The following is a 72089-nucleotide window of genomic DNA, read 5'->3' on the forward strand; positions in this document are numbered from 1 at the left end:
GCTCTACTCAAGTGTCACCTTTGTTCTATCCGTGGATATTCATTGACGTGGGAAAAGATTGGCGGCAGTCTTCCAGCAGGAAGAACGACGCAAAAAGGTTGCACTCTCATTATCAAAAACACGACACTGGATGACAGCGGAAGATACGCGTGCATCGCAACCAAACAGACGGGAGAGAAACTGAGACACGAAGTACCGTTTACAGTTATAGGTCACTCGATTCCTTTCTATCGTGCATAAACCATGTTATATCAATGTTGTGTTGACTGCAGCTCCTCCTCGTATCACCAGTCCCATTTCTCCTATCGTTGCTGTTCGATCACAAGGAGAATTAGAATTGCGGTGTGCTGCTGTCGGTCCACCCGCGCCGGACGTCTACTGGACTCGAGGCTCACAACGGTTGACAAGCAACAAAACAGGATTCCTACAGATTAAGAACATGAGCCAATTGTCAGTTGGCTTCTATCGTTGCCATGCAGTCAACCGCTTGGGCCAAGACGTCAAAACAACACAAATAGGTAAATAAATTTTTGTTAAAAAACCTTTCCGTTACTCATTATTTTGTATGCTTGAATTAAGTAATATCACAGTTGCAATTTGTGAACCGCCCACCATCGAATATTGTTGTAAGTGATACAGCAAAAACGATAGTCGTCAACTGCACGGCTACTGTGGCTTCTGGGTTGTCCGTAAACACTCATTGGTCAATTAACAATTATCGTGCATTCAAATGCGATAAGAAAAATGCAATTTTTGTTTTTTCGAATGGAACGATGGCTATTCCTGATGCAAGCAGATGCGACGCTGGTGTGTACAACTGCAGCGCTCAACATGACGGAGAAAGAATTAGTACGTCGATGCGGATAGATAGATATAAAGGTATATATAATATATATGCACAACTAATTGTTCATAAAAACAACAAGAGATGTTAATTGTAAACGTTTGTATAGATACGAGTTGGATGTTGACAAGTGACTCATGTGGAGGATTCAGACAATCTACGTACGACAGATCAGTTCATTACGCAGTTTCATTGTCAGACGTATGGGATAAATCAAAAATATACGATTGTCCTTTTGGATATCACTGGGCATCTACTGATGAAGGAAGAAAAATATTTAAAAATAACCATAATTGGTCAGGTGTCACCGTATATAACAATCAGTGTAACTGGTCCGGTTATGTGTGGGGAGGCAAGAACCGTCAATACTTCAGGTTTCGTGATTCGGCGTCAACCAATGCTTACAAGCATGCTGGTAACTATGATGAGTATCAAGTTCAGGACAGAAGTAATACCAACAATTTCGCCGGTATTGTCTGCATTAAAAACTGATCTAACTTAATCAACTTTTGACTATTATAGTATTTCCTTGGGTTGCTATTGTTAGTCTGCGTTGCTTCTTTCATGTTCTTGTGCTAGACTGATTCTTGCTTACTTTGACAACAAAACACTCACCCTACTACCCAAACTAACTCTACGGTATTTCGTTACTCTCCGTCTACTTTTAGTAATCGTTCTATAGTTTCGTTTTCAAAGACATGACATTAGTACTTATAGCCTGCATGTTGTCCTTGGTCGTCTTGAAAGTAATTAATTCCGTAATTGATAAATTTTAGAAATATTATTTTTAAATTAAATTATGTGCAAACTTTGAGTAATCCATTTTACCACGAATTGTTGCATTTTGGTCGAGTAAAGTGTTTCGTTCTTTAGGAATCCACATTGTTCATTACGACTTAAGTATACTAAGTCTTAAAACACTCGTAATAGGGAGTGGCGGATCTAAACTTAAAAGAGTAGCGCAGCAAGAGTGCGCCCTTGATTTCAGGCCCTGAAGTAGTCAATGGAAAAAGCTTGCGAGGTATGTCAGCATACGCAGACTGTGCATGTATATACGTATGATGCCTTTGTATTATATTTGTAAAATGATCCAACGATCAACGATCCGATATCATCTTTAGACACTAAAATGACGTATGTTTCGAAGGTAATATAATAATGTTTAATATCTAATTGTTATCAATAACAAATTATAAATTCTGCGCTTTGTGGATTCGTGACGTCACATTGCCGGGAACCTGAAGCGCGCTCCCTGTGCTCCTCGTTTGAAAAACTATCGATCCGCCACTGATAGCAGCATATCGTACTAAAAGCAATTAGTATTATAGTGTCAATATATAGATACTACTGTAGTTCAATAGTTTCCATGCGCACGCTCTTAGATCTTCGTTCACTCTGAAATTTCATGAGATTGCACGAGATAGCGAACGGCATTGGTTTGTGGCCCATACTGCACGAACAACGCAACGAATTAACCTTCTCGTGCCAGTGTGTTTACCTCAAGCCAGAGCACTAGCGGTATCGTTTCCTTGCTATAACAAACCCGCACTTTGTATGTTTGTAGATATGCCGTTACGTAATTAGCACTGAAACACAGCTGTTTTGTGTGTATCCGCTTCTACTTCTATCGTTTATCTGCTTCTTGCACCCGTTATTCCATTTGCGGTGTGACATCTACCTTATCGGGTAATGCATTCAACCACACGTCAATCCCAGCACAAACATTGTTCACCTTGTAAAAGCCTTTTGATTCTGAATTCTTTTTGCGATCGTTGGTTGTAACTCTTTTGCCATATATATATATATATATATGGAGTATTATATATATAGTAAATTATGGTATATTATATAGTAAAAAAACCACAATTAACTTGCGCCTGTCACTCTAACTTGATTAGAAGCCGAGCTCAGACAGCACAATCCTATGCAACTTAATTTTCATATAAACAAGCTGAAAGTTCTAGAAAACGTCACAAAAACACATAATACACAAATCCTAAATCACTACATATACTCACTGTAGGTCTAGCAATAATAGCTAACGCCTAAAGACGAAAAGTATCGAGATCTATTTAATACCGTACATTGTTGTGAGACCGATATCGTCTGATATCCCACGTTGTTTACTACCGGCGTAGGAACCGGGGCTGGGGGGCTGAGGCCCAAGCTCACTGTACGAATTGAAATTTTTGTGCTACTGACTTTTGCAAATCTTTTTACAAGCGAGGTAGATTTTCTTACTCATGATGACATCCACGGTACATCCCCCCCCCCCGCCCCGCTTGTGAACATCTTCCTACGCCACTGTTTACATTTCGAAATTGCTTCACAAATCAAAGGAGCTATCGGTACACCACGAAGCGTTCAACATCGTAATCTGGGCTGTAAAAACGCTTAGAGATTTATGAATAAGTCCATAGAGCGTACTATATTTAGCTGCGAACGATACTGATAAAGTAGGAGGCTGGTTGGTCATGAGGATACAGAGTCAGAAAGAGGTCGTCATTGGAAGTCAATGAAGGTATTGGACGAGTAAAAGATGCCACGTCGTTCCATGCACCTGAACTTGCCAGTGACTATGAGAAGATCAAAACGGTTTTGTAAAAGGTCCAAACGACTGGACGTGACAATTAAATTATAATAACGTTCAACTGCTGCTAAAGCAAACTCAACACAACAGCAACAAGTTGTTACTACAGTACAACAAATACAGATAATCACTGGGTCTGACATTTGTGTACTGCATCAGGCTTGCTATTGCTTTTTGCCAATAGCTCTTGTCCTGAAAGCACTCATTCTTTGTCATCTCTCCTTATATTTTCATTCTTTGCAGACAAAGGACTAAGACTCGAGACAAAACCACACCTGCCCGTTTGGCAGAACATTCTCTTGTAGTACTACCACTTCCTGTATTACATGGAATGTCATAAGACAAACACGATGTCATCAAATTGTAGTACTGTAATAATGAAGATGGAGAAATTTTAATGAACCCAAGTAACAACATTAGAAGAACAAGCTCCATGCAGACTTGCTCATTATATACTACTAGTACATTGAATTGCTGTACATATACAAAAGTTCCTTTCTCAAACAAAGTAGTCTCAACAAGCAACAGCACTTGTACAAACACTATCTTCAAGATGTCTAGAAGAACTCACAACATTCTAGCAAGGCTCTGTATAGCCACAGTCTCCCATTCTATCTCTCGCATACTTAATTAACAAGCTGTACATGCAACTTACATTATCCGATAAGAAATTCTATTCATATCAAGTGTGCCAGCAAATTTACAATCAAAAGCAAATAGAGATCGAGTGTCCACAAGCATGCACATAATCGAGACCATTCCAACAAATATAAAAATCCATTATAATCTGCAGTAAGATTGCTTATGTCTATACCAATTGTAAACCATTTATGCCATATGTCTATTTTTCCTGCCGTGGACTTCTCTTTGCTCAAAGCTGAGAGATGCATATACACCTTTTGTATAGGATGTACTTTCTGCTGCTGCAGATGCTTTACCTTAGTGTAAGAAGTTAAAATATTTTCACAACACGTTGGATAATTGGGGCTAAAATTGTGGCGTAACCAGTTAGATGTGAAGCCATGTATTGTTAGTCATGCTTACAGCCTCTGTGCTTATTGACAAAACTTGTTATTCATTTAAAAACATGCAACACATGGCAGCTATTGCTGCTTTGCTAGCCTTGTCCCCAGACTCTCTCGCGCTAGTCTTGTCCAATGCCGGTACGTATGTACGGCAATTCCAAGCGAGACTCCGTGCTGCAATCTGGTAATGCCATAACTGATGGTCAAGAGCAAGTTAAACACTCCTGTACTTTATAACATTAAGCAGTTATAGTCTGAAGACCTAATCTAGGCAAACCGAACAAACAGCAGACGTAGTGCAGCAAAAACATGCTGAGCAGACCAGCCAAATACACAAGAATACAAAAATACACAGAAATTGATCAAACAGTTACAAAACACTCAAATAAGAACAACATCAGTTGCGCTACAGGTACACTAATTTATGTCGCCTATCAAAATTGCTTGTATTCATTAGCATCGTGCCACTTTATTTTTAAATTAAATCACCAAATTGCAGGATAAAAATATCAAACACCATCTTACCTTTGCCATCTTTTGAATTCAGTTGTCGCTTCAATGTCAACCTCTCTTCCTCGAGCTCTCTCTCTCGTTTCCTACACATCAACAATTTAGAATGCGAACAAAATGACGCGATTACGCGGTAAATACGTTAGTTTCTTTAGCTCGTGCTCTGTCCTCAATAATTTCCTCTCCGATTTCTCACATATTTCCTTTTCTTCCTCCAGTTCTATTGTTAGTTTGTCTCTCTGTAACCACAGTAGCAATCCTTTACTAACAATCTAAGCAATGCATGCACATCACCCATCACGTACTCTTAGAGCATAAGCAGCAGCTTCAGAGGCATTGCTTTGCCAATCTCCGGCCACTAATTTTTTCCTTTCTCCTACATCATCAAATTGCACAAATTTGCACCAGTGTAACATCGATATCTCACTGTGTACATTCTACACCTTTCCCACGGTTAGACCTTTCATACGCTTTCAGCTGTTCCTAAATCACCATATTACAGCATTTAATTAACAACAAATTTATACAATAAATATATACATATTTTCAAACACCTTCAGTGCTCTGTTGTCTTTCATTTTTTCGTGCAACTCTTCGTTTGCCTTGGACAGACAAGTTTCAAGCTAATACAAAGCACGGTACTTCATAAAATCTTATCTTTCTCATACAACTGATCATAGAACAATTACGTACACATATTAAGATTTGTGGCAATTAAATATATATATAGGTATCACTACACAGCCTGACTGCCATCATTCTGAATTTACACAATTTTGTTAATGCATGGTGGTCAACTTACATGCAAATTTATTAAACAAAGTCATGTTGTCGAAACTATTCTTGCAAAAAAAACTTTGAGAATTACTGGCATTATAGAAGCTATGCCCAGTTGGACCATCTCCGCACTTGCACAATCCCATCACTCAAAAAACCTAGCAATGCAATTCTATTTACAATGAACATAAAAACACCGCAATCTGACCCAAATATCCTCTATCCATTGTACAAGCTTTGAAGTCCACCCCTCATATGCATTTTTAAAAAGTGTATCAGCATTGCTCACCCTTTCTAGTCGTAGCACACAAGTTCAAGATGCACATGCTAAAGCAGTGGTGTAGCCTTGCCAACAAAAGTTGGAAAGGCAAACCTGATATCAAGGCCCGCACTGCTATTTTACCAATCGCCAAACCTTATCTATTCTAATAGTTTAATTACCACAATGCCATGCAAACACACCGTATGCATACAATTAAGTTGCTATCTCCAGTCCTGTAAAATTTGCACTAAGTAGACAATTTAGTCAAAAGTTATCTGCCCTACTTTTATTAGTTGAATCTGTAATTAGACAAATGCTAACATAATTGTATTCTTAAACAACACAGAATCAGTTATTTTCTTTTGCAAACAAACACAACCGTAACTGGATGACCCAAAAACATGTACGTGATGTAGACTGGTCTTGCATGTAAATCAGCTGTAAGCTATCTTGTCGTATTGTTCCCATCCACTTTATAATATATACTGCCGATCTATCGCTTTCTTTAACAAAATAAGATATTTAGCTTGTGACTAATCAGATAACTCTTTAGTAATTTGCCAAAATAGTCAAATTAGAATCCAAGTCCAACTGTCAATTGTGACAGAAAACTTCTAGCCTCGATTGCATGATCTTTAGTACACTGCACTGTACCTGATTTCGTTTTTCTTCTTCTTGTAGTTTGAATTCCTCCAATTCATCTAAAAGCATAAACAATTTTACAATACATTCAAAAACGTGTAGTTATGACCCTCCATGATGAACAAGTGGGGTCTTTACCCCCATCTGGGCGCCCACCAACCGGGCAGGTGAGCCCAACATCAAACAAAGGTAAACTTGGAATGTTATAATTAATTGAAAACTATTAAAGAAAACCCCACAAAATTCAATATTAAAATCTTCATTTTTTAAATGTATTACGTCATTCTATACAATCATCATTGAAGTACATGAAGTCTAGTGCAGCATGTACATATCACACGTCCATTCTCATCTGATTAATTAATTGCCAGTACCACTGGCTCTAGAACATCTTAAGTACAAGTATTATCAAAAATAGAAGTACAAAATTAGATCACAAAACATTGATTGTCCATGGACACTATATCATGTCATGTACTCATTAACTTAATCATCACACACCATTCATAGTATCACACACTCGGTTGATCCTTTCGCGATCCTTCAGTAATCTCTGTATCTTATTCTGTAACTCTGTGTTTTCTTCCTAACAAATCACACAACTCTGAACTACTCATAAACACGTGAGTCTTCAAGAAAGCAAACATACCTCCAGCTTTTTAACTTTCTCATTCTGTAATGACACTAAAATTGGACAAAATACAACAAAAGTCAAAAAACAGTAAGAATTCTAAGAACAACTATGCTAAACATCATGTACATGACTGGCATATGTAGTATAACATATGTAAAAGTATGACATATGTAGTATATGACAACCAAAAGTAAATAGAAAAGCAAGCAGTTGACCATGCATAATCAATCATCTGAATAATGCTATCCCGTGAAGCCATGACCCACTTTCGCTGGACAAGAAAAGTGCTTGATAAAAGTTTGATTCAGAAACACATCTCAAACAAACTAATGGCATTTGATCTGCTTTCCATTCAAAATCGCTTGCTCTAAATGATCACATAAAATTTTTTATCACAAACAAAGTGATGCACCATATGCGAGAAAAGTCTGTTTTTTGAGTTTCCGCGCGTTACTTTGATAGAAATTATTGCGACGCAACCATTGTCACGTGACTATGCGATCATTGTTACGCGACTATCTCAGTAAACGAGTGAGACGACTGAAGCGTGAACGAAGAATTGAAGACAACTATTATATAGTGTTTTGCGTTCAATTATCTGAACTCGGCGTTCAGTTACCCGCTCAGGCAAGCAATTATCCGAATTGGGCGTTCAGTTATCCGATTCGGGCATTCAATTATCCGATGTTCTGTCCTAATTAGAAGTAACAAATATAGAAATAATTATTTTAGTTGCACATTTCTTTCATGACGTCTTTCTAGGATGCTCACTCACGTTTCAGCTGAACAAGAAATGATTGATTCAAGAAAGGTGGGAAGGTGAAGTAGTGAAATTCGAGCTCTTGATTAGCTAAAAACCAGCTGCGACGCATGATGGACTGTTGCATGGTATCACGCAAGACGCGCGATTTACAAAGTATGCGGATTACACCACGATTGACGGAGCAAGGCGTTGTTGTAGGCTTCCTAGATATGTAGATTTAGTTCGCTCACAACAGCTTAGTTAGACCTCCGCGGAAACGTGGGACACCAAGATTAGTGCAAAGGAAATTATCCTACAACACACGCTAAAAATTCACGCTAATGTAGAGATTAATTACAAATTATTGAGTCTAGACAGCTGATGAATGATGATATTTGAGCAGCTGCCCAACCGCAGACTATGTAAGTTATTTAGTTGCACAACAGCCGTAAGCAACGAATAATTGAACGCTTGAATCGGTTAATTGAACGCAAAAACTTTAGAAGAGCAACTGAAAGTCTATTTCCTGAGTTCCCGCGTTTGTTTGACAAAAACTAATGCTAAGTAACGCAACCATTGTTACGCGAATTGGTAAAGACAGAACACCATCGCTCGCCAAACACAATGCTAACCGAGCATTTACTAGTTGTAAACGTTTGTATAGATACGAGTTGGATGTTAAAAAGTGACTTATGTGAAGGATTCAGACAATCTACGTACGTAAGATCAGTTCGTTACGCAGCTTTGTTGTCTACCGTATGGGATAATCAAAAATATACGTTGTCCTATTGGATATCACTGGGCATCTACTGATGAAGATAAAAATATTTGAAAACAGAAATAATAAGTCACGTGTCTACGTATATTACAGTCAATGTAACTAGACCGGTTATGGGTGGGGAGGCAAGACCCATCATTACTTCAGGTTTCGTGATTCGGCGTCAACCAATGCTTACAAGCATGCTGGTAACTGCGATGAGTATTAAGTTCAGTACACCGGTACTACCAGAAATTTCCCCGATATTTTCTGCATTAAAACTGATCTGACTTAATCAACGTTTGACTATTATAGTATTTTCTTGCGTTCCTATTGCTTGCTAAGTTGCTCCTCTCATGCTTCAAATTTGCAACATTTCCAACACACAAGCAGGTGTTTGTTTTTACTGTAACTTTCCGTCACGTACCAAACCACGTTGGCAGCACTTGGCCGCGGACAACTCCGCTCTGACATACAACGTTGTGCCAGTGAATACCGCGTTCCCTAGCTGTGGAGGTACCTGCATTGTACACAACACGCTACCTTTACCGTAGATGAACATGTTGGAGGAAAAATGCTACGAATATATATATATATATATATATATATATATATATATATATATATATATATATATATAATATCTATTTAGATAGGCTCCGCACCAGCGGATCCGAGTTGGCAACTGTGATGACAAAGTATCAGACTCGTTTGGTGTCTAAGAAAAATCGAAACACAATTGAAAACATCAAAACCGTCAACGTACTACAATTACGTAGTAGACTGCGCGCTTTCACGGGCACACTATAAATGCAGCACACGGTCACGGGCACACTATAAATCTAGGTACACGGTACCGGTACCGTATACAAGGGTGGCGTGGTACTCTATAGCAGGTCACATTTCTTTATTTACATGACGTCGCACAAATCCACAAGTAAACAGACATGCACACTGTAAAGAAAAGTGTTTTAATTTAAGATGTTTAGATGTGTAGTTTGACTGACACCAAAATTAAGACACTAAATACATCGTGTTGATTTAAGACACGAGTTGTTTGATCACGTGTTGTTTTAATCACCGTTTAATAAACCACTGTGTTACTTCAAGAACGAACATAGTTATTATACTATATCTTAGACATAAGTTCAGATATAACCGTTCTGTACGTTAGTGATTTGCACATAAGTCCTTTGTCGTCATCACTAATTTCCATCAGGACATCCTGAAGCAACTGCAGAATGCCTGCATGGGACTTTGCGTAGCCCGCATTAGTTGAGTAATTAATTGATTTGAGTTGAGCAAATAGAGTTTAGTTGAATTGACTTCTAACAGAGTTCAGAAGGCGTTGTAGAAACGATGGACGTGCATATATATATATATATATATATATATAGACTAGCTAACGTAGAACTGTGTGCGGCTACAACTGAAAGAACATGGTCATAGTTAGGCTAGAGCTAGAGTCCCGGATCTATTTTCGGTCATTTCCTAATCTCAGTCACTCGTTGTCTGCCAAATAGCTGCAGCCAGACCTAGCTGCTACGCTAGCGTCATAGTCCTACTGGATAGCAACTAGGTAGAGCGGGCCACATCAGCATCCGTCGTAATGTTGCTTCTGTAGAACTTGAAAACTGATCGCACCTATTCTCGGTCACAGAATGTCATATCTCGGTCAGTGCTTGCCATCTCGTTTCTACAACTCCGTTTGAGACGCAAGTCATCTCTGTCGATAGGCTCATTATATGACTTTCTTTCGCCAAATTGTTGGTTTTGTCTTGTCAACCTCTACTCTCGCAGACAACGAAGAAGACGGATGACTCACGGGACATAATCTCGGTCACATGATCTCGCGTGATTTTCACGCAGATCTGAGGCGTTCTTTTTGGCTAATGTTATAGTCATCACCGCTGGCTACTATAGCTACGGGGTAATGTTAGTGCTCATCGTACTGTTGCTACGGCAGAACGTGAAATGTGAGAGACAAATACTCGGACATCCGAGATCATATCTCGGTCTGTCGCTTTCATCGTGTTTCTACAAGACGAATTGAGACGCTAGTCATGTCTGTCGAAAGGTTCGCCTTGGATGTTTATGCCACTGAAAAGCCGGTTTTGTCTCTTCAGTTTTTCTGTTGCAGGCGGTAAGAATGGTGATCGACTTACGGGACATAATCTTGGTCACAGTATGAGCGCACTTCTTGGCTTCTACAGCTTTCAGGTAAGTGGCCTTACCTTCATTGGGCATTGTACATACGGTCACAGTCGACTAAGGCTGATTGAAAGTGTTTTGTAGTGAATTTGTAGAACTATATAGCAGATTCTAGTAATTAGACTGTGGTGGCAAACGATGGTTGTTCTGTCTAAACTATGCTTTTGAATAATAATTAATTAAGATGACCTTTATTTAGTACATCTGGTTTAGTGCTAATTAGCAAATTTTGTGAGTGATAAACTGATCATCATGGAGTTCTATATTACACATTGAATCCATTCGATCTGGCACAAGTTGAATATCACAAGATGCCTTTTCAGTATGCCAGGACTCTGCATATTTGTAAATTGTGTACGTAATACAATCTTGTTGCTTTTAAGATATTAGCTACATCAGTTATTATCGACAACATGCACTGTTTAGTTTTTATACACAGAAGGTTCATTGGATATCTTCACTGGACTAGTTATCATTCTCTCACACAATTTCATGACTGTCTCAGACTCAGAACTGTGTCATGAGAAAGATTGTTTTCTCTTTGGCAACATGTCACCATTTTCATAAGTTCCCAGCATAGCTCGATCTCCTAGGGATAAATGTAAGAAGCAGTTTGCGTGCAATTCTACTTGATAAAATCATTAATCATCCCATCCAAGATAAAGAATCATTATATCTGCCAGTCAAGAATGTAGAAACAGGTACGAATACTCTCTGGTTAACTGCCAACAAAATGTGAAAATTGAGAGTCATCATGTTGCATGTTTGAAGTGCTAAAAATAGTAAGTTAGACAGACACATTTGTGACAATATAGCTCTAGAACCACGGTAGACGAAAAATCACACAATACACCTTACTCAGGAACCCGTCTTTCTCAAAATCGCGTGACCGAGATTATGTCCCGTACGCCATCACCTTTCTACACCTGCAACAGTAAAAACTGAAGAGACAAAACCGGCTATTCAGTGGCATAAACATCCAAAGCGAACTTTTCGACAGACATGACTAACGTCTCGATTCATCCTGTAGAAACGCGATGAAAGCGACTGACCGAGATATGACCCCGGATGTCCGAGTATTTGTCTCTCAGATTTCACGTTTTGCCGTAGCAACAGTGCGATGCATGAGCACTAACATCACCGCGTAGATATATTAGCCAGCGGTGATGACTATAACATTAGCCAAAAAGAATGCCTCAGATCTGCGTATGAAGAGAGAAAATCATTCAAGATCAGCTAGGTGACTGAGATTATGTCCCGTGAGTCATCCGTCTTCTTCGTTGTCTACGAAAGTAGACGTAGACAAGACAAAACCAACAATTTGGCGAAAGGAAGTCATTTAGTGAGTCTATCGACAGATATCACTTGCGTCTCAAACCGAGTTGTAGAAACGAGATGGCAAGCACTGACCGAGATATGATACTCTGAGACTGAGAATAGGTGCGCTTAATTTTCAAGTTCCACAGCAGCAACATTACGACGAATGCTGACGTGACTCGCTCTACCTAGTTGCTATCCAGTAGGAATATGACGCTAGCGTAGCAGCTAGGTCTGGCTGCAGCTATTTGGCAGAGAACGAGTGCCGAGATTAGGAAATGTCCGAAATTATATCCGGGACTCTAGTTACTAAGTAAACTACTATGTCAATGATAGGTATAGCTACTAGAGTCAATAGTGCTAGACAATGATTGTATATCGAATTCTACCGTGTCACTCGATGATCTCTGGGCTGTCATTGTCGGCACGTACGTTCACATCTGCAGTCAAGCTGCGTGACTAGGAGGCACCGGCACCTTGCGTTGTGGCAGATGAAAACACGATTGGTAGTTCCGTGTCCGACGAGCTGTCATCGTGAGCTACGTTGCTCCCAAGTTTATTTTGCATTTCTTTTCTGAGCTCTTTCATGTCGTCGTCTGACCACGTAGCATTGCAAATTGAGAAACGCTCGCATTGAGAAGTGCAACGTTTGCAGCCGAGCCATTGTCGGCAGCAAATAGACACTGTTATCGGACTTCTACTGAGCAGGTGGCAAAGCTTGGAACGCATCATTCATGCTGCTATTGTCGCTGCTTTCGATTTAGTGTGTCGTTTTGATGGCAACCGATAGCGAGTCACTTGCTCCATTTTGTCTTCGATGTTCTCGAGTCGCTTGTGTACTCGTTCGAAGCTGGACTTTAGGCGACCGAGATGAGTTATCGCGTTTTCTACTTCGCTGTCAATTTTGAAAAGGATGTCCATATCTTGATCGATATGAGGCATGAGTGCTCGAGATCAAAGACAGCAGCTGGCCGCAACAAACGCTGTTTAAGAGGCGGTAGCCGATGAAGCTCGTTTTCTTTTGATCGGTGACGTCTCTCGTATAGAATCGAGGTAGCAATTCAGTGAGTCATAGTCCGACTTGTGTTTACCGCACAGATTCTTCGAGAGGATGCCTTCCAAAACGTCTACGTCTGCATGCATCCAAAGCAACTAGGCTAATTAATTAAAGCGTAAACGTATGCTAGAGTGCATGCATGCTTGCTAATGCATTTAAGCATGCAAGTCTTTTGGGGTGATCGACATGTTCATGCATAGAAAAATGAAAGAAGACCGCGTTGCATGCTGCAGAGACTTCTACATAAACACCTCGTTATGCATACTGTACATGCCTAGATGTAACGTATATCCTACCTCATTGTTCCGTCGTCATCTGCGAACGGTACGCCGCGGCTGTCCACTAGAATAATTCGGTAGTCACAAGGAACAACACACTGAGCTTTGAAGTGACTCTGAACTAAGTCAGTAATATGTAGTAGGCTGACGTCACTTTCGGCAAAGCGCGAACGTACTTCGGCTAGCTGCAGCTTGTTTCGAACGACTTCTATAGACCACAGGTCAATATTCTTCTTGATTTCTTTGACTGCAGATTGAGACCGCGATTTCTAGCTGCTCGGCCCTACCGATCTAAACGCAGACCAAGAGGAAGACGCCGCCGGCGTCCATGAAGTTCCGGGTGCTGGAGCTGTTGCGGTCCTATCGGTATGGCGACTTACTTCACTGGCTAGACCTACAACTGGCTGCAGCTGTAGGTGACGACTGTGTGAAAGACGACGAGGCATCGCACACATTCGACTCTTTCAAGAGGGGATCGCCGTAAATTTGATAGCGATGACCAGCTGAGAGTCTGTCGAATCGACCTCCAGTTTGGGGAAATGTTGTAGCCTCGTCTCCATCCTTTCCTTTCAAGTAAATGACTTCTATCTATACAGTGATATGCAACACTGAATTCTGTCGATCATCTTAATTAATTATTTAACATTTTATGATTGTTTTAATATCTAACGCTGTTCGCGCCGTGTACAAATTAACTTGCCTTGAACAACTCGAGACAGTCGCAAACTGTTCACGTCCGACAATTTCATTTGCAGCTCTTGCGTTCTTCGAAAAATGGTCACCATGTCGTTTAGTCCGCTTAACCGTCGTTGCCTGTCTATCGTCTTCACACGAACACTGAAATGATTTTACTAACGATTGACGACTACCGACCGATACGAACTCCAATATTAACTGAAGCTGAGGCGGTGTAACCACGCCTATCGAATGCTTCGCAACATTAGTCATAAACAGTATGGGGAGATGCAAGTGGAGGTGACTTAACGTAGACGATGCTTACAAAACAACTGTAGTGGAGGCTGCAAAAGTCTACCCAGAATGTCTTGCGGTGTGAGAGAGTAGTCGACACGTCCAATTACTACTGAGCGGTGGTTCGAACTCTTCTAGAGCTACAATGCGATTTGTTTTGACGTTTACTGTTAGCCAGGCATGGGGTTAGCTAACTCTTCTCACAAACAACCAGAGTAGAGGCTATGAAAGCTTCGAAGCAAATCGTTTAGCACTAGGTGGGGTGTGAGAACAAACGGCCACGCCTTTTCCATCCTCTCGCAAACAGCTTAGCTCTGCACACTCAGGCCCGGGCGATTTTTTGGGGGGGCTGAGTTAGGGTGAGCGTGGGTGTGGGCAGGTAGGCGTTCCGCGCGACAACTAAACCCACCAAGACGACGTTTAGAACGCATCGCTTACAGTTACAACAGTTTCTTACAGATACACACACAATTCGGCACCGAGTGATGGCTGCATTGAGACGGGACCCCATATCGGGATTACACGACGGTGATTGCTGTAAATTTACTAAAATGAGCCTCGACCAAGATTAGTGACGACCACAGACATTATCAACACTACGGTGTAGCGAATTGAAAGTTTTTCTAGAGGGCTCACAGTTTTGAACGTCGTCTAACTACAGCTGCTTTCTCTACAGATCAAATTCAAGTAAATTGGACGGCAGGTAATGTCATCCATAATAAATATAATCATTTTATTTTTTAATCATTTTCGGTCAGTTTTAGTATTACTTAGCTAAATTCAACTGTACATCGACATGCAGTGTATACATGCATGCATCGAATTGTTTACTCTAAGTGGCAAATCTAATTTTGTGTGAAATTACACATACATACATACATACATACATATACATACATGCATGCATACACACGTATCTGTATATTTGTATATATATTTTAATAGTATGTATGTTATATTATATACTGTATAATATACTGCATAACATACTGTATAATATACTGTATAATATACTGTGTATATACTGTATAATATACTGTATAATATGCTGTATATATACTGTATAATATACTGTATAATATGCTGTGTAATATACTGTATAATATACTGTATATATGCTGTATAATATACTGTATAAAATACTGTATAAAATACTGTATATATATATGTATATATATACATATATATACAGTATATACATTATACAGTATATATATATATATATATATATATATATATATATATATATATATATATATATATATATATATGATGATGATGATGATGATGGCATGTCCACTGATAACAGTGATGACTCTCTTTAGGGTATATATATATATATATATATATATATATATATATATATATATATATATACTATATAATATCATTATATGCTGTATAATATACTGTATATATACTGTATAATATGCTGTATAATATAATGTATAATATACTGTATATAAACTGTATAATATGCTGTATAATATACTGTATAATATACTGTCTAGTATACTGTGTATATACTGTATAATATACTGTATAATATGCTGTATATATACTGTATAATATACTGCATAATATGCTGTATAATATACTGTACAAAATACTGTATACAATACTGTATAAAATACTGTATATATATATATATATATATATATATATATATATATATATATACTGTATAATATCATTATATGCTGTATAATATACAGTATAATATACTGTATAAAATACTGTATAATATACTGTGTGTGTGTATATATATATATCGTATTAGACATCTTCAAGCTCAACGTCAGAAACGGAAAGAACAAATTGTTCCTACCAACAAGTCATTTGTTTGCCAATCTTGTGGCAAGGAATGCCGTTCAAAAGCAGGTGTTAAATCCCACCAGAGACACAGAAGACACTAAAGAGAGTCATCACTGTTATCAGTGGACATGCCATCATCATCATATATATATATAATATACTGTATAATATCATTATATGCTGTATAACATACTGTATACATACTGTATAATATACTAAATAATATACTGTATAATATACTACATAACATACTGCATAATATACTGCATAACATACTGTATTATATACTGTATAATATACTGTATAGTATACAGTATATATACTGTATAATATACTGTATATATACACTATATTATATTGTATAATATACTGTATATATTTTTGCATGGCGATTTTAGCCAAATGAGTCCTGTTGTATTAATTTATTTCTGGTTCTATGGGAATGAACATGTGTTCTCCATTGTCATAGACTGTACTCAGTTTCTGGCTAAGAGAAAAGGTGGTGCACATCCCCTACACAGGGATTCACAGCTCTTTCGGAAAGAATCTGCTAATCTTTGTTGTTTTCGAGAAGTAGGTTTGTTTTGACTATATACTTGACGAGCGGAGGAATCGGAGTGTCCCATGTGAAACACTGTCTAACCTACTGGGCCGGGACTATGACAATAGTCACCATTGCAAGCGGTTTAATTACTCTACATAAATTTGTCAACATCACCAACTTAATTAATTAAAGAAGACCTGAATTTAGTGCAGGAATAAATTGGAATACAGAATTAGTCAAAAGGTAACTATGCCATTAAATTTGTGTCATAGTCTGAAATATAATATATGAAACCGTTTGATGGGAGTCTGAAGCTGCTTATGTCGATTCAACGAATACGCCAAATATTTGCGAACGTCTATCTTCAATGTACCATTACAGTATTCATGCAGGACCTGAAGTTTGAAGAGATAACATTCCTTTGTGTGTACATTTAACATCAATCAAGACAGATGCTAATATACCAACCTACTCGTCAGGTGTCTGTAAAACAATATATGAATACACTAGTACTAGCTACGCTTATATGTAGCTAGTATGTGATGTGCTATCTCTTCGTACCACATAAACCCATAATATTTGTTATTAAATTAGATTAATAGCTTGAGTAGCAAACAACATACATGTCATTCTGTGAAAATTAACTTCCTCACGCACTGTTCATTATAATTACTTTATTATAATACAGTATATTATACAGCATATACACAGTATATTATACAGTATATTATACAGTATATTATACAGCATATTATACAGTATATATACAGTATATTATACAGTATATATAAAGTAGATATACAGTATATTATACAGCATATTATATAGTATATATACAGTATATTATATAGTATATTATACAGTATATTATATAGTATATTATACAGTATATTATACGGTATATATACAGTATATTATACAGCATATTATACAGTATGTATACAGTATATTATGCAGTATATTATACAGTATATTATACGGCATATTATACATTATGTATACAGTATATTATACAGCATATTATACAGTATGTATACAGTATATATACAATATATTATACAGTATATACAGTATATTATACAGTATATATACAGTATATTATACAGCATATTATCCAGTATATATACAGTTTATTATACAGTATATTATACAGCATATATACAGTATATTATACAGTATATATACAGTATATTATACATTATATTATACAGCATATTATACAGTATATATATACAGCATATATACAGTATATTGTACAGTATATTATACAGTATATTATACATTATATTATACAGCATATTATACAGTATATATACAGTATATTATACAGCATATTATACAGTTTATATACAGTATATTATACATTATATTATACAGCATATTATACAGTATATATATATATATATATATATATATATATATATATATATATATATATATATATATATATAGTATATTATACAGCATACATACAGTATATTATACAGTATATTATACAGTATATTATACAGTATATTATACAGCATATAATGATATTATACAGTATATATATTATATATATATATATATATACACATACAGTATATTATACAGTATATATACAGTGTATATACAGTATATTATACAGTATATTATACAGTATATTATACAGCATATTATACAGTTTATATACAGTATATTATACATTATATTATACAGCATATTATACAGTATATATACAGTATATTATACAGCATACATACAGTATATTATACAGTATATTATACAGTATATTATACAGCATATAATGATATTATACAGTATATATATATATATATATACAGTATTTTATACAGTATTTTATACAGTATATTATACAGCTTATATACAGTATATTATACAGCATATATACAGCATATTATACAGTATATTATACAGTATATACACAGTATATTATACAGTATATTATACAGTATGTTATGCAGCATATTATACAGTATATTATATAACATACATACTATTAAAATAGATATACAAATATGCAGATACGTGTGTATGCATGCATGTATGTTTACGTATGTATGTATGTATGTATGTATGTATTTGTAATTTCACACAAAATTAGATTTGCCACTTAGAGTAAACAATTCGATGCATGCATGTATACACTGCATGTCGATGTACAGTTGAATTTAGCTAAGTAATACTAAAACTGACCGAAAATGATTTAAAAAATAAAATGATTATATTTATTATGGATGACATTACCTGCCGTCCAATTTACTTGAATTGATCTGTAGAGAAAGCAGCTGTAGTTAGACTACGTTCAAAACTGTGAGCCCTCTAGAAAAACTTTCAATTCGCTACACCGTAGTGTTGATAATGTCTGTGGTCGTCACTAATCTTGGTCGAGGCTCATTTTAGTAAATTTACAGCGATCACCGTCGTGTGGTCCCGATTGGGGTCTCGTCTCAATGCAGCCATCACTCGGTGCCGAATTGTGTGTGTATCTGTAAGAAACTGTTGTAACTGTAAGCGATGCGTTCTAAACGTCGTCTTGGTGGGTTTAGTTGTCGCGCGGAACGCCTACCTGCCCACGCCCACGCTCACCGTAACTCAGCCTAAAAAAATCGCCAGGCCCGGATCCAGAAATTTTTGAAAGAGGGGGTTGACCTGGTAGCAGTTATTTATAGCATTACTAATTTCTCTTTTCTAATAAAATTATATGAAATTGAATCACGCCTATTGGAAAAGAGGGGGTTGAAGTCCCCTGAAGCTCCCAGCTGGATCCGGGCTTGCTACTATACTATAATAGTGTATCGATAACTCCCTAAACATCAAAGCTCTAGCCTTTACAAATGTACAAAAGCAATTTGCAAACCGTAGACATCATCATCCTTTCTTCAATTCTAGATCTCACAATGGTCATTTGAGGGAATTCCCCAGCAAGACACGCCCTCAACTTGCACAACAAGATATTGCAGTGTGAACACAACTTGAAACACAACGTCGCTGTAATGGACGAAAAAGACATCAGACGAATGGTAGAAGATGGCATTTCGCATTCAGAAATAAAATATAGATTAAGGAGAAGACATCCTGGAGTTAGAGGACTTTCTGAGAGATCGGTGAGAAGATTTTGCTTCAAACGACGACATCCGCTATAGCTCGGGTGTGTCGGATCGTTAGCTGAGGCAAATTGTTGAAGCAGGTATTAGAGAAGTAAATCGTAAAATATGTATATATATATATATATATATATATATATATATATATATCTACTCTAAATATATTTATACATCTGATTACAACGTTGCTGAAATATGGTTGGACTTGGGAGCGACGTAGCTCACGACGACAGCTCGTCGGATACGAAACTACCAATCGTGTTTCCATCTGCCACAACTCAAGGTGCCGGTGCCTCCTCGTCACGCAGCTTGACTGCAGATGTGAACGTACGCGCCGACAATGACAGCCTAGAAGCGTCGAGTGATACGGTAGAACTCGATCTACAATCATTGTATAGCACTATTGACTCTAGTAGCTATATCTAACATTGACATAGTAGTCTACTTATAGTAACTAGCTTTAGCTGTAGCTGACTAGCTACGACTATGCTCTTTTAGTTGTAGCCACACACTGCTACGTTAGCTAGTCTAGTTGAGTTAATTAATTGAGTTGAGTTGAGCAAATAGAGTTCAGTTGAGTTGACTTCAAATAGAGTTTAGAAGGCGTTGTAGAAATCGATAGACGTGCATGTCTGTTTGCTTGGTAAGTTGTGCGACGTTATGCAAATGAAGAAATGTGACCTGTATAGAGTACAACGCCCACCCTTGTATACGCTACTGGTACCGTGTACTACATTTTATAGTGTGCCCGTGAAAGCGCGCAGTCTACTACTTCATTGTAGTAGGTTGACGGTTTCGATGTTTTAATTGTGTCTCGATTTTTCCTAGACACCAAACGAGTCGTATACTTCGTCACCACAGTTGCCAACTCGGCGATCAGGTAGTGCGGAGCCTATCTAAATACATATATATTCGTAGCATTTTCCCTCCAAGCTGTTCGTCTATGGTAAAGGTAACGTGTTGTGTACAATGCACGTATCTACACAGCTAGGGACCGCGGTATTCACTGGCACAACGTTCTATATTTTCGTTTTCAAAGACATGACATTAGTACGTATAGCCTGCATGTTTTCCTTGGTCGTCTTGAAATTAATTAATTCTGTAATGCCTAAATTTTAGAAATATTATTTTTAAATTAAATTATGTGCAAATTTTGAATAATCAATTTTACCACGAATTGTTGTATTTTGGTGGAGTGAAGTGTTGCGTTCTTTAGGAATCCACATTGTTCATTACGAATTAAGTATACTAAGTCCTAGAACACTCGTAATAGGGAGTGGCGGATCTAAGAGTAGCGCAGCAAGAGTGCGCCTCGTTTTCGGGCCCGGAAGTAGTCAATGGAAAAGCTTGCGAGGTATGTGAGCATACGCTGACTGTGCATGTATATATGATGCCTTTGTATCATATTTGTAAAATGATCCAACGATCAACGATCCGAAATCATCTTGAGACACTAAAATGATGTATGTTTCGAAGGTAATGTAATAATGTTTTAAATAGCTCATTGTTATCAATAACAAATTATGAATTCTGTGCTTTGTGGATTCGTGACGTCACATTGCCGGGAGCCTGAAGCGCGCTCCCTGTGCTCCCCGTTTGAAAACTATCGATCCGCCACTCATAGCACCATATAGTACTAAAAACAATTAATATTATAGTGTCAATATATAGATACTACTGTATTACATTAGTTTCCATGCGCACGCTTCTAGATCTTCGGTCACTCTGAAATTTCATGAGATTGCACGAGATAGCGAACGGCATTGGTTTGTGGCCCACACTGCACGAACAACGCAACGAATTCACCTTCTCGTGCCAGTGTGTTTACCTCAAGCCAGAGCACTAGCGGTACCGTTTGCTTGCTATAACAAACCCGCACTTTGTACGCCTGTAGTATGCCGTTACGTAATTAACACTGAAACACAGACGTTTTGTCTGTATCCGCTTCTACTTCTATCGTTTATCTGCTTCTTGCACCGATTATTCCATTTGCGGTGTATGTATATATATCTGGGTTTCAGTGGCACAACTCTATTGTTCACAGCCTCCGAAGGATTTGATAGTATGAATATGTATAAGTTAACGCATGGTAGGGAGACCATATCCAGTTTATTAACCGACGTCTGGAGGAGACAGCCCCGAAAAGACCTCGGTAAATAAACTGGATATCGTCGATGCATTAACTTACTTGGTGCCTGTTTAACGTCTTACCGTAATTAGAGTTCATAGATTATTCAAGTTGAATTAGAGTGGTTCCTTAATGTAATGACTGCTAAAGTTTTATGTCAAACAACCAAATTTTGACAGCGTGAAGTGTTGTTGACGTGCACGTCAGCCCCATAAGGCCACGTGCTCAAAAGTATTAGTACAGTACATTATCCATGTGTTTTGCTAGCGTGGTGTCGGATCAGAAAGAAGACCATAATAATGACCAGGACGACGACTTTCAGCCGCCGACAAAGATGAGACGCATTGGTTCCAAAAAGAATGCCACTAGTACTAGCCAGCTTGACAGCAGATTTGCTGGAAAGACGAGTACGGAAAAATTACAGGAGTACAGCAAGAGTACGATTTGCAAGAACACGACTGCCTGCATCAGTTGGGTGATGCAAGCATTTGAAGCAAACAGAAGCAATCGAAACAAGGATGCTCCACAAGAAGAGCAGGTACCGACAGACATTCTCTCAACGAAGGATTCACAACTTTTGCAAGAGTGGCTAATATGCTTCCTACTTGAGATGAGGAAGACCAACGGTGACAAGAATCCTCAAAAAGCTCTCGTACATTTGGTGTGTGGGTTACAACGTGCACTTCGAGCTCAGCACAGAAGCGATTCGTTCATTTTTTCGACAAAACAGACTATCGTTTTGAAGGTTTGCGCAATGCTCTTGATAAAATCTGTCGAGAATTAAGTCAAGAAGGACTAAGCGATAAGTAAGGGTTCCAGTGTATTCACTGCTGAAGAAGAAGTCAGTCTATGGAAGAATGGAGTAATTGGGTTAGACACACCTGTAAAACTACTGAGAGCAGTATTCTTTTATAATGGGATAGACTTTGCTGTTCGAGGTGGTGTTGAGCACAGAAGCCTCAAATGGAGTCAAGTGACCAGATACAGCCAAACCACAGACGGATTGTCAAAAGTCTGTTACAGTTACGTTGAGCACGGATCCAAAAAATCATAGTGGTGGACTAAGCAATTTACGGCATCCAAACATAAAGTCACAAGATAAATTAAAGTCAAGCTCCAACGTGACTCCGTAAGGTAATAATAGCATTTTGTGGTTTGTGGTTTATTCGATACGCTAATGAAGCAGCTGGTGACCGTTGTCACGTCAACATTTTGGATCTCTATCTAAGTAAGTTGCCAGCAGGATTTTCTCGAGAAGCCTTCTATTATAAACCTTTGTTATCTCCACCTCAATTTGGCCCTTAGTATTCAAAGCAAGTAATCGGTCATAACACTAGTACTTTGGCTACAATAATAAAAGTGATGACAGCAGAAGCTGGTCTTCCAGTTCGAACCAACCACGCTCTTCGAGCTACTAGTGCGACAAGGCTGTTTCAAGCGGGAGTTCCTGAACATGTCATTTAAGGCAGAACCGGCCACAAAACCCTGCAAGCACTGAGGAAATACCAAGAGCCATCTGAATTGCAGCAAATGGCAGCGTGCAAAGTTTTGGATAATGGCCATGCACACACAGATTATACTGCCGCAAAAGTCAAGGAGTCGGAAGAGACAACGGAAGAGGCAGATGAGCTCAAAGTAGTCCAGGTTGAACAGCCGTCTGAAACGGAAAGAGAGAATCCATTTGTCATTTCTGACTGCGTCTTTACGAACTGTAGTACTGTATACATTATTATTGGTAAAGAATAAGCTCGTAATCTAAAATAGGTATGCCCATGTATTGTTTACAAGTTGGTTTTTGTTTTTGCTATTTTTTTTGTTTTAAGTTAGTTGTGTTTATGGCAGTAAGCAGTATACACATATTGACTGGTCAATATACGTTTATTGACTGGTAAATATACAACATGTGGTTGGGTTGCTATGGTAGGTGTGTAATATAGCAGTAGTGCACGTTGCACCACTGATATAGATTTTGCATTAGTACATACGACTTTGTCATTCTAGAACATTCTCAACGTGTAACAACACTATTCGTTCACTAGCTACTGTTTGTCCTCGTAAAAATACAAAAAATCTGAATCACTATATATACTTACTGTAAGTCTAGCAATAATAAATAACGCCTGAAGGCGAAAAGTATCGAGATCTCTTTAGTACCGCACGTTGTTGTGAGACCGATATAGTCTGATATCCGACGTTGTTTACCACCGGCGTAGGAACCGGGGAAAAGCGGCTGAAGCCCCACGCTCACTGTAGAAATTGAAATTTTCTGTGCTACTAACTTTGCAATCATTTTACAAGCGAGTTAGATTTTGCTTACTGATGATGACATCCACGGTACAGCCTTCCCCCCCACCCCGGCTTGTGAACATCTTCCTACGCCACTGTTTACATTTAGAAATTGCTTCACAAAATCAAAGGAGCTATCGGTTCACCACGAAGCGGTCAACATCGTAATCTAGATAAAAAACGCTTAGAGGTTTAAGAATAAGTCCATAGAGCGTACTATTTTTAGCTACGAAAGATACTGATAAGGTAGGAGGTTGGTTGGTCAGGAGGATATAGAGTCAGAAAGAGGTCGTTATTGGAAGTCAATGAAGGTATTGGACGAGCAAAAGATGTCACGTCGTTCCACGCACCTGAACTTGCCAGTGACTATGAGAAGATCAAAACGGTTTTGTAAAAGGCCCAAACGACTGGACGTGAAAATTAAATTATAATAACGTTTAACTGCTGCTAAAGCAAACTCAACTAACAGCAACAACTTGTTACTAAAACAAATACAGAAATAATCACTGAGTCTGACATTTGTCTACTGCATCAGGCTTGCTATTGCTTTTCGCCAATAGCTCTTGTCCTAAAAGCACACATTCTTTGTCATTTTCATTTTTGTCATCTTTTATTATATCTTCATTCTTTGCAGACAAAGGACTAAGACTCAAGACAAAACCAGCACCTGCCCGTTTGGCAGAACATTCTCTTGTAGTACTACCACTTCCTGTATTACATGCAATGTCATAAGACAAACACGATGTCATCAAATTGTAGTACTGTAATAATGACAATGGAAAAATTATAATGAACCCAAGCAACAACATTAGAAGGACAAGCTCCATGCAGACTTGCTCATGATATACTACTAGAACACTGAATTGCTGTACATATACAAAAGTTCCTTTCTCAAACAAAGTAGTCTCAACCAGCAACAGTACTTGCACAAACACTATCTTCAAGATGTCTAGAAGAACTCACAACACTCTAGCAAGTCTCTGTATAGCCACAGTCTCCGATTCTATCTCTCGTATACTCAATTAGCAAGCTGTACATGCAACTTACATTATCCTATAAGAAATTCTATTCATATCAAGTGCCAGCAAATTTACAACTAAAAACCAAATAGAGATCGAGTGTCCAAAAGCATGCACATAATCGAGAGCATTCCAACAAATATAATAATCCATTATAATCTGCCGTAAGATTATTTATCTATATACCAATTGTAAACCACTTATACCATATGTCTATTTTTCCTGTCGTGAACTTCTCTTTGCTCAAAGCTGAGAGATGCATATACACATTTTGTATAGAGATGTACTTTCGCTGCTGCAGATGCTCTACCTTAGTGAGAGAAGTTAAAATATTTTTCACAACACGTTGGATAATTGCGGCTAAAATTGTGGCGTAACGAGTAAGTTAGATGTAAAGCCATGTATTGTTAGTCATGATTACTGTCTCTGTGCTATTGACAAAACTTGTTATTCATTTAAAAGCAAGCAAAACATGGCAGCTATTGCTGCTTTGCTAGCCTCGTCCCCGGACTCTCTCGTGCTAGTCTTGTCCGGTGCTGGTATGACAATTCCAGACGACGTGCTACAATCTGGTAATGCCATCACTGATGGTTAAAAGCAAGTTAAACACTACTGTACTTTATAACATTGAGCAGTTATAGTCTGAGGACCTAATGTAGGGAAACCAAATAAACAGCAAACGTAGTCCAGCAAAAACATGCTGAGCAGACAAGCCAAATACACAAAAATACAAAAAATACACAGAAATTGGTCAAACAGTTAGTTACAAAACACTCAAACAAGAACAACATCCGTTGCGCTATAGGTGCGCTAATTTATGTTGCCTACCAACATTGCTTGTATTCACTAGCATCATGCCACTTTAGTTTTAAATTAAATCATTAAGTTGCAGGATCAAAATATCAAATACCATTTTACCTCTGCCATCTTTTGAATTCAGTTGTCACTTCAATGCCTCTTCCTCGAGCTCTCTCTCGTTTCCTACACATCGACAATTTAGAATGCAAACAAACTGACGCGATTACGCAGCAAATACGTTAGTTTCTTTAGCTCGCGCTCAGTTCTCAATAATTTCCTCTCCGATTTCTCACATTCTTTCTTTTCTTCCTCCAGTTCTATTGTTAGTTTGTTTCTCTGTAACTACAGTAGCAATCTTTTACTGACAATCTAAGCAATGCCTGCACATCACCCATCACTTGCTCTTAGAGCATAAACAGCAGCTTCAGAGGCATTGCTTTGCCAGTCTCCGGCCACTAATTTTTCTCTTTCTCCTACATCATCAAATTGTACAAATTTGCACCAGTGTAACATCGATATGTCACTGTGTACATTCTACACCTTTTCCACGGTTAGACCTTTCATATGCTTTCATCTGTTCCTAATTCACCATATTACAGCATTTAATTAACAACAAATTTATACAATAAGTATATACATCTTATCAAACACCTTCAGTGCTCTGTTGTTTTTCATCTTTTCGTGCAACTCTTTAGTTGCCTTGGCAGTTTAGTTTCAAGCTAATGAAAAGCACGGTACTTCATAAAATATTATCTTTCTTACACAACTGATCATAGAACAAATATGTACACATATTGAAACGTATGGCAATTAAATATATAGGTATCACTACACAGCCTGACTGCCTTCATTCTGAATTTACACGATTTTGTTAATGCATGGTGGTCAACTTACATGCAAATTCATTAAACAAAGTCATGTTGTCAAAACCCTTCTTGCAAAAAAGACTTTGAGAATTACTGGCATTACAGTAGCTATGCCCAGTTAGTTCATCTCTGTACTTGTACAATCCCATCACTCTAAAAACATAGCAGTGCAATTCCATTTACAATGAACATAACAAACACCACAATCTGACCCAAATATCTTTTATCCATTGTACAAGCTTTGAAGTCTACACCTCATATGTATTTTTAAAAAGTGTATCAGCATTGCTCACTCTATCTAGTCGTAGCACACAAGTTCAAGATGCACATGCTACAGCAGTGGTGTAGCCTTGCCAACAAAAGTTGGAAAGGCAAACCTGATATCAAGGGCCCCCACTGTTATTTTACCAATCGCCAAACCTTATCTATTCTAATAGGTTAATTACCACAATGCCATGCAAACACACCGTACACATGCTATCTCGAGTCCTGTAAAATTTGCACTAAGTAGACATTTAGTCAAAAGTTATCTGCCCTACTTTCATTAGTTGAATCTGTAATTAGACAATGCTAACGTAATTGTATTCTTAAACAATCCAGAATCAGTTATTTTCTTCTTCAAACAAACACTACCGTAACTGGATGACTCAGAAACATATACGTGATGTAGACTGGTCCTGCATGTAAATCAGCTGTAAGCTATCTTGTCGCATTGTTCCCATCCACATTATAATATATACTGCCGATCTATCGCTTTCATTAACAAAATAAGATATTTAGTTGGGGCTAATCAGATAACTCTTTAGTAATTTTCCAAAATAGTCAAATTAGAATCCAAGTCCAACCCTCAATTGTGACAGAAAACTTCTAGCCTCGATTGCATGATCTTTAGTACTCTGCACTGTACCTGATTTCGTTTTTCTTCTTGTTGTAGTTTGAATTCCTCCAATTCATCTAAAAGCATAAGCAATTTTACAATACATTCGAAATCGTGTAGTTATGCTCCTCCATGATGAGCAAGTGGGGTCTTTAACCCCCATCTAGGCGCCCACCAACCCGGCAGGTGAGCCTAAAATCAAAGAAATGTAAACTTGGCATGTTATAATTAATTGCAAACTATTACAGAAAAACGTCACAAAATGCAATATTAAAATATTCATTTTTTAAAAATGTATTAAGTCATTCTATACAATCATCATTGAAGTACATGAAGTCTAGTGCAGCGTGTACATATCACACGTCGAGTCTCATATGATTAATTAATTGCCAGTACCGCTGGCTCTAGAACATCTTAAGTACAAGCATTATCAAAAATAGAAGTACAAAATTAGATCACAAAACATTCATTGTCCATGCACGCTATATCATGTCATGTACTCATTAACTTAATCATTACACCGTCCATAGCATCACACACTCGGTTGATCCTTTCGCGTTCCTTCAGTAATCTCTCTATCTTATTCTGTACCTTTGTGTTTTCTTCCTAACAAAAACACACAGCTCTGAACTACTCATAACACGTGAGTCTTCAAGAAAGCCAACTCCAGCTTTTTAACTTTCTCATACTGCAATGAAACTAAATTTGGGCAAAATACAACAAAAGTCAAAAAAAAACAGTAAGAATTCTAAGAGTAGCTATGCTAAACATCATGTACATGACTGGCATATGTAGTATAACATATGTAAAAAGTATGACATATGTAGTATATGACAACTTAAAGTAAATAGAAAAGCAACCAGTTGACCGTGCGTAATCTATCATCTGAATAATGCTGTCCAGTGAAGCCATGACCCACTTTCGCTGGACAAGAAAAGTGCTTGATAAAAGTTTGATTCAGAAACAAATCTAAAACAAACTAATGGCATTTGATCTGTTTTCCATTCAAAATCGCTTGCTCTAAATGATCACATACAAAATTTTACCACAAACAAAGTGATGCACCATATGCTGACATGTTTCATATGGCAGTATAAGATTGGATAATTTCAAGTTGTCAAAGTTTGGTCTCTATAATCATGCACCGTCTCAAGGATACCTGAACCGAAGGCAAACACAAGGCTCACGACTGAGTATGCAAAAATGCAGAAGCTAATATTTTTAGTCGCAAAATGCTGACTTAGTCTGAACAATGATTGTAGCTTCTGCATATATGTAAGTCCGTATATGCATTTCAACAAAACTCTTGAATATCAAGACCCAATCAATAAATTGTCTGAATTGCTAAATCTAGCAAAACACTGCATTACAAAACTAAACAAATTTGACCAAAATGAAACTCAATAAATACACAATTGCACTTGATTACAGCCAGCCGACTGCATGGTATTATTGTAACGATAACAGTAAAAATCTACAAACCTTTTGCTTCTGTCTCATTTGTTGAACGCTCCTCAATTTTCTTTCTAGCATCTGTCAGTTGTTGCTATAATAATAATGCACCTTGTAACAAACCATGATTGCATGAGTAAAGTATTTTCAACAATTATCATTACCATCAGTGACTCATTGAGATTTAACAAATGAGTTTGTCTTTTCTGCCATTCTTGTTTGTTGATAGTCACCTGGCTATTGAGAGATTCTACTTCCAACTTGGTTTTCTCTAGTTGAGCTTTTACTTGCTCATGCCGCTGACTTTCCACCACCTACAATTACAAGATACAATGATATTATACTCAAAATAATAACTGAAAAAATGCTATTATTTTCATGAACACCTATTGACCATTGCCATGTGCTATACTGTATAAACTAATAAAGATAAAATTTGATAAAAACATAATATGCCTCCTGCCAAATCCACCAGCTAATTCAACAAGTATATATACATGTACCACAACTGCAACCAGCTGTCCATCCACCAATGACTAAGGCACCTCTTTAGCTATTCTAATTCAGATTGATTTTAATCGCAAATGCAAACAGATATTATGTTAATGAAGATCACTGACAGTCTGTCTAACACTCTTGTTCAATAAACTATAATTGTAATATCTAAACTCTAAATAGATCTAAACAAACGTGATGTACTACACTTACAGCAATAATGAACAAGCAGTACAAGCAAACAAAAGCCTGTTTCACAAATACACACACACACACCTGGAATTCCTGGAATTCTACCATACCCACTATGGGCTTCGGTTTACACACACACACACACACACACACACACACACACACACACACACACACACACACACACACACACACACACACACACACACACACACACACACACACACACACACACACACACACACACACACACACACACACACACACACACACACACACACACACACACACACACACACACACACACACACACACACACACACACACACACACACACACACACAGGCAGACTACCATACGCTCTCGCTGCACGTGCGCACGAAGGCATAAAAATACTTTATGAAGAACAAACTACACATATTGCAGATCCGTACTCTACTTTCTTGTTGGTTCGTAATCTCATACTCTCTAGACTGGCTTTTGCCTCTGATCCATCTGAGATCTCATGTTTGCTACTAACTCGGTCATCTCTTTACATTCATTTTCTTTCCTCTGAAGCAATTGACGAGTTTGTTGAATCTGATCATCGCAATTACTTCGAGCTCTTTTCGTATCAATGGCAGTCTCTTGGGCTTCAACTACAAGGCGGTCTATTTGTTCATTTTTCATGCTTAGTTCCAATTTGAAGTGTTCTTGAAGTTGGCTCAATTTTGATCTTGCCTCGTTTTTCTCCATTTCCAAATTAGACTGCACTTCCCTTAGCTTTCTTTCTTCTTCAACTAACTCAGTCTTGTGTCTTTCCTCGATAGCCTGTTTTTCACATTTCCTCTCTGCCTCAAAACGCTAAAACAAATTTCAAAGAACATAAGAGAAACAATCTCTGGCAACCTCAATGTCTTTGTTGATTAACTACAATAACAGTTAAATTTATCATTGTTATATCAACCAAACGTGTATGTACATATAAAGCATACAGTTCAGCTTACACAAACGATTTATCGCAGAATGCATAACATAACCTGCCCTGTATTTTAGTAATTACTGTAATTTACTGTTCTTCGTCCAAGTAAAGTAAATTGTTAATTATCAAGTCCCAATAAAATGAATTATAATGCGGCTACTAGGTATCACTTTCCAGAAAGATGAGATCGTTTCTGAATATCCGGCAAGTATATAGCACATTATTCCAATCAGAGTTAATTTGACTTCAGTAATGCAGTAACCTGGCACATGCACAGTCAGTCTTTGGTGGAGACATACCATCTTCTTACTGTTAATTTTATTTAGAATAAAGAGGAAGCCCAATCTAAAATAGTGACACGCCCCTGCATTCCAGAAGAAGGGGTTATCAACACGCAGGTTAGTTCCACGGGAAGAGACATATCATATTTTGCCAGTATTGGTAGAGATGTTAACTCTTGTTTCACCCTTTGAAAAGCACTTTAATGCGTTGATGACCAGTTCCATTTTGTATCTTTCTTCAGCAGTTGAATTAGAGGTAGAGTATAGCTAGACATATGTGGAAAGAATTTTCCAAAATAGTTAACCATGCCTAAGAATGATCGTAACTCTGACTGGTCTTTAGGTGCTTTCATCAATTGTATTGCCTTAACACTCTCATTTGATACTCTGATTCCTAAGCTGTCAATTATATGTCCCAAATATTGCACAGATGGTTGACAGAACGAGCATTTGTCTCTTCTAATACGGAAACCATGTTGCTGTAACTTTTGAAATACTTGGGACAAATTCTGCATGTTTTCTTGTTCATCTTTTCCTGAGATAAGAATATCATCCATATAGATGCAAATTCCTCGCACGCCTTCCAAGACTTTGGCTATTGTTCTCTGGAAAATGGCAGGCGCTGAACTGATTCCAAACGGTAATCGTCTATATTTGAACAGTCCTTTGTGCGTGTTAATCACCAGCCATTTTTGACTTTCCTCGGCCACCTGTAACTGGTTGTAAGCATCCTTCAGATCAATCTTGAAGAACATTCCCCCCCAGCTAGGGAACTAAACATTTCTGTTGGTATAGGGATTGGATATTGATCAACTACCATAATCCGATTGAGGGGTTTAAAATCACCGCATATCCTGATATCATCGTTCGGTTTAACAATGTTCACTGTGGGAAAAGCACATAGAGCAATGTTGACTGGTTCTAATACACGGTTTTTCACGTTCCTTTCCAATTCCTTCTCGATCTGTGCCCGTAGATGCATGCATAGGAGGTCGCCGGAATGGAAAGACCTTCAAATCCGCCTCTGGTCGCACAGAGATGCCCACAATCTCACTGCAGCAACCCAGTTCATCTGTAAATAATTCTGAGAACTGCTGTAATAGTTTCTCCACTGGTGCTGCAATCTCACTTGATTCTGTCAACATTACACCACCATGGTTTCCCATAGCTTCAAGATAGTCTATGCACACTGTCGCCATTCCAACCTTTTCCACCCAATCCATTCCCAGCAGGTTTGAGCCTTTTCATTGTATCACATAGAAATTGAATAGGTGCAAGGTTGTTGCAAAATCTAACCTGACCTGTCATCATGCCCTTAAATCTCATGATTCGACCTGAAGAATTTCGTAGCTGCTCCCTCTCCTTACTCAACTTGGGCTGTCCCAATTTATTCCACGCTATCTCATCCATCAAGTAAACTTCCGCTCCTGTATCAACTCTAAAAGTTAAGAAACAGTCATCTACTCGTACCTTCACCTCAAGTTCCTTAATGTATCTCAAACATTTTCTGCACAGTAAACATTCTTTGTGACAGAGTCAATGCAATAACTTGATTCTTCATCCTCCTGAGACGAGCTTCCTTCTAAATCTACCTTCTGGGAGTTTCGAGCTTGTTGTATCTTCTTTGTTCTCTGAATTACATCTCCTGGTTTAACAACTTTGCCACGCCTAAATCCCAATGATTTTTCTTGGTTCTCCGCCGTCTTCTTCGTACATTCCCATTGGTAGTGTCCTTCTTCTCTGCATTGAAAACGGACAAACCCTCGTCCGGCCTGGTGACGTTTATTGTAAGGTTTGCCTCCCTTCACATATTTTCTTCCTTGTAGATGACAAACTTTCCCTTGCGATTCTGTCGTTGCCTCACGTGTTGCCATAACACTATCTCTTGCTCCTTCCAACGTCTTAGCTAGGAGAATCACTTTATCCAATGGTTGCGTCAGTAAGTCTTCTTTCTCATACATCTTTTGTAGAATAGAGTCATCTTTAAGCCCTGCCACAAAAATGTCTCTCAATCTGTCTTCGTATTCTCCTGCCTTGAATGAACAATTCGTTGCGATTCGTTTCAATCCTTCGGCGTACTCCTGTGCAGCCTCTTCTTCCCGTTGAATTCGCCGATGTAATTTCACTCGTTCTACAATTGCATCGCACTTACGGTGAAAGAACATCTGATTCTTCTCAATAAGTTGTTCGACGTTAAAGTCTGTGATTTCCCTTGGCAGTACCGCGTTCTCCAGACGCATACGTATACCTTCATCTAGACATTTCAGAAATAAACTTCTCTGAGTGTCTTCCGTGATATTGTAATCTGTAACAGCTAAGTCCAGGTAGAACTTGAGCGAATTGATATTCCAACTCTTGAAACGCCGACACGAATCCTGAATCGCGTCTTCCTTTAACGTACCAATTGACCTGGTAAGTCTTTCAAAATCCTTGAATCCAAGAACCGGTTTCGAAGCCATCTGTTCGCAGCGCCAATTGTAGCATCGGACTCAAAGATTGGTAAGAATAAATGTAATTGAAACAAAGAAAACGCGTATCCGTTAGCCGGCTATCCAAATGACTGAGCTGCTCCGCCTATGAAACCCGGATGCCACGGTACAGTACGACTTAAGAGCACTGAAAGCAAGTGCAGGTGATTGCAATATCTCGTTTCCAGTCACTATGAGAATTACACGTACACTACTTTGATTTTTAATACACAGTTGTCACTTGCTCCTGTATTATGAGCACAATTTCTGATTCTGCAGAGGCATCGCTATGCATGAACCTGAAGAGGCCATGACCTCCCCAATATTAGTAGGTATGGCTTCTGAAATGCATGCTTCACAACACAAGGTCTCATAAAAGTTAAACCCAAGCAGCTGGCCTCCCCATGCAACTTTGAAAGTCCAACAACACTCTTGGCAGAAACTAACTGTTGGTTTCTAGCTATAGTAGCAGTTGGTTCGAAGACGGAAATTTGCTGCATATGTTACGATGTGGAGCATGCGCAATGCATGCCATCTTGGTACCAGCGGGCATATGCATTAGGTCAGCAGCCTGTACTTTCGAACGTGTACTTTTAGATCTTACTAGATAGAGATCAGAGAAGGTGAGGCCCAAGCCCTTTGGGCTCCCCTGGATCTGCCACTGCTCACAGTGTGTCAGCTAAACTCCTTAGCCATATAAATACATTCATTAGGCAACTAATCTATAAACACATTGATGACGATACCTGCTCTTGCTTTCTTTTCAATTTCAATTCATCCAATTCATCTATACAGCAACAACAGTTAAAATTTCTAAGTTAACATAACAGTCAAACAAGCCATCAACAGTTCACACACACACACACACACACACACACACACACACACACACACACACACACGCGCGCGCGCGCGCACACACACACACACACACACACACACACACACACACTCGTAGCTCTGAAGCGACGGTGTAAACACAGCTTCATTTACTAGTTTGTACTGTAACAAACCTTGTCATAGGGAGCATTAGAAAATAGACGGCCTGGTGTCCAAGGCTGTTGTGACCACGCCTACTTGTTACTGCCGACTAGCAAATTTTTGGGAATTTCGAACACTGTAATGTATTCTGTATTTTATTTACAACTGTTCAGAATTTGAATTATCGAGTGAAGCAAAAATAATTACATGGTAGGCTAAGTATAAACGGTAAAACAATATTCTCTAGATATATAGACATTGTACGCTAAATTGCTGAAAAGCGCTAATGTAGTCATCACACTATGAGGTTATTTCGAGCTACCAAAAAAATAAGAAGAACATTACACTGATTGCGTTAGCCACGTTCTATAGTATGTTGTGCACGTGATGAGTTAATGACGTCAATGATATGGTACAATCAGCACAATGACTGACGGCGAAATAGCGTACGTAGCCGGTCAAGAATGAAAACCACTGGCAATAGCGAAACGCTTTACGTTAAAGTTCAAACTTGAATACAACCAGGAGGCGTCACTTCACTGGGAGGAGTTAATTTCTTCCGGAGACTACATACAAACTCCCACGGAGGTCAGAAGTATGCACACGACATTTGGTGCAATCTATCTCTCTATCTACGGCACGCCGCATTCTACCGCATTCTACCGCAGTTCAGTTGATAACTCTCCGCTTATTACAAGGATATGTTGACACACTCTCACTGCTCAGCTGCTCATTCAGAACCAGACGATGGGAGAGATCAGCGAGCACCGGTGCATGGTCTCTCGAAAGGATCGTTTCCTTTTGTACGCCTTCTGTGCAGCAACGTTGATACTGGTTGCAGCTACTTTCTGCTTGTTTGCTCTACATCAAATCAGAATTGACCAACTCCAGGCTCACATCAACGACATACAAGATAAACGAGCAGCAAAGATCAACTCTGTAGGAAAGAATGCAGACGGTCACGGCATTGACATGCTACATCGTTACGTTAGAGAAGCTCTCGGTGGCAAAGTCGACAATAAAGGAAGCACTAACATGGACAAACTTGTAGAAGAGATGATCAATATGCAGGTGAAAAATTATTCAACTCCTTAATTAACTAATTACACGTAAATGCATGATGGAACAGTAGAAGTAGTATAGTCATTAAATTGCTTGTATACTTCTCTCGTACGTGCAGCTGCGATCACTGCGAGCTCACTGTATCGCAAACGAAAGAGTCTGCATTCAAGGTATTGATAAAACAGCGTATCTTTATAATTAGGGATTATATAAAGAAAGATGGGTATATGTTATCGTAGGTCCCAAAGGAAGCGTGGGAGCAAAAGGTGACAATGGTAAACGGGGACCACAAGGTACAGAAACAGATTTAAAGCACTTTGTTCAATTGTTATTCATTTCTATGATACTTATTAAGGCCAAAAGGGCCAAGAGGGATTCGTTGGACTGCAAGGCGAGAAAGGTGAAAAAGGTGACGTGGGACCGCGTGGAACTAGCATTGGTATGTATTGTTGCTATTCGACACACACACACACACACACACACACACACACACACACACACACACACACACACACACACACACACACACACACACACACACACACACACACACACACACACACACACACACACACACACACACACACACACACACACACACACACACACACACACAAACACACACACACACACACACACACACACACACACACAAACACACACACACACACACACACACACACACACACACAAACACACACACACACACACACACAAACACACACACACACACACACACACACACACACACACACACACACACACACACACACGAGGGAGAGAGAGAGAGAGAGAGAGAGAGATGAGAGGGACTGTGCCTGTGTTTGTAGAGAGGTATATATCGTAGCATTGACTAGTGTGGGCTAAATCCTCATTATTTGTGGACGTGGTCTTAATATTTTTGGACTTAAATACGTAATGCTTGTAAATGCTTTAATCAAATATCGGAATACTAGGGCTTCACGTGTGAGTCACATGTCCATGCAATATAATATTGAATCTAGTGGACAAAGACGTTTGTTATTAAATTAATCGAGCCAACGTACTAGTGACGCTTAATTAACCAAACAACTGCATTTAATTTCTTTGAGTGTAGAGTATATATAATGGATGAACACAACCGTAATGTCTACCCCGCTACCGATAGGAAGTATTATGCAATCTTGCTTTAGTCGGGTTTGCCTCTTCTTGTCTTTGTCAATTTTCTAGCGAACGAGCATGCTTAGTAGTCAGTCTTGTGGTCTAGTGACATGTTTAAACCATGCAGCCGATTGCACACGTGCAGGAACGTATAGCTAACCAAGTACACTGTGAATCTGGGTAAACATACGGATATCTAGTGTGTGGATAACTACAAGTCAATAATAAGTGGGTGTGTCCCATGGCATCTTGAAGTCTACTGGACTCTAGGCCTCCATTTCTAGAGGTCAACGCTACGCTTCTGGAAATGTAGATATAGACTAGGATAAAGACATAAATCATTTCTGTCAACGTATTAGTTTTTATACCTTCTTCTTACTATACTTTTGATTTTTAGACCCTCCCGTCATCACTCGTTCTCCAGTCAGCATGACCGTATTACAAAAAGGAGTAGCTGTCTTCAAATGTGAGGCGCGTGGAACACCAAATCCTACAATCAGTTGGAGAAGACTGGATAACTCGCCGCTCCCGAAATTGCGAGCTTCTGTATTGCTCACTAAAGCACTAAGAATCGTTGATATCCAACAAGAAGATGCAGGATCATATGTATGTGAAGCTAAAAACGTGTTTGGGTTAGAGCAAGCATACGCCACTCTTGCCGTTCAAGGTATCACTTCTGTTCTATCGAACACATATATTACATTATTATTGTATGTAAAATAAATATCTTTAACTTGCAGCTCCTCCATCTTTTGTTAAAGTGTCTTCTGACGTTGTTTCCGTCTTTCCCGGAGACGATGTCAAATTGGACTGTTTGACGTCAGGATATCCCATTCCAACGATTACTTGGTCTCGAGTAGATGATTTGCCCAAGTCCAGCAAAATAGAGAAGAACGGAACTCTCATTCTTCGTAACGTGACGCAATCGGATGTAGGTCAATACATCTGTACAGCACAAAACGATATTGGAAACAAGACTCACTCTCTCACTCTCAGACTAGATTTAAATAGTTAGATTAACAAATTATATTAATTGTCTATGGATTGTAATCGTCGTTGTCGTATTTGTGTTAGACATTCCTACTCTTCCTGGAGAAGCTGTTGTTAATACGGACGCTCTACTCAAGTGTCACCTTTGTTCTATCCGTGGATATTCATTGACGTGGGAAAAGATTGGCGGCAGTCTTCCAGCAGGAAGGACGACGCAAAAAGGTTGCACTCTCATTATCAAAAACACGACACTGGATGACAGCGGAAGATACGCGTGCATCGCAACCAAACAGACGGGAGAGAAACTGAGACACGAAGTACCGTTTACAGTTATAGGTCACTCGATTCCTTTCTATCATGCATGAGCCATGTTATATCAATGTTATTTTGACTGCAGCTCCTCCTCGTATCACCAGTTCCATTTCTCCTATCGTTGCTGTTCGATCACAAGGAGAATTAGAATTGCGTTGTGCTGCTGTCGGTCCACCCGCACCGGACGTCTACTGGACTCGAGGCTCACAACGGTTGACAAGCAGCAAAGCAGGACTCTTAGAAATCAGAAAGATGGACAAATTGTCCGTTGGCTTTTACCGCTGCCATGCAGTCAACCGCTTGGGCCAAGATGCTAGAAATACAAATATAGGTAACTATTAAACATGAATTTTTGAGTTCTAGTTACTTATTATCTTTTCTATGTTTGAAGTAATATCTCAGTTGCAATTTGTGCACCGTCCACCATCCAAAGTGACTGTCAACAAAATATCTGAAACAATATCCATCAACTGCTCGGCTACCGTCGCACCCGGTCTTCGCGTTGACACGCATTGGTCGATAAATCGTAACAATAAGAAAGAATCTGGATGCGATAAAAGTATATCTGTGTTTTCGAATGGAACGCTGGTTATTCCTGATGCAGATGAATGCGGCATTGGTGTCTACAAGTGCAACGCTCAACATGACGGTGAAACTATTAGCACGTCAATGCAAATTGTCGTATCGAGAGGTATACACATCTGTAGTTCTATGCATGTAAAGACAACAAGGTTAGTTATTTGTAACATTTTTGTAGATACGAATTGGATGTTGACAAGTGACTCGTGTGGAGGATTCAGACAATCTACGTACGACAGATCAGTTCGTTACGCAGTTTCATTGTCTAACGTATGGGATAAATCAAAAATATACGCTTGTCCTTTTGGATATCACTGGGCATCTACCGATGAAGGACGAAAAATATTTAAAAATGTTAATAGTTCGGGTGTCCGTGTATATTTCAGACAGTGTAACTGGTCCGGTTATGTGTGGGAAGGCAAGCACCGTTATATCTTCAGATTTCGTGATTCGGCGTCAACCAATGCTTACAAACATGCTGGTAACTACGATGAGTTTCAAGTTGTGTACACCAGTACTACCAGAAATTTCGCCGGTATTGTCTGCATTAAAAACTGATCTGACTTAATCAACGTTTGACTATTATAGCATTTCCTTGCGTTGGTATCGTTAGTCTGTGTTGCTTCTTTCATGCTCTTGTGATAAACTAATTCTTGTTTATTTTGACAACAAAACATTCACCCTACTACTCAAGCTAACTCTACGGTATTTTCGTTACTTTCCGTCTACTTCTAGTAATCGTTCTACCTTTTCGTTTTCAAAGACATGACATTAGTACGCATAGCCTGCATGTTGTCTTTGGTCGTCTTGAAAGTAATTAATTCTGTAATTGCTAAAACTTAGAAATATTATTTTTCAAATTAATTTATGTGCAAACTTTAAATTATTCATTTTACCACGAATTGTTGCATTTTGGTCGAGCAAGGTGTTTCGTTCTTTAGAAACCCACATTGTTGATTACGACTTAAGTATACTAAGTCTTAAACACTCGTAATAGGAAGTGGCGGATCTAAAGAGTGGCGCAGCAAGAGTGCTCCCCCCGTTTTCGGGCCCGGAAGTAGTCAATGGAAAAAGCTTGCTAGGTATGTGAGCATACGCAGACTGTGCATGTATATATGATGCCTTTGTATTAAATTTGTGATTTCGGCAAAAGCTCCTCCTCCTCGTGTGATTCACGTGCGTAGCTCAGCGACTGCGCGGAAGAGCCTGACTTGCAAGGCTAGTGTCATTTTGAGATACTATAGTAGTGTAGTGGCACCTAATTCGAAACAGTTTTGGCCACGCTTTACTTCACGATCGTGTATCTTTTTACCGAAGTGCTTGATTGGCTTGTACCCTTGTAGAGTAACTGTTGACACTTCGACAGAGCGACGCTCGTTTCGGTCGACCACCTTTCGACACCGCGGTTGCGCAGAATGTGGGCGATTCGTGAGAAATCTTTAGCTCTCCCAGGGATCCTAATTCGGAACATTTATTTTCTCCCAGATACAACTATCACATCGCGTTGCGATTTTGTCATGTGTTTATCTAGTCTGTACTCACGATGTAGAATAATTTTGGTGAAGGTTTAGGCTCTGGCTACCATTTTCTCCTCATCTTTCCGAAGGTAAGCTAAATCAACCTGATTCTCTCTAGCTAGTAATCGTTTATTAGTGTAAAAACATGGTACAAACGATAACATATATATATATATATATATATATATATATATATATATATATATATATATATATATATACTACCATGGCACTTGCACGATACATTTGGTGTGAATTGCAATGTGGTATACAGACAGTAATTTCTCTCAATGCCTAATTGAAATTGATCACTTGCGCGGTAGTTTTGAGGCACATACAAAATTGTTACTGTCTGGATTTTATTGGTATGCACTCACAGACTATCTTAGCACCAGTCATCTCCGTCCTGAAGTGGACATCTCATTCAACGAATGTGTACTAGTCTATACCGACCCCCGACTCAATTACATGTAGCTATACAGGCATAAACAGCTATTTTTATTGCAATGAACCTTTGAAAAGCACACTGCTACGCATGTACACGTTCCCTTGTGGCTGATTCTGCACGTGCATGGGTGGAGCGAGCGAAGTAAACTTTTCTCAGCTGTGTTTCTGAATACATGTCAACGTTTGCTTCGTCTCAATCTGCTGCTTTCCAAGAAGCAGTTGATGCTGTTAGGTCAAAGCGTTTATCAGTTCGTCAAGCAGCAAAGATCTATGGCTGTGCTACAATTAACAACTCTCTACAGCCATGTCCGTGATGTTGTTAAACACCAGCAAACTGGCAGGCCTACCAAGCTTTCAGAGCTAGAAGAGAAGGTAGTGGTTCGTGCATGCATAGCTCTAGAAACAATTGGCTACCCAGCTACACGTGACCTGGTTGGGCGTGTGCTCAAGCAATACCTAGCAGATGTTAGTTGTCAAAGCTCTTTTCTATCAGGCGAGCCATCAAAGAAGTGGTGGAGTGCTTTCTTCAGACGCTAGCCAGAACTAACTGAAAGAAAACCGCAGCATCTAACAATCCAACGAGCCAAGTGTTGCATACCTGAAGTTAAGCGATGGTTTCTTCACTAAAGTGGAGAAAGTACTGAGGGATGAAGGTCTGCTAAAGCTAAAGTACAGTGACCTTGTAGCTCACCTATGGAACTATGATGAAACAGGTCTTTCCACTTCTGTAACTTCTACAAAAGTCATTGTCAGAAGAGGAGACAAGCACGTTGTTGAAGTAGGCAGTGGACCCGGCAGAGAGAATATTACAGTGCTAGCCTGTGGATCAGCAGTGGGCAAAATGCTTCCTCGCTATGTTGTGTATAAAGATAAGACAGGCGATCCAGCATGGATGGAAAATGGCCCCATTGGAACAAGATATACCAGCAGTGACTATGGATGGATGGAAGAAGCACATTCACAGAATGGTTTTGCTCTGTCTTTTTGCCACCTACAGAATCAGTGCCTGTGATGCTTACTCTAGATGGTCATGGCTCACACATTCGTGCCTTACACGAAATGCAGCTATGATCACCCGACAACAGCGACACCAATCACATAAAAAATAACATCCATCTTCAAGGAGCATTTTCAAGCCAAGCTCACCAAACCTGCCTCTAAGAGCGGAAGACTTCAGCTCAACTATTACGGAGAATCAGTGACTAGCGAAGAAGCCGTACAACACCTCAGAGAAAGAGAACTCCAAAAGAAAGAAAGAAAGAAGAAACGAAGGAATGCCGAAGTTGACTTAGCTTTGCCCCTTAGAAGTTGTCAAGAAAATTTGTGCCAACGATGTGGTAAGGACTATGAAAACAATACCAATGATGATCAGTAGTGCTGGCTAGGCTGCGATCAACAGGCTGCAGAGAGTGGTATACCAATACTAGTGTGCCATGTTTACAGACATGCCTGATACGGCTGAGTTGTGGATCTGCCCAGCATGTTCTTAAATATCTTTTATAAATTCTTCCTTGAGCTCAGTAGAAATAATTTCCTTTATGTAGAAACCATTTCTCTATGTAGGAGTGACGTTGGCATCACATTGTAAATGGCTGATATTAATGAAAATAAAATAATGACGATGTTGCAAAATTCTAGACTCAAGACGTCCATCTGACGAAAAGATGAACACTTCCTATGCTGTAAATTACGTTGCTCAGGCATATTCACAGTTCCTTTTCGTCTCTGATAATAGTTAGCAGTCTTTCACATCGTAAATGACACAGAAACCTCTCAAAAATCGGTTGAAGATTAATGGTCACTACGTCTTTGGCGATTAACATCTACAAAAAACAAATAATTGAAGCTAAATCTTCATGATTTCAAGAATACGCAACAACACCCTAACTAGGCAACATTGGAACGTGGTCTACCCTGCTTGGCAAGCACAAGTCCTATCCTCAGTAGCCGTGCATGTAGCTTTATCTCTTCGGTACTCGGAGCGCACAAATCAAGACTCTCGCAAACGCGGTTAGCTAATTAGCAAAAAAATCGCTGTTCCGAATAGACCTTTTCTGCGGGCGTGGCACTAACGACGTCATCACGGGACGCTGGGGTGCTACTTTGATCTCTTGGAGTTTGTTAAACGCGTAAGTCTAGAGCGAAAGCAGCAAGTTTTCTTTTCGAACTTTTACTAGCGCGTATAGCGATGCATCGAATCAGGTAAGGCCTCATTAGGACCCGGCTCTTGTGCGTTTTGATTCTTTGGCAGACATGAACAACCTCTTTCTGATCTCTGTCGTGACTCTGCGCGTCATTTTGAGTGATGCTGTAACATTTAGACTTGACATGCAGACGTGAACTGTGGGTACAAATTTGCGTACGTAGTAGGATACGTGTTTTGTGTGTGTTGGACGTTGTGATGTAGGTAGCAGGTAGGTAAATTGCTGTGGGTAATTGCGTATTATTACTACGCCATAAATATGAAGTTGAACAGCAAGTGACAGTGTGTTGTCTCCTGGAGCATGTGACACAGTAGACCAGAATGATAGTGAGGCCAATATATTGACATATATAATATAAACAAACAATAATTGATATCATTAAGATTAATTGTACGGTGTTAATTAAAATCTATTTCTAAATAGACTGCTTGGTAAGTTCTGTGAAATGCCACCAGTAAATAGTTGTGATATAAACATGACATGAGCTGATGGGATACATGTATTGCAACCAATGCTTAGACAGTGTGGTGGTGTTTATAACCTGAGAAAAAGATGACTGCAAACACCTATCTGAAGGACGTTCTGCTAATTAATATTTCCGTTGCATCAATGATGCATGTCATTTCTGAAGAAATGGCTCGAAACGATTGTCATAGACTTCAATGTAGAGAATCTCTTGACTACCACCAGTCGATGTCATTCAAATAATAATACAGAACGTTGATTCATGTGATAACTGTTGTGAACAAGAGAAAGGTCTTTTATCTCTAGGCCCATAGGAAGACGAACCATAGCTCGAAAAAAACTCTTTCAAAGGTAAGAGAATGTCGTTTCTTTGATTGGCTGTCTGCAAATGTTGTATGTCTCTTTAACCAGTATTTAAGTGAACTGGGAGCATACTTTAACAACCAAACAAATTTTAAATTATTTAACTGCAGAATCATGTGTAATAACAAGGTCTTTTCATCATTATCCTGAATTGCCTCAACTCTTCATTTCCCTTCCATCCTCATTCGCCGTTCAAGTAACTTGATGCAGTTCTGCTTTTCCTTCAATTTCTGCTGCAGCTCCAAAAATGATGCATTGCACAGTCAGAACTCAAGATGAAATCATGCATTCCTTTCCTGTACCTCTCAGTAAGAATACCACCAGACTTGTCTAAAGACTTCCTCTTCACGTCGGTCATTCTCCAGACGACGCACATTCTAGGAAGTATTCAAAAAGTGCAAACCAAACCATTTGGTAAGTGCGTATACCACACAGAACACATGTTATCGATATCGTACCACGTACGCAAGTTTGTACCCACAGTTCACGTCTGTCAAGTCCCGATGTTACATTAACACTCAAAATGATGTGGCAGAGTCACGACAGAGATCAGAAAAAGGTTGTTCATGTCTGCAAAAGACGCAAAACACACAAGAGCCAAGGCCTAATAAGGCCTTCCCTGAATCGATATATCGCTATACGCGCTGGTAAAAGTTCGAAAGAAAACTTGCTGCTTTTGCTCTAGACTCACGCGGTTAACTTACCAAACTTCAAGACATCAAAGTAGCACCCTAATGTCCCCGTGAGACGTGATGACGTCGTTAGTGCCACGCCCGGAGAATATATTAGGGCAAATTTTTTTCGATGCCCGTTAAATGTCACCATGGACTCTTAGTGTGCGTTACATAGCACGTGTTCAAAGCGTACCCGTACGTTGTAGCGCGCATCACATCGCACTGAGTACAGCATCATGCATGGTGTACAGTGCTGTACACGTACACCTAAGTTCGTTGGCGTCGGAGGTCTTTCTGCTATTATCAACTTTTGAAGCGAGTTGCGTGTAAGTTTAGCTAGCATAGGGATTGTGCATGTAAACATCTAATACAAAGTATACTCTGGTAGCAGCCAAGCTAACTGTTATTTTGTGTGCGTACGTGTGTGTGCGTGTGTGTGATGTTTTAGATGTCTCAAATGTTTACAAATAATAAATAAATAGCAATTAGAATGTGTATTCTGTTGATAAATTGGAGAGGATTGAAATACTGTGGAACAAACATAGTAAACTACTATTCAACTAGATAACTAGATGTTACACAGGAATGCTGATGTATTAATTAAACCACATTATACAAACTGATTGTTTCCGGGTTTTTCCATCTGCTTTCGCATTTCTTTTGTTATCCAATTAATCTTTGTTCCTTTGCCAACTTGCACACGATGAGGGGTAGGAACAGGTCTTCTGATCACTGTAGATGTGTCGCCAGTCAGTCCATGAGTATAATCAATTGCCTACAGTTACATGAACGTAAGTTATGAAGAAGTCTTCTTTATGTAGTGAGGTATTGTTGCTTACAGCAGCAGGACTAGCTCTTGCATAAGTATGATCAGACACCTGTAATGCAATAAACAGGTGCTATCTTTCAAATTGGTTTGTTGAACGAAACAAACTGTAGATGTACAATGCCTACCATAGAACATTCAGATGCTTCAGGTTCATCATCAGTCAACATGTGGAAATGGTCTGTGTCCTGTCAACAGGTCTTTTATTGCGATGTCATGAAATGTCATTAATTAGAACTAACTATGAAACTTACCCTATGGACAATATCTTTTATCCTTTTTGTTTCTTGCACGTCTGGAGCTCTAAGTTGACAAACATACAAGTTGGCTATATGTGAAACACCTCGTAAGGCGAGCTCTGATACTATAACACATCTGTCTTTCATTTTCTGCCTTTCTTTGCTGACACTCTGTAAAATCCTTTGACTTGCTGTTCATTCTTCTTTCCTGGAGCCACTTTTTTTGTTTTCTTGTACATTGCTGTAGATGGTGTATGCTGATCAAGTCTGCTTGTTAATTCTGCTTGTTTCAGGTGAGACAGTACATTTGGCAAATACATAATGTTAAAATTGCCTTGTTCAATTCTTTGGCATATCGTGTGACAAAGTGTTGTCACCAAATTGAGTTGTGTTGCACTTGCTGCAAAGCATAACACCTAGTTAGTCTCTTTATAGTGTTGTTTATCTATCTATCTGCCAAGTAATATCATGATAATTCCTTATTTCACTACTAGGACATCTAAAGTACATAGTCCAAAGATCATCTGCTTGTCTATGTCAGTTGGTTTACAATGAACTATTGCATCTAACTTTTTATTTAAAAAATATGGGTAAGTCGCTTTAATACTGGATCAATTGTCAGAGCCAATTACAACTGGTCAGACAGACATTGAATGTTTTTTTAATTAGTTGAATTAATGGTCAGGATGTTTGTCTAGCTTTGTTGAAAATTTGATAGCTGTTTGAAAAGTGAATTCTGACTTTTTGGTCTTACTTAGAATAGATAATCTATTCTTGACTGCTATTATTAGTAAAGTTCAGCTAGAATTTGTCTGATGTGAAATTCGGCTGATCACATTGAAATGGTTTACCTTAACTAATAATTATTGTAGCACCCTAGCTTCGTCTGTGCCAATCACTGTCCAGTATTCGCTTACAATAAGTGACATATCCCACTTCCGCTACATATTGACCGGTCAATAAATCGGGCGTATAACTGCCTGGGCTGCTGGTTTATCAAGATGTGAATTGTTTGTGCAAGGATATCAACGCCTCAGCTGGGTGCTACAAGCCGGTTATAGACCTTCTGGCAAGTGTATAAACGAATACACTGTACACCCTTCTGCATATATATAAGTCCATATCTACATGTCAACAAAACTCTTGAATATCAAGACACAATCAATAAATTGTCTGAATTTATAAATCTAGCAAAACACTGCATTACAATACTAAACAGATTTGACAAAACTGAAACTCAATAGATACACAATTGCACTTGATTACAGCCAGTCGACTGAATGGTATTATTGTAAACGATAACAGTAAAAATCTACAAACCTTCTGCTTCTTTCTGATTCGTTGAACGCTCCTCAATTTCTTTCTAGCATCTGTCAGTTGTTGCTATAATAATAATGCACCTTGTAACAAACCATGATTGCATGAGTAAAGTATTTCAACAATTATCATTACCATCAGTGACTCATTGTGATTTAACAGATGAGTTTGTCTTTCTGCCATTCTTGTTTGTTGATAGTCACCTGGCTATTGAGAGATTCTAGTTCCAACTTGGTTTTCTCTAGTTGAGCTTTCACTTGCTCATGCCGCTGACTTTCCACCACCTACAATTACAAGATACAATGATATTATACTCAAAATAATAACTGAAAAAATACTATCATTTTCATGAACACTTATTGATCATTGCTATGTGCTATACTGTATAAATTGATAAAGATAAAATTCATAAAAACATAATATGCCTCCTGCCAAATGCACCAGCCAATTCACCAAGTATATATACATGTACTACAACTGTAACCAGCTGTCCACCCACCAATGACTAAGGCACCTCTTTAGCTATTCTAATTCAGATTGATTCTAATTGCAAATGCAAAGAGATATTATGTTAATGAAGATAGCTGACAATCTGTCTAACACTCTTGTTCTATAAACTATGATTGTAATATCTAACTCTAAACACATCTAAACAAACGTGATGTACTAAACTTGCAGCGATAATGAACAAGCAGTACAAGCAAACAATAGCCTGTTTCATACACACACACACACACACACACACACACACACACACACACACACACACACACACACACACACACACACACACACACACACACACACACACACACACACACACACACACACACACACACACACACACACACACACACACACACACACACACACACACACACATATACACACATCTAAAAAATCCTAAATGTCAGGAGCTGCCTCTCAGAGGTCACGCCCTCCATCTGTTAAGCTGGTCCTTGTGCGCTACTCAGGGAACTCTGGGCCTGCGCTAGCAAACTCCTGGAGCCGGGCCAGGCACTCGCAGAAGCACCGACTTGTGAAATCAACTGTGGTGTGAGAACCCGAAGTCTCGCCAGGACTCCAGTGGCTGATGTCACGTCAGAGCCGATGGCCATTTAGGACCCCAGTCAATGACCAGGTACTCATTTATACTCCTGAGTCGAGAGAAGCAAATGCCTGTTAGTTTCTTGCTTAAGGAAATTATGTCGTAGCTCGCCATCACAGTGACTTGAACTTGCGATCCTTCAAGGTCCCGGATGTAAACACTCCATAAGATGACTCTCTAACCAACTGAGCTATAACACACACACACACACACACACACACACACACACACACACACACACACACACACACACACACACACACACACACACACACACACACACACACACACACACACACACACACACACACACACACACACACACACACACACACACACACACACACACACACACACACACACACACACAGCACAGGCAGACTTAGGCTCGAGTGTCCAGCCGGTCACTCTCCCTGCAGCGGAGAAAGACTGGCTGGAGACATTCGCCACTCAAAGGAAACCGCTGCCTGTCTATCCTCCAATCAGGATTGTACACTTTTGGTTAGTGTTTGTGCATGCACGTGTATTTACGATAAATGCTGATAGCAATGCCCGTTGCTTTTGGTTCTCTACTAATGGCTTTGTAACAGAGTAGTCAATTGCTTTTACCGTCTGATGTCACATTTCGTTAGCGTGTAAGCTACACCTGCATGTCGTCTTCTCTTTTCTCTTCATTTTCGTACTTGGAGGACTAGGCAGCGCATGCAAAACAACTTCTAGTCCCTCACGGTGTCGTACGTTGCATGCATTGAACGAGTAGACCATCTACAAAGCGTGGTATTTGCACTCAACGCAGGGCGACGTGCCGAGCTATGATTTGAGTACACTGCGGTCGACCTTTGGTTGGCCTCTGTGGTAAAATTTGAGTTTAGCGATCTTAGAACGAGGGACAGACAACGAGAAGAGCTGGAAAGAGTCGACATGTTGTTCGTAGACTTGGATGGCACGTGTCGAGGGTACACGTACTTCCGTCAGAGCGAAATTACATTAGTAAAGAGCCAATAGCGACGTGCATCCCTATCGAGGATGCACAAACATTGAACGGCACTATGATTGGAGGAAAGCGAGTCGGCGGTTTGTTTGAGTGGCGAATGTCTCCAGCCGGTCTTTCTCCGCCGCGGGGGAAGAAGACCGGCTGGACACTCGAGCCTAAGGCAGACTACCATACGCCCTCGCTGCACGTGTGCACGAAGGCATAAAAATACTTTATGAAGAAAAACAAACTACACATATTGCAGATCCTTACTCTACCTTCTTGTTGTTTATTAATGTCATACTCTCTAGACTGGCTTTTGCCTCTGACATTTCCAAATCAGACTGCACTTTCCTTAGCTTTCTTTCTACTTCAGCTAACTCAGTTTTGTGTCTTTCCTCAATAGTCTGTCTTTCACATTCCCTCTCTGCTTCAAAACGCTAAAACAAATTTCAAAGAACATAAGAAAAACAAGTTTTGGCAACCTCAATGTATTTGTTAATTAACTGCAATAACAGTAGACTGGCATTTGCCTCTGACATTTCCAAATCAGACTGCACTTTCCTTAGCTTTCTTTCTACTTCAGCTAACTCAGTTTTGTGTCTTTCCTCAATAGTCTGTTTTTCACATTCCCTCTCTGCTTCAAAACGCTAAAATAAATTTCAAAGAACATAAGAAAAACAAGTTTTGGCAACCTCAATGTATTTGTTGATTAACTGCAATAACAGTTAAATTTATCATTGTTATATCAACCAAACGTGTGTGTAAATATAAAGCATACAGTTCAGCTTCCACAAAAAAAATTATCGCAGAATGCATAACATAACCTGCCCTGTGGAAAATGTCCGTCGTTGTGGCCAGTGCATAAACACTAGCTACGATGTACTTTACTGTTCTTCGTCCAAGGAAAGTAAATTATTAATTATCAAGTGCCAAGCAAATGAATTAAAATGCGGCTGCTAAGTATCACTTTCCAGAAAGATGACATCCTTTCTAAATATCCAGCAAGTAGATAGCACATTATTCCAATCAGAGTTAATTTGACTTCAGTAATGCAGTAACCTGGCACATGCACAACCAGTCTTTGGTGGAGACATACCATCTTCTTACTGTTATTTTATTTATAATAAAGAGGAGGCTCAATCTAAAATAGTGACACGCCCCTGCATTCCAGAAGAGGGGTTATCAACATAGGTACAGTACTACTTAAGAGCACTGAAAGTAAGTGCAGGTAATTGCAAGATCTCGTTTCCAGTCACTATGAGAATTACACGTACACTATTTTGATTTCTAATTAATACACAGTTGACACTTGTGCCTGTATTATGAGCACAATTTCTGATTCTGCAGTGGCATTACTATGCATGAACCTGGGGAGGCCATGACCTCCCCAATATTGGTAGGTGTGGCTTCTTAGGTTTAAGCTACACAAGGTCTCATAAAAGTTAAACCCAAGCAGCTGGCCTCCCCGTGCAACTTTGGAAGTCCAGCAAAACTTTTGGAAGAAACTAACTGTTTGTTTCTAGCTATAGTAGCTGTTGGTTCGAAGACGGAAATTAGCTGCATACGTAACGATGTGGAGCATGCGCAATGCATGCCATCCTGGTACCGGCGGGCATATGCCTTAGGTCAGCAGCCTGTACTTTCGAACGTGTACTTTTAGATCTTACTAAATAGATATCAGAGAGGGTGAGGTCCAAGCCCTTTGCGCTCCCCCTGCATCTGCCACCACTCACATTGTGTCAACGACACTCCTTAACCGTATAAATACATTCATTAGTCAACTAATCTATAAACACATTAATGAGTGTACCCGCTCTTGCTTTCTTTTCAATTTCAATTCTTGCAATTCATCTATAAAGCAACAACAGTTTAAAAATTTAAGCTAAAATAACTTTCAAACAAAAAACTATGAACAGTTCGCACACACACACACACACACACACACACACACACACACACACACACACACACACACACACACACACACACACACACACACACAAGCGCACACACGCACACACCACACATACACACACACACACACACACACACACACACACACACACACACACACACACACACACACACACACACACACACACACACACACACACACACACACACACACACACACACACACACACACGCTCGTAGCTCTAAAGCGACGGTGTAACACCGGCGTAGCGTTGGGGGGCTGAGGGAGGCTATAGCCCCCAAACATTTTGGACGTGTCATTCCTCCTCAAGCAAAACTATAATTTTAAGTTATTAAACAGTGACAGTCCGCTTAATGTCAGAGTAGTATGTTGATGATCGACGACGTTAATTGACTCTATCTCTTTGACAATACACATCATCATTTCAGTATGATAAAACCACTATTGAGAAGTCGTGGACACGGAAAGTGCGCATGACCATCACTTATTTGAGACGTATACTACGCTATCCGGCAACGGAAGAGTCAAAGAAGACCGCATCAAAAAAGCATGCAGAAGCCTATCCATCAATCATTTTAAGTAAGTGTAGTTAAGGTCGACAACCCGATTGACCGGAGAATGGAATTACCTGCGGCTCCGCAACTTAATGATTTGCTTGCACTTCACGGTACTTTCCCACAGGTTATTCTAACTAACTAGCTAACCTATATTGCTCGCTATATTACAAAATGCTAAAGTTGGTCAACGCCGTTTGCACTGAGTTGGTCTTCTCGATTCTATTGTCATCGAAATGCAAAATTTGTTTGCAATTGACCATAGCAGCGAGCCATGAAAACATTTTTGGCACGGACTGTAACAGTGTTTCCACTCCTTTATACGCACACTGACGACATTCAGTCCCGTAGCTTGTTTGTAACCTGAAATTTATAATATTTACTTAGTTAGATGTATGCAAACTGCGAGCTAGAAAAGTAGGAAATGGGCATGGCTTTGCATGTGAGAAATGGGCGTGGTTACCTACCTAATTATTAGCCCCCCCCCCCCCAAACACCAGCACAACGCTACGCCGGTGGTGTAAACACATCTTCATTTACTAGTTTGTCCTGTAATAAACCTTGTGATAAGGGGAATTAGAAAATAGACGGTCTGGTGTTCAAGGCGGTTGTGACCACGCCTACTTGTTACACTGCCGACTAGCAAATTTTGGGACTTTCGAACACTGTAATGTATTCTGTATTTACAGTGGCGTCGGAAGCAATTAAAAAGTGGTGCGGCCTAACGCGCGTTAGAAGGCGTAATCATTTAGCGTGCGCTACCATACGAAGGTGTGGTCCTAGTTGTACACGTATGCATATTCAGAGCCTCTGGTCGCACCGACTCGCAGCTCCTAGGGCCCTGCAGCCCTACTTATCACGTATCCAGTTGACCCATTCTCGCCGTCACAGCTTAGCCACGCCTTCCACACAGCCAATCAGAGTCTCTGAAAGGCCACGTGGCGGTGATCACGTGCATATAACGGACGCGCCTGTGCGCTGTACAGCAAGCAATCTAGCGCACGTTCGCTCGCATTCATGCTGTCTCGTAAGAATGCTAGAAATATATTACTTATTTAATCGGCACAACTAACAACGGAAGTTACCGGCAATGAGCTGCTGGCGGAAAGCCACTTTTTGAAAAGTGGGGCGGCCATGGCCGCCCCAGCCGCTACGCTTCCGACGCCACTGATTTAGTTACAATTGTTCAGAATTTGAATTATCTATTAAGGCAAAAATAATTTTATGGTAGTCTAGGTCTAAACGGGAATACTATATTCTATAGATATATAGACATTGTACGCTAAATTGCTGAAAAGCGCAAACGTGGTCTTCACACTGCGAGGTTATTCCGGGCTACCAAAAAAATAAGAAGAACATTACACTGATTGCGTTATCCACGTTCTATAGTATGTTGTGCACGTAATGAGTTAGTGTCATCAATGTTATGGTACAATCAGTACAATTACTGACGGCGAAATAGCGTACGTAGCCGGTCACGGATGAAAACCACTAGCAATAGCGAAACGCTTCACGTTAATTAAAAGTCCAAACTTGAATACAACTCAGAAGCGTCACTTTACTAAGAGGAATTAATTTCCTCCGGAGACTGCACACAAACTCCCACGGAGGTCAGAAGTATGCACATGACATTTGGTACAATCTATCTCTCTATTTACGGCACACCGTATTCTACCGCATTCTACCGCAGTTCAGTTGATAACTCTTCGCCTATTACAAGGATATGTTGACACACGCTCACTGTTCAGCTGCTCATTCGGAACCAGACGATGGGAGAGATAAGCGAGCACCGGTGCATGGTCTCTCGAAAGGATCGTTTCCTTTTGTACGCCTTCTGTGCAGCAACGTTGATACTGGTTGCAGCTACTTTCTGCTTGTTTGCTCTACATCAAATCAGAATTGACCAACTCAAGCCTCACATCAACGACATACAAGATAAACGAGCAAAGATCAACTCTAGGAAAGAATGCAGACGGTCACGGCATTGACATGCTACATCGTTACGTTAGAGAAGCTCTCAGTGGCAAAGCCGACAATAAGGGAAGCACTAAAATGGACAAACTCGTAGAAGAGATGATAAACATGCAGGTAAAAAATCAGTAAACTCTTTAATTAACTAATTACACATAAATGCATGATGAGACAGTAGAAGTAGTATAGTAATTAAATTGATTGTATACGTCTCTCGTACGTGCAGCTGCGATCACGGCGAGCTCACTGTTTAGCAAACAAAAGAATCTGCATTCAAGGTATAGATAAACAGCGAATCTTTATAATTATGGATTATATAAAGAAAGATGGGTATATGTTGTCGTAGGTCCCAAAGGAAGCGTGAGAGCAAAATGTGACAATGGTAAACGGGGACCACAAGGTACAGAAACAGATTTAAAGCACTTTGTTCAATTGTAATTTATTTCTATGATAATTATTAAGGCCAAAAGGGCAAAGAAGGATTTGTTGGACTGCAAGGCGAGAAAGGTGAAAAAGGTGACGTGGGACCGCGTGGAACAAGCATTGGTATGTATTGTTGCTATTCGACACACAAACACACACGTGCCATCTCTCCTGTTCTGTTCAATCTTTACTTTGCTCTAGTTTTTTGAGAAGTGGTGTAACTAGATGTCCCACATTTTTTCTTTAAAAGAGTTCAGCTTCAGATACAACATTAATTAATGGTAACTTGTTTAATTGTCTTCATACAAAACATCAGTACTCGACTTTATCTGATGTTGAATTTGCTTATGATGATGCTTTTCTCGTACCTTCTCGTCAGATGGGAGAAAATGCCACTCAGTTGCGGCATCATTTGGCCTCACTGTGAACGTTGCTAAGACTAAGTGGTGTGGATATTTCTAATGTGGATAACAACCTCTTTTAGTGGAGGGACAGAAGATTGAACACGATACACATTCGTCTATCTCAGTTGCCTGATGACTCCAGACAGCAGGGTAGTGCTGAAATTGACTCTCACCTTGCCACTGCTTCACGTGCTTTTGGCTCTCTTCGTTGTATTTTCAATAATACCAACTTGTCTCTTCAATCCAAACGAATGGTGTAAACGGCTTGTGTAAGTTGGGGCGATAACTCTAATGTCTGACATCTTTTTTCGCCTCCGCCTTCAGTGGTTAGAACATGTTGCTCGAATGCCTGCAATCAGATTACCAAAGAAACTATTATTTGGGTGGCTGTCACATTCTAGACTAGCTCAGATGGACTTGAAATTGTTAAAACTAGAGAAATGGTATCACCTGGCACAGCAACCTCCAGAATAGCTATCTTAATGTCATGCTGAAGTTACACATACCTCGACTGAACGATCGTTTTCATGTGCTGTGTGTTGCCACTCCTTTCGGAGTCATTCAGGTATGAAATGGCACAAGTGGATTGTGGAACGCCAACTGCCTCTGTGTGAACAACCAGGCGCAGTGCAATGTGCCAAGCGTCGTCGGTGGTTGAGAAGTAGAGATGGCCTAGCAGTACATAAATGTTTAAATGTGTCTTCTTCTTTTCTTTGACTATGTCATCATTATCAACTCTATCATTGATCCGGTCATCATCACTTACTTTCACTGATAGTACCTCAAGTCGGATACCGGAGCCTGATAGGACATGCTGTTGCTGCCATTGTAGTCAATGTGGACGGTGCTTCAAATCCAAGCCAGGATTTCAATGGCATAACTGTCATCGTGGCAAACGCTGTTCAGAAAAAGGCAGCAGTCAACTTCCTCTGTCTTGCACATGTGAAAGACGTTTCCGGTGGCTCAAAAACATACAGAGACATAAATGCAGACAGTAACTACCTCGTCTTTCAGCTCTCCCCGTATATGGGGATGGCCGTGGCCAGACAATGGCAGCTATAGTCAAGTCGTGTGTGTGTGTGTGTGTGTGTGTGTGTGTGTGTGTGTGTGTGTGTGTGTGTGTGTGTGTGTGTACGTCCAGATAACTGTAAATCATTAAGAGTAAACAGTTCGAGTAGAGTTTGTTACAGCAAACATGTGTTCTAAGAATCTGGTCATTAAACATAATGATATTGTTGTGAGCTTCAACTCCTTCTGTTGTCGATCGTCTTGGTCCTGAAGGAAAAGCTCTTTTTAATCAAGCGTGCAAAAAGGCAAAGTGCCAGGCAACAAGGTGTTGATTGATACTATGGGGAAGGAAGACGTGGTATAGTCATGCCTTGAAGCTTCAATGACAGACAAACCGTTTGTTGAAGGTCAGGAGAGCACGGAGGGAGTGAAGGTGAAGATGATGATCTCACAAGCAGTTGGACACGGCACCGACTGGAAGGAATTGAAATTTGAAGAGGAGAGACAAGAGCATCTCAGCAAGCTGTTGGCAAGAGAAATATGACAACAAACAACAGTCCGGCACAGCAAAGCCAGACGAGCAAGAGAAATACCCACAAGCAAGTTCTACAGAATCTGATTTGAAGGCAAATGTGAATGCGAAAGCAAGCGGTTTGAAGCTAATGTATGCTGAATCTGAGAGTCATCCAATAGGATACGAGGATTTCAAACTTGCCACAGAAATGGATCGAGATGTAGATGTGGCCATTTATCTGATGGAGAAGAATAAGGAGGAGATGAGCAAATGTGCAGGAATGATCAATGTGACAATGATGGACAGAGGAGGTCAAGATCAATTCCTCTCCACACATGCGGCACTTATGGCTGATAACGAGTATCAATCTACAGCTTGTTTTGTGGCTATCAATGGTTCCAAGCCACTGGATGAGAAGGTGGTCACATCCAAGTTTCGTCTTGCTGATGGAACCGTCATTGAGGAACCGCAGGATGTTGCTACCACAAGAGCCGACGTCATACGTCACTGCTTCTCTACTCTCTCTCTGCTGCCTTTCCAGCTGGCAGAACACGCAATAAGTTTTTTGGCAAGGGGCGCGTCAAAAAGGCACCAGCAACATTCATGTTTGCTTCTAGAAAGGACAAAGCGAGAGGTAAAAGTTTCATGGCAAGACAGGAGCAAATACTGCAAGAAATCATCGCTGAAGAGAATTTTGGTGATCACATTGTGCCCTTTAGTGAAGGTCATGTGCTGTTCCATGTTGACAACACAAAGTCAGGAACAGGCGATCCTGATGCAACGATTGTCCTCATCAAGAAAATGATTGTTGAAAGGGCTCGTGAATATTAGGATGGGGAAGAGTAGATTCCGTTACCATGTTCTATTCCGGATAAAGGTCTGGGCCTGTTGAGAATGAGAAAGCACGAAGTTCTCGATCTGCACGATTTCTGCCAATTAGCTGCCAGGATGTGTGATATCTCATCAGATGAGGAATGTAGACATGCTCTGCGATATCTGGGAAGCCTTGGAACTATTGGTTTCTACCACAATGTTGCCGGTCTTAACAAGAAAGTGCTTCCTAACGTTCAGTAGGTTGCTGATGTGTTGACCATTTTTGTCCCAGTTCTTGATCGGTCAAGAATTCCTCCTCAGCTTTGGAACAATCTCAAGAAGCTTCACGAGGAAGGGATCATGCATTGGAATCTTGCCAAGTATCTGATGGAGAAGGCAGGAGTGGAAGAAGTAAACTATGATGTCATTTTTATCCTCCTGCAGCTGTTTAATATAATTTCTGGATTATTCTTGGCTTCTCGTTCAGTCACTGTAGATGTCACAGTTCAACAGGGTCAGAACTTTTTCGTTTCCTCTAAGGTCATCACAGAATTTATCACCAGCCACTTTGCCTATCAATCAGCATTCTGCTCTTCCACATCTCCTCCATCTTTGTTCTTTATTCCCAGGGGTTTCAATGCTTTTCTCAAACCTCTATTTTACCGGTTTGTGGCTCGCTTGATCAGCAAGTACACTAAAGGCCCTCAGTTCAGTAGAAACCAGGTGATACTTCATCTTTCCAAGGATGTGGATTTGGAGTTGGTCTATATTGTGAAGACTGTCATTGTTACCGTCTACTGTCCATCCAGTTGCAAGCAACAACCTCCAGATTAATTGCTTCGTCCACTGTGTGACAGTGTGCGAGTGACCCTAACAAAGCAACTCATGCGGGCCAAAGAACGAGGCATGGATGGCTTTCAGTTTGAGGTCTGTGTTAATGCCACAGTTGATGAAGCTCCAGATGAATATGATCTGAAACGATTGGCTTCACTGGATGACTATCCAAAAGATGACATGCTGATTTACAAACAACGCCGACTCATTGGCTTCCCTGCGAAACTTGATATGTGGTATTACGACATCTATGTTAGTGATAAAACAGAAGGTACAGAACAGACTAGTAGAATTGCAACTGAATGATTATTTTTCTTTTTCTTGACAGTTGCTGCTGACAAAGTTTATAATCCAGATGCGGTTCTGTCTACTGTATTGCAGAATGGTTGTGATCGTTGGCTCTCTATTGGTCTGAAGATGGGATTTACGTTGGGCAAAGTCAACGAGAATACAAGTGGCATCTCTGTTGGTGCTGACAAGTTGAAGGCTTTGTTTGAAATAAAGGCACGAAAAGTAGAACGAGTCAAAGCAGCCAAACAACTCCTAGCAGCTTGTCGTACTATTCCACAGCCAATTATTGAGGCAGTGATGGATCAACTGGCAGGTGAGCACACTAATTTTATAATGATAAACAGTTTATGATCTGTACGGAGTATCTACTTGAATATTCTGTATATTGCAATAACAATGAAGATGACATCTTTCAAACTGACTAACACGATATTCAGACTGACTGGTAACATTAGAATGAAAAGCAGAATAGTATTGCTCATGAAAGAAAGGTGCAGTGAAATCTGATGTGATGAGCAGTGCCTATGATATTAACGTAATCATAAATTGTAACAATGAGTTATGAGCACCACAAGAGATTGGGATGTAAGATCATTTGACATACCAGTGTGGGTGACTATGGTACCTGCAGACAATCAGTTACTGTGGATGGAGAATTAGTAGTGTAGTGTACTCCACATTGTGTATCACTATTTCTATACTGCACATGTAATGGTAGCCTCGGTGCCAGAGACCACTATTTGCACGCGGTGAAGAGGGAAGGGCAGTGAAACTGTCTGGCACTGAGGCTAATGTTGTAAAGAACAGATGAAGATGACCTTGTCAAACAAAATACTAAAATGAGAACAAGAAATCTATTATACACGAAAAAGAGATAAAGTAATATATACATATATATACTTTTATTGAGGTGCGAAAAAGTAAATATTGTAGTAGTGGCTATATTGAAGGTGTCATCATCAGTGATTTGCTACATACTCATTTTCGAGAGAATAAACAGTCTGTTAGTAATGTCACAATGGAAATTAATACAAATCTTAGTCTTTTGTTTAGTGGTCGCAGACAGTCATTTCATGCAACAATGGTGCAAGTTGCCTTTTTTACTGAAGTGTGAAATCAATGGCTAGTGTGCACATTCTATTTTGGTGTTTTGTATTTTCCATTTGTTTCTATTCTTGCTCTGAACCAGTGAGACAGCTGTTTTAGTAGTTTATCGAATCTACTAGGAATAATGTCAGACATCAATAGAGGATCACGTACATACCAGACTAAAGTTGAAATTGTCTATAACGTGTTGTATGCATTGTGTTTGCCTGACATTGACATCTTTTGTTTCAGGTGATGCAGCAACTGCAGCATCTCAGCTGAAGCCTGATTCTGTGGGAATGAACTTGGGACAGATAGCTGAATGCAAACTGAGTAACAAGCTCCTCGTCACTGTTGCTCAGAAGATACTGGACGGAATTTGCTGCTCATCTTGATCCAGACAAGTTCACTTTACCCAACATCAGTATTATACAACAGCAACACCAAAGACTGTTTGACCAGGCTCGTAAAATGCTGGAAGATTGGATCAGCTGTCTGTACCAACAAGCTAGATGTCGTTTGATTGTGAAAACATTTCTGGCCATGCAAAAGAGAGCTGAAGCAATTCTATTTTTGGTGCAGAGTTGGCAGAGTACATTGAAAAATACATGGATAAAGTGTTGGTTTGAAGACATCAATTAAAATCGACTTTTTATTTGTAGCTTGTAACGACATAAACAAGTTACTGCATGCATTTTTATAATTTCCAAGTTATGTATCAATATTTCTAGAATGTAACAGATATCAGACATTCACAATACAATATTGTTTACGAATATGATGTTGTGTGGTGATTTTAGTAATGGTCAAGACAAACTTTATTCAAGAGTTTGGGACGTACACGTGCACTATACAGTTTGTAGACCGAAATTGGAGTCTTGTGACTTTCCTGTAGACAAGTAAGTTTTATCAAATGGATCTCTACAATTCTACAAACATGCAATGCCAAAGTTATCTTTAGAAAACTCTCAAAACTGTCACCTACTAATGGTGATTTGACTTTGACATTCAAGGTCAAGTCCATTAGTTAATTAATGACTTTGTTGTTTGCAAGGACTGATTTGTATTTTTAAAAATCGTAACATATGTACAAGTAGAATCTGTATTAGAATATATTATCTGTCTGTCTGTCTGTCTGTCTGTCTGTCTGTCTGTCTGTCTGTCTGTCTGTCTGTCAGTCTGTCTGTAGTTGTATAGTCTTGCAACTCTTGAGTGATTTTTAAGAAGTTGTCAAAGTTGTCTAAGTTCAACTTCGATGACTTTACATAAGATCGAGACATTCAACATTTTGTCCCTTGACTGTTATTGTTTGCATAAAGTTAGCACTTGTTGTCGGTAGAGTAAGCGTTTAAATAGAACAATCTGTATGTATGTCTGTCTGTCTGTCTGTCTGTCTGTCAACACGTATATTTTCATATTTGAATTAGGATACAGTAGCAAATGACTAACTACGTTTGTCCAATGACAATAGAAGCAAGAAAAACGACTAACAATTAAATACAATATATATTTAACTACTAATTGGTTAAAAGAGATCGTGTGATCCCTTTTCTATAGAGCATCTACAAGTCTGGACATTTGGCCTGTCCCGACAAATTACTGATTTTCTTCAGAAGTACATTGGCATTGCAAAGTTGCAATTGAATGGCAATTCTTTGACGCCAATAGTCTTTAATTAAACCCTGCCCTGTTTGATTTTCCAAAGTCATCCTTTGATCATTTTGACCAGTCATCTAAATAGGTCTCTGCCTTCTTGACCCATCTTCCAATATGTTTCAAGATTAGTGGACCCACTCTTACGCACAACCCACCAGGATGTTTTTATCTGTCTGTCTATCTGTCTGTCTGTGTGTCTGTTCGTCTGTCCGTCTGTCTGCCAGTCTGAGTACATTACTTGCAACGCTTGACTCCCGAATAACTCCCGATTGCCATGTACGGGCTATTGTACAAGCCTGCATGTATGTACAGTGGCGTATGAAGATGTCCGAGCGGGGGCTGTGGTACCGTGGATGTCATCATGAATCTATCTCGCTTGCCAGACCGTAAACAGATTTCCAAAAGTCAGAAGCACAAAAAATTTCAATTCCTACAGTGAGCGAGGGGGCCTCAGCCCCCCAGTGTCCCTTCCCACGTTTCTACGCCGGTAATATAGATTATCTGTTCCCCGTTGTGACGAAGTGTAACAGCCTAAAACCGTACTAGATAGTTTTATGATACAAAAATTAGCGTTGGAATTGGGTTAATATAGACCCCTCTCAGTCTACCTTTGTTTTAAATCAAAATGGCTTAGCGGCCCAGTAGACCAATATACGGGCATTTGCACAATCCATTACATCCGTTTCCACTGTGACAGAGAGTTTCAAGTAAAACACTGTATTAGACATTGGCGCATTCAATCGCTATCATGTTTTTATACATACGTCTGCTTCTATTTTAATAAACCGGATTCAATCTAGCGTCGCGTTATTCTATAGTCTACAACCTAAATCAGAAAAGACGTGCATGTTCTAGAAGCGCAATTGTATACATGTACTTTCATTTAGTAAATCAGCGGTGTACCACGCCGTTTGTCAGTTGACACCGAGCTAGAACACCCACTGTCTATTATACGGGTCATTGTTAAGTTGCGTTATCGACAGACAAACGCCCAATCCATTTGTATAATTTATCACTGTTTGAGAGACACTGCATCCCTACACATTTAGACGGTAATCCGTATACTTAAAGCCCTGGCTTAGTACCAGCCACTAGAAGAAACAAATATCCAAAGAGTTAACCAGACCGGGAACGTGTATCAAAGCGTCAATGTTATGCAGCAAAGAAAACTCAGGAAACCTTTTAACCTAGGACACGCCTCGATAATCAAGAGTCTGGTTACGGATGTCGCATTGGGTGCTAGATAATGCCTACCTTTAAAACAATACTAACCTTTAGCCTGTAACCTTAACTCTATAACCCTAAACCTTCATTCTGAGTACATTAGCTGTAATTAATCGCGCCGCTTGACATCGATTTAGTATCTAGAGCATCCACCTGCTATAGATTCGGGCCATGGCATTAGAACGTTGCGCTACCGACAAACAAACAGACAGACCAACGCCCGATCGATTTGAATAAATATTTGGGATGGTCGAGATTAATTAGAGCGCTGGCTTTGTAGTACTGTATCCTCCGACACTCGCATGAGGAAACTTGCATGTCAAGAACAACCAGACAGATCGGGGTATTGTATGAAAGCCTCACGTGCATGCAGTTACAGCCAAGAAGACTCAGAGAGATTTACGCGCACCCTTTTAATTTAAAACACGTCTGTAACGAATAGCCAAGTCTATCAATGTCGCAGTTGGGCGCTCATGCCTAAAAATAATAGAGGACACTTGGTATCACAACCTATACCTATCTATATACGGCTCTCATCTTGTAAACCGCATTCTACTGCATTCTACCGCAGTATATACCGCATTCTAGTGCAGTTTAGTTGACAAATCTCCGTGTATTACAAGGATATGTTGGCACTCGCTCACTGTGCAGCTGATCATTCAGAACCAGACGATGGGAGAGATCAGTGAGCACCGGTGCACTGTCTCTCGAAAGGATCGTTTCCTTTTGTACGCCTCCTGTACGGCAACGTTGATACTGGTTGGGGCAACTTTCTGCTTGTTTGCTCTACATCAAATCAGAATTGACCAACTCGAGGCTCGTATTAACGACATGCAAGATAAACGAGCAAAGATCAACTCTGTAGGAAAGAATGCAGACGGTCACGCCATCGACGTGCGACATCGGTACGCTAGAGAAGCTCTCAGTGGCAAAGTCGACAATAAGGGAAACACTGACATGGACAAACTTTTGGAAGAGATGATCAACATGCAGGTGACAAATCAATAACAACCATAATTACCGTAAATGGATGATAGCCAGGACACTATAGCCGGTCTGTAGACTTATAGCACCCTCCGGATAAGTGCGCAGCGCAATAGCAATAGCGAAGTCCTGTGATCGAGATTGTTCGCGAAAGTTATCCTCGGTAGATTAATTAGATGATTGTCTCGTAAACTGCTAGTAAAAGACGATCGACAACAGCGTCCGTTGCCTCCAACGCCGAAGAATCTTTTTAAAAATATCCGATTCGCTTCAAAGGGTCAGTCTCTAGACGGGTCTGAAAGTGGCACGACAGTTTCCATGCATCATGCTTGGAAGGACGGAAACGGCAGGTAGACCGTTTCCGGGATGTGATTGCGTCAGTAAGGCTCACGTGATCTGACCAGCACCAAAAAAATCCTACACCGTGGCGGACAAAATTATTGAAACAGCCCCTTTATTTTATATAGCGTACATCTATCGGGTTTGCTCTGATACTTGGATAGTGCCCAGATACCCAACTTGGTCAGTATTGGGATTTCCCACTAGCCATGCTGCGAAGAGGAGCCAGTAGTCTAGCGAGCATGTCCGGGCTGTGACTTTAATTAATTACCTATATTGCTTAATTATACATAACTCTCATACTTGCAGCTGCGATCACTGCGAGCTCACTGTACAGCAAACGAAAAAATCTGCATTCAAGGTAGTACTAAGCAGAGTATCTTTACTTAGACATTGTTCAAAGATGGTGCTTGGTTCTGTAGGTCCCAAAGGAAGCGTGGGAGCAAAAGGTGACAATGGTAAACGGGGGCCTCAAGGTACAGAAACATGTTTAATGCATTTTGTTCAATTTTTATTAATTTTTTATAATTATAATTATTAAGGCCAAAGGGGTAAATCGGGACTGGTTGGACTGCAAGGCGAAAAAGGCGAAAAAGGTGACGTGGGACCGCGTGGAACAAGCATTGGTATGTATTGTTGCTATTTCACACACACACACACACACACACACACACACACACACACACACACACACACACACACACACACACACACACACACACACACACACACACACACACACACACACACACACACACACACACACACACACACACACACACACAGAAAAGTAAAAGAGTAAACAAATAGGAATGCAGCAATATGCAGAGAAACGATAAAACAAAAATGTTTTGTCAACTTGACAGTTTGTAATATTTGCTTAGTGTATTTCTGTTCTATGTAGACCCTCCTGTCATCACTCGTTCCCCAGTCAGTGTGACCGTATTACAAAATGGATTAGCTGTCTTCGAATGTGAGGCGCGTGGAACACCAAATCCTACAATCAGTTGGAGAAGACTGGATAACTCGCTGCTTCCGAAATTGCGAGCATCTGTATTGCTTACCAAATATTTAAAAATTGTTAATATCCAACCAGAAGATGCAGGATCATATGTATGTGAAGCTAAAAACGTGTTTGGGTTAGAGCAAGCGTACGCCACTCTTGCCGTTCAAGGTATCGTCAGACACATCCACTAAATCGTTTCTATATATACCTAACATAATATATAATTTTAACTTGCAGCTCCTCCATCTTTTGTTAAAGTGTCTTCTGACGTTGTGTCCGTGTTTCCCGGAGACGATGTCAAGTTGGACTGCTCGACGTCAGGATATCCCATTCCAACGATTACTTGGTCTCGAGTAGATGATTTGCCAAAGTCCAGCAAAATAGAGAAGAACGGAACTCTCATTCTTCGTAACGTGACGCAATCGGATGTAGGTCAATACATCTGTACAGCACAAAACGATATTGGAAACAAGACTCACTCTGTTATTCTCAGAATGGATGTAGAAAGTTAGATTATCAAATTAAATAAACTGTCTAATGAATTGTAACCGTCGCTGTCGTGTTTTTTAGACTTTCCTACTCTTCCTGGAGAAGCTGTTGTTAATACGGACGCTCTACTCAAGTGTCGACTTTGTTCTATCCGTGGGTATTCGGTCACGTGGGAAAAGATTAGCGGCAGTCTTCCAGCAGGAAGGACGACGCAAAATGGTTGCACTCTCATTATCAAAAACACGACACTGGATGACAGCGGAAGATACGCGTGCATCGCAACCAAACAGACGGGAGAGAAACTGAGACACGAAGTACCGTTTACAGTTATAGGTCACTTGATTCCTTTATAATGTGCATAAACCATGTTAAATCAATATTGTGTTGACTGCAGCTCCTCCTCGTATCACCAGTCGCATTTCGCCTATTGTTGCTGTTCGATCACAAGGAGAATTAGAATTGCGCTGTGCTGCTGTCGGTCCGCCAGTGCCTGAGGTCTACTGGACTCGAGGCTCACAACGGTTGACAAGCACCAAAGAGGGAATTCTACAAATCAGAAACATGGACGAATCGTCCGTTGGCTCTTATCGCTGCAACGCGGTCAACCGCTTGGGCAAAGGCCTTATAGAAACCAAAATAGGTAATATAAAGTTTTTGTAAGTCAAATTGTTATCATCAATTTTCTGTGTTTGAAGTAATATCTCAGTTGCAATTTGTGGAACGTCCACCATACAATGTGACTTTCAACAGTACCTCTGAAACAATAGCCATCAACTGCACAGCTACCGCGGCACTCGGTTTACCCGTCAACACGCATTGGTCAATCAAGCGTTATGACAAGAAACAATTTGGATGCAACGAAGAATCCGATGGACGGAAAAGTATATCTGTGTTCTCGAATGGAACGCTGGTTATTCCTAATGCAGACCGATGCGACATTGGTGTGTACAACTGCAGCGCTCAACATGACGGAGAAACAATAAGCACGTCAGCGCGAATTGTCTCTTTGTATAGAGGTATATATATATATACAACTAGTTACTCGTAAAGGCAACAAGGTTAGCTATTTGTAACCATTTGTAGATACGAGTTGGATGTTGACAAGTGACTCATGTGGAGGATTCAAACAATCTACGTACGACAGATCAGTTCGTTACGCAGTTTCATTGTCTAACGTATGGGATAAATCAAAAATATACGATTGTCCTGTTGGATATCACTGGGCATCTACTGATGAAGGACGAAAAATATTTAAAAATAACGGTAATAGGTCAGGTGTCTACGTATATTACAGTAAGTGTAACTGGTCCCGTTATGTGTGGGGAGGCAAGACCCGTTATTACTTCAGGTTTCGTGATTCGGCGTCAACCAATGCTTACAAGCATGCTGGTAACTTCGATGAGTATAAAGTTGAGTACAGCAGTTCTACCAGCCTATTCGCCGGTATTGTCTGCATTAAAGACTGACCTGTCTACCTTAATTTTAGCTATCGTTTATTAGTTTGACTTTTAGTATTGTTTGGGCTTGAGTTGCTGTTTGCTATATTACTGCTTCATGTTGTCGTGCTAACTAAATACATTCTTGTTTACTTCTTTGTAACTCTGTAATAGCGTCTATACTTGATTCACGCAGCGCTAGGCAGCAAACATCTCTTCTCTATATCTACAAAAGTCTGATCTGTCTGTCTGTCTGTAACATCAATCACGCCAAAACTGCCGGGCCGATCGCCTCGAAACCATGCATGAAGACCGCGTTCTACACTACAATGCAAGCGCATCCCTCAGTATTGAGACTGTTCCCTCTCTAGGAGTCGACCCCCAAGGGAAATCTCGCGACAACGTGACCGCGGTGCGACTTCGAATTTACGATCCCCATGCACATGCCACGAGAATAACTGTTTCATACCTGGGTTTCGCTCTATCGGCGGTATCGAGAGTATTCTGTCTACTATCCGACGCAAGTGAGTTGTGAATTCGTCTCTAGTTCTGTTAGAATATCCTCTATTCGCCACTTCCACCGGTCATTCCATCTTCAGTGCAGTACGCTCTAATTAAATCGGCTATTAAGTTAAAATAACTCACAATCAATTTTACCAGTTACCAGTTAAAATCTAAAAGCCAGTTACGCCGATTTATTAATAGTAGATAGGTACTCAAAGCTTTGCCCACTTGTCAAATTTTTGTTTCTCTAAAGGTTTCCAACACTTTGATTAAAATCTCTATTTTAGATTTTGCATATACATGAATTTAACGTTATAATGCTATTTCAGTAATATATTTTGTTTAAGGATTTTATCGTCCGTAAATGCCGATAGCTTTTCAAAACGCAAGTATTACAAAGTAGAACACACGCTACGTACCTTCGTACTTTCTAAGAAATGTATTGTAAACACAAAATGTAAACACGCAAATCCACAAGATCTATTACATGTAATGAGTAAAGCTTTTAAATTAATGTAGAGTGATATATTTACATCTAGTCATTTTGCCCTGGTTTAAACAGTAAACATTATGTGATATAGTTAGACGACCGACGTAGTTTAATGTTTAGCATTAGTTATAATGTTTGTGCATGAAAGTATTAACAAAGATAAATGAAGAGCAGACAAGAAATCGAATTAGCTATCTACTTCTTTCATCTGCGTGCGCGCTGCATAAATTCTTTCTTACAAAATTAATGTTTTACACTAGAACACCAAACCGTGTCGTCTACATTGGCATCAGAACGACAGAAAATTGACACAACGCCACAAACTTAGACAACAACTACGACACATTCTGGTTCCATTGACATTGTAAACTTGACGATGTTTCCGACGATCATTTGGTTGCATAAGCGCGTGTCGGGAGTTGCATGTACACGCAAAATTTACACTTAAAATTTGAACCCCAGCCGCGCTGCAAGCCACTGTACCAACATGTTTTCAAGTGCATTCCATGCATCATGCATATATTGTAGATACTGCAGCGTTTTCAAGCCAAAATTTACATACGCTCATTGCAGTTGCAAAAAAGTGACATTGATATTATTTTTAATTTACAATGAGAAGATATCTACCATGGAAATGAAAAATTTACGTTTCGAAAATATTATGCATTCTCTTAAAACCTATTTTATTAATTAATAAAGTTAAATTAAATTCACGAGAGTCTGCTATCATCTCTGTTACTTTTATTATTTCTCATTACAGAGTGTAACCACAAGCATCGCTCGCTAAGTCAGCATTAGTGTCACGGTGACAGCTACCAGCCAATGATGGTTAATTAAAACAAAAGGTTCATCATGTGTTTGTAACCGCAGCGCATCACAGCTGCGTGCGAATATACTGTTTAGTAACACAAAAGCATGCTAACTGGTGTGACTAAAGAGTTAGTGTTCGAAAAGAGCGTACTGCATGGGTTAAGACTGAGAGAGTCTGAGTCTTTTAGTAATACAGTCAAAGAACAAATGTACGTATTCAGACGCACCATGTAGAATTTTAAAGAATATATCCGCGACGAGAAATATTATAGTCTGCGGGCTTGAGCAAATCCGCTATCGGCAAATGTCCGGCGGAATAGGTCAGGAATATAGTTTTCACGGGTAGATCAAATCCACTATACACCGGCTGCAACAAGATTAATTAAAGTAAATTTTTAAAACAAGACAATTACTTTACTGTGAGAGTCTTGCTCTGCATTTTGTAATAGCAGAGCAAGTGGTTTCAACTTTAATACCGTTATGATAAAGACAGCAAAGTGTGTCTGGATAAATAAGTTAACGCCCTTGTGTCAATTCCTTTGGATATCACAAAAACGCGTTGTTGGAGGGACTGGATCGTTTATCCATACAGCAGAGTGACATAGATGTATTTTTCTATCCTGTATTTACAGAAACTCTTGAAATACGAATTTAGGCATTTAAATTTTAATTAATAAGTGTAATATATAAAGAAATTTACCTCTTTTAATATTAAGGATTTATTTCACCATTGGATATATATACCTGTATATTTAGCCGCGACCGCAGCTACTTGTTACGTACGCTATTGCCGCGGCAGTCTCTGCTGATTGGGCCGTATCATTGACGTCATGAACTCATCACGTGCTCAAACAAGGAAGCGATTCGTGTATTTCCTTTCTTGTCACCATCATTTGATGACTTAGTAAAGCATAAAAGGTCAAATCACGCTGAAATAAAGCCTACCACAAGCGCCAGTCAGAGAAGACACTAGAGACGGACGAATGCACCCACGCGATCCACATGCGGATGGAAGAACACAGACACGCCTAGACACACGCACAACACAGCGTCGACATTAATAGACTTGATTGAGTGAGCTCACAACGTAGAAAGCAAAACTATACCTACAACAACTGTTTTGTCAATTAGAAGACTGATGCTACTACTTGAACAGCAGCTAATTCCATGGTATACCCTAAGGATAAACGGTAAATCGTCTAAACATTGTACGCTAAATTGCTGAGAAGCACAAACGTGGTCATCACACTGCGAGGTTATACCGAGCTACCAACAAAAAGAGAAGAACATTACACTGATTGTGTTCTTCACATTCTAGTATGTTGCACACATGCCGAGTTAGTTATATGGTACAACCAGCAATGACTGCCGGCGAAATAGCGTACGTAGCCGGTTACGGTTAGAAACCACTGGCAATAGCGCTAGAGTCCAAACTTCAAAAAGCGTTACTTCAGTAAGAGGAGTTTCCTCCGGAGAGTACAAACTCACACAGAGATCAGAGGTATGACACTATAGTTACGTAACATGCAAAATTTGGTACAATTTATCTCCCTATTTACGGTACACCGCATTCTACCGCAGTTCGAATGGAATGACTGTTATTTATGATGCAAGCAGACGCGATGCTGATATGCAAAACTGCAGTGCTCAACAAGACGGAGAAAAGATTAGTACGTCGATGAGATATATAAAGGTATATATAATATATACTAAATAATTGTTCATAAGGACGACAAAAGATGCTAATTGTAAACGTTTGTATAGATACGAGTTGGATGTTAAAAAGTGACTTATGTAAAGGATTCAGACAATCTAGGGAAAGTAAGATCAGTTCGTTACGCAGTTTTGTTGTCTACCATATGGGATAATCAAAAATATACGATTGTCCTATTGGATATCACTGGGCATCTACTGATGTAGATAAAAATATTTGAAAACAGAAATAATAAGTCACGTGTCTACGTATATTACAGTCAATGTAACTGGACCGGTTATGAGTGGGGAAGCAAGACCCATCACTACTTCAGGTTTCGTGACTCGGCGTCAACCAATGCTTACAAGCATGCTGGTAACTGCGATGAGTATAAATTTCAGTACACCGGTACTACCAGCCATTTCCCCGGTATTGTCTGCATTAGAAACTGATCTGACTTAATCAACGTTTGACTATTATAGTATTTTCTTGCGTTCGAGAAGTCGTGGACACGGAAGTGCGCATGACCATCACCTAGCTAGTACTACCCGTCCTATGGACGGTGGCAATCTGGGCGGTGGCAACCTATCATTGTACGCCACTTCTGCAAAGAAGACGCACCTTCCGTAACACACGGACGCACGGACGCACGCAAAAGCGGCCCGGTGAGCCGGCGCATCTTGCACTCTGGGAATTAGAGGATGGCGTATAGTAATTGGCGAGCGCGCGTCACATCCGCATAATCGGTTAATAATTGATTGAGCAAACAAACTCCGGCTCATCTCATTTCAGAACGCCAAAGTCTCGTTTCTGGCCGAAATCCGACACACGCATACTATAGCCTAGACTCTACGTATCCTAAACTGTAGCCGGCACATCTTGCATTTTCTCTTCCCTCATTACATGCCTCTGCACAGCAGACGTAGCCTCGGCCCACAATAAACAAACTCCCGCGCATCTCAATTCACGTCACATCCGCATACTCGGCACTTCCGCGAAGACACATTCGCGTAGCAATCTACAGCCATTCAACGCGACCGCTCGTCTCAGACTACGCAATTTCCAGCATCCCCATTTCAGACTCTTTCCACCTAAAACGTCATGATCTATTTGTGGAGAATGACGTCACTTCCGGCGTCGTGTCGATCGGCGCGTTACAGAAACATGTATGTGTACAGACGGAAGTGGGCGTTCCCGAGCGTTCGCGTATTATTATAGACTAGTACTACCCGCCCTATGTGCGGTTGCAATCTGGGCGGTAGCAATCTATCGTTGTACGCCACTTCTGCAAGGAAAACGCACCTTCCACGAGGCCGGCGTCATGTCGATACAGACAGACAGACATGTGAACAAACGGAAGTGGGCGTTCCCGAGCATGTCAAAACGTCACAGCCGCATACTCGGAACTTTCGCGAAGACACACTCGCGTAGCAATCTAATTTTAGGTTAATCTCACCCCAAAGCAATCCGACGCGACCGTTCGTCTCAGACTACGGCGCGTTACAGACAGACAGACGGAAGTGGGCGTTCCCGAGCGTTCGCGTATTATTATATAGATAACGTTCAACTGCTGCTAAGCAAACTCAATGCAACAGAAACAAGTTGTTACTACAACAAATACAGAAATAATCACTGGGTCTGACATTTGTCTACTGCATCAGGCTTGCTATTGCTTTTCGCCAATAGCTCTTGTCCTGAAAGCACACATTCTTTGTCATTTTCATTTTTGTCGCCTTTCCTTATATCTTCATTCTTTGCAGACAAAGGACTAAGACTCGAGACAAAACCAGCACCTGCCCGTTTGGCAGAACATTCTCTTGTAGTACTACCACTTCCTGTATTACATGCAATGTCATAAGACAAACACGATGTCATCAAATTGTAGTACTGTAATAATGACAATGGAGAAATTATATTGAACCCAAACAACAACATCAGAAGGACAAGCTCCATGCAGACTTGCTCATGATATACTACTAGTACATTGACAAAGTTCCTATCTCAAACAAGTATGCTCAAACAGCAACAGTACTTGTGCAAACATTATCTTCAAGATGTCTAGAAGAACTCACAACACTCTAGCAAGTCTCTGTATAGCCACAGTTTCCCATTCTATCTCTCGCATACTTAGTTAACAAGCTGTACATGTAACTTACATTATCCTATAAGAAATTCTATTCATATCAAGTGTGCCAGCAAATTTACAACCAACCCAAATAGAGATCGAGTGTCTACAAGCATGCCCATAATTGAGCATTCCAACAAATATAAAAATCCATTATAAATCTGCCGTAAGATTGTTTATCTGCATCTCTTATCCTTGAGCAAAAAGAAATCCGCGACAGGAAAAATAGACTTATAGTATAAGTGGTTTACAATTGAGATGCATATCCACATTTTTATAGGATGTACTTTCCACTGCTGCAGATGCTTTACCTCAGTGAAAGAAGTTAAATATTTTCACAACACGTTGGATAATTGCGGATAAATTGTGGCGTCACTAGTATGTTAGATGTGAAG

General features: G+C 39.8%; 4 protein-coding genes and 1 long non-coding RNA gene across 6 annotated transcripts in view; 3 read left to right on the forward strand and 2 right to left on the reverse strand.

The window, feature by feature from the left end:
• LOC134188319 (immunoglobulin superfamily member 10-like) overlaps window positions 1–1466 on the forward strand; it is a 3464-nt gene extending 1998 nt beyond the window's left edge. Inside the window, exons 6-9 of the mRNA XM_062656518.1 lie at window positions 1–211; window positions 273–518; window positions 580–879; window positions 954–1466. The exon at window positions 1–211 is cut by the window's left edge and continues 41 nt beyond it. Coding sequence (XP_062512502.1) covers window positions 1–211; window positions 273–518; window positions 580–879; window positions 954–1336 — 1140 coding nt within the window. The 3' untranslated portion in view covers window positions 1337–1466. The remainder of the gene's footprint in view (window positions 212–272; window positions 519–579; window positions 880–953) is intronic.
• Window positions 1467–5270: 3804 nt separating this feature from the next.
• On the reverse strand, window positions 5271–5592 carry LOC134178037 (uncharacterized). The gene is made up of 3 exons (XR_009969583.1): window positions 5524–5592; window positions 5413–5452; window positions 5271–5345 (listed from the first exon to the last, which is right to left on the reverse strand). It is a non-coding gene; the product is annotated as an uncharacterized LOC134178037 (long non-coding RNA).
• A 30040-nt stretch (window positions 5593–35632) lies between these two features.
• LOC134198104 (roundabout homolog 1-like) lies at window positions 35633–38102 on the forward strand. The gene is made up of 6 exons (XM_062667439.1): window positions 35633–35956; window positions 36066–36117; window positions 36187–36240; window positions 36303–36386; window positions 37485–37754; window positions 37828–38102. The coding sequence occupies exons 1-6, from the start codon at window positions 35633–35635 to the stop codon at window positions 38100–38102; spliced, it is 1059 nt and encodes a 352-aa protein (XP_062523423.1).
• Window positions 38103–62490: 24388 nt separating this feature from the next.
• Window positions 62491–66192, forward strand: LOC134198108 (hemicentin-2-like). The gene is made up of 10 exons (XM_062667446.1): window positions 62491–62811; window positions 63451–63502; window positions 63564–63617; window positions 63684–63767; window positions 64046–64315; window positions 64385–64654; window positions 64718–64969; window positions 65031–65276; window positions 65332–65652; window positions 65720–66192. Exons 1-10 carry the CDS (start codon window positions 62491–62493, stop codon window positions 66100–66102), a joined length of 2253 nt encoding a protein of 750 aa, XP_062523430.1. The 3' UTR covers window positions 66103–66192.
• A 4904-nt stretch (window positions 66193–71096) lies between these two features.
• Window positions 71097–72089, reverse strand: part of LOC134189821 (uncharacterized) — a 34109-nt gene continuing 33116 nt past the window's right edge. For both annotated transcript variants that reach the window (XM_062658226.1, XM_062658219.1), the window contains exon 39: window positions 71097–71404. In XM_062658226.1, coding sequence (XP_062514210.1) covers window positions 71199–71404 — 206 coding nt within the window. In that variant the 3' untranslated portion in view covers window positions 71097–71198. The remainder of the gene's footprint in view (window positions 71405–72089) is intronic.

This window comes from Corticium candelabrum, chromosome 1 (genome assembly GCF_963422355.1).
Source record: "Corticium candelabrum chromosome 1, ooCorCand1.1, whole genome shotgun sequence".
Taxonomy (NCBI): domain Eukaryota; kingdom Metazoa; phylum Porifera; class Homoscleromorpha; order Homosclerophorida; family Plakinidae; genus Corticium; species Corticium candelabrum.

Excerpts from the sequence above, each read along its gene's own strand:
- LOC134198104 (XM_062667439.1), top strand. The coding sequence starts at position 35,633 with ATGGGAGAGATCAGCGAGCACCGGTGCATGGTCTCTCGAAAGGATCGT. Across the intron at positions 36,387-37,484 it reads ACCGCGTGGAACTAGCATTG|ACCCTCCCGTCATCACTCGT; the intron begins GTATGTATTGTT and ends TTTGATTTTTAG. Across the intron at positions 37,755-37,827 it reads CGCCACTCTTGCCGTTCAAG|CTCCTCCATCTTTTGTTAAA; the intron begins GTATCACTTCTG and ends TTTAACTTGCAG.
- LOC134198108 (XM_062667446.1), top strand. The coding sequence starts at position 62,491 with ATGGGAGAGATCAGTGAGCACCGGTGCACTGTCTCTCGAAAGGATCGT. Across the intron at positions 62,812-63,450 it reads AAGAGATGATCAACATGCAG|CTGCGATCACTGCGAGCTCA; the intron begins GTGACAAATCAA and ends TCATACTTGCAG. Across the intron at positions 64,316-64,384 it reads CGCCACTCTTGCCGTTCAAG|CTCCTCCATCTTTTGTTAAA; the intron begins GTATCGTCAGAC and ends TTTAACTTGCAG.